At 41.7% G+C, this 72,089-nt stretch overlaps 1 protein-coding gene across 1 annotated transcript; it reads left to right on the top strand.

Annotated features, from left to right (window-relative positions):
• Positions 1-38,946: 38,946 nt before the first annotated feature.
• MFHAS1 (multifunctional ROCO family signaling regulator 1) lies at positions 38,947-70,203 on the top strand. The gene is made up of 3 exons (XM_070935400.1): positions 38,947-42,253; positions 68,025-68,300; positions 69,942-70,203. The coding sequence occupies exons 1-2, from the start codon at positions 38,947-38,949 to the stop codon at positions 68,153-68,155; spliced, it is 3,438 nt and encodes a 1,145-aa protein (XP_070791501.1). The 3' UTR covers positions 68,156-68,300; positions 69,942-70,203.
• Positions 70,204-72,089: the final 1,886 nt, after the last annotated feature.

Here is a 72,089-nt window from a genome sequence, read left to right as displayed (position 1 = left end):
GCCATCAATTTAACAAACGATTTGGTGTTTTTTTGTAATTTTATTGGCCCACGGAGCTTCAGCATAGGCTAATTAGCCCTTGATTAGATCGGCTCCCGACTCTCAGCTGATTTGTCTCAGCTGTTTTGCTCAGGGCTCTGCTGCTTCCTTGCAAAGAGTGCTGGAGCAATTTTTTTTCCCCTAACTATGCTTAAAAACGAAATTGAAACTGCTTTGCTGTTGCTGCAAGGTTGGAAAATTAGGCAGGCAGAATTCTTTTCTTTTTCCTCACCAAAAAAGGTAGGTGCAAACAATGGGAAATTTAGGGAAAAAGAGGAGAGTTCAGGATTTTGAAACACAAAAGAAAAAAGCTCTATTTAACTAGGGAATTGTAATAATTGCGATACTATTAATTGTATATTTCTGAAAGCAGAAATGGTTAAGTTGTGGTTTGGAGGAATATATGGGGGAAATTATTTGGTCTATTATTATTGGTAAATATAATTAACTGATTTGTAAGAAATTGGATTGCATGGAAATAATTGGAATATTCATGTTCATATTGATTAATATACAAAAAAGGTAGTTATATAACTAATTGATTTATATTAAAATGTTGAATTTATATTAAACAACTAATATTACATAATTAACCAATGTGAGGATGGATATAAAAATAGATGACAATGGGAAGGGGTATAATATAGAATAGAAGGGAAAAATTGAATTTGATTAAGATTAGAGATGAGGATGAAGGGTAATATTGGTTTTTTTAAAAAATAGATGAGGAATAAATATGGCAAAAAGGAAATATAGAAATTGTAAATTTAATTGAAATGACTAAACACTGTTTAAATTTGTGAACCAGCCAAATACTCTGTTCAAAGAAAATACATTGTATGTTTGTATGTGTGTTTCTAATTATTGTTATTTATTCATATTTGTTCTCTTTTATTCTTTAAAGTTTAACAATTCATTCTTTATCTTAATATCTTTATATTTGTTTGGGGTTGGCTTTCTTCCCTTTCATCTTTTTTTATTGTACAGCAATCTTTCTCCTCAAACCTACCACTTCTCTCTTTTCTTTCCTTCTTACTTTCTCTTCCTCCCCCTCTTCTTCTCCTCCCTACTTCCTCTTCCTTTCTCCTTCTCCTCCTCTCTTCCTCCCTCTCTTACCTTCTCTCCTACTCTAATTTCCCTTCCCTTCCTTCATCCCTCTCTATTGCTGTATCTTTTTATGCATATGGACTACTCAGAGGGCTGAAAAAGTTATTTCTGACTGGTCCTCGCACTTTTGACCAGTCCTCGAACTTACGACTGTCCTCACATTTTACGTTTTTGCCCTATTTTGTCACCATGATGAAGAGAAGCAGTTGTGAAATGAGTGACATGGTTGTTAAGAATGCTACAATGGGCATAAATGATGACCAGTCATAAGTGCGAAGACCGGTCAAAAGTGCGAGGACCTGTCAGAAATGACTTTTTTCAGCCCTCTGGTTAGTCCTTTTGTGCATATGGACTACTCAGAGGGCTGAAAAAGTTATTTTTGACTGGTCCTCGCACTTTTGACCAGTCCTCGAACTTACGACTGTCCTCACATTTTACGTTTTTGCCCTATCTTGTCACCATGGTGAAGAGAAGCAGTTGTGAAATGAGTGACATGGTTGTTAAGAAAGCTGCACGGGCATAAATGTGAGGATGGTCATAAGTGTGAGGACCGGTCAAAAGTGCGAGGCCCAGTCAGAAATGACTTTTTTCAGCCCTCTGAGTAGTCCCTATGCACATAGCCACGCCCACCTGGTCACATGATGAGCTAGCCACGCCTACACAGTCATGTGACCAGCTAGCCACACCCACCCAGTCACATGATTGCCAAGCCATGCCCCCAACTAAGCCATGCCCACAGAACCTGTTGTTAAAAAAACTGAATCCCACCACTGCTTTTACTATTATGTACACAGCAACATGAAATCATACCTGCCAGTTCTTTAGCTGGTGTTGGCCTTCATTTGCATCAGCTTCATTGGCCTTCCCAAGAATCGAGGATGTTGTATCAGTATATCTGTACATCCAAGCACTGTGACTTTTGTAATTGACAGATGGAAATGTTGTCAATACACAGTTTTTATAAGTGTTGTCCAAGGATTTTTGGTATGATAATCAGTGTACCGATAAATACTGGGATGATCACTGCCAATTTATGCTATAATCTTTCAACTTCAATTTTCAGATTTTTATACTTTGTGATCTTCTCCAATTCTTTGTCTTCTATTCTTCTTTAGTCTTTAGTTCAGACTAAAGTGCTCTCACCTGACTCTGATAATAGATAAATTAAAAATTAATGAAGCAATGATAATTAATCAGGCTGAATGTCCTTTTGTATACTGATGATAAGGTAAAGAGTTTTCTTTCTGAACATCCCAGAATGGAAAGCCAATTATAAGTCAGCATAATAGAAAAGCAACAATTTGGCTGTTTATGGCAAATGCTGATCTGGAGCTACCCTCTGTTGTTGTGCTTATATGCTTTTCTTCCTTTTGTAAATTTGTTAAAAGAAATACAGAATGCTGAGGAGTTTGTGCCAAGGCAAGCTGATGGGGTTGCCATATTGTTAAGACTGTCTCCTGCTTTGCATAACCCAAGACAATGCTGCAGATCGATGTAAGAAAGGTTTGGTGAACGTCCAAAAACCACCAATTAAATCTGAATGCGTGCCAGTCACTAAGAAGTGAATGCTTAATGCCAAGTGATCAGTACAAATCCCAGCTCATATTAATGGGAGGAGGAGGAGAGAGAGAGAGAGAGATGCCAACTTGCTTTAAAATGGGCAACAGAGAGCAGATGGAAAGCTGAAGCACAAAAATAAATAAGCACAATTTTTTTACTGTAAAGTCCTGGACTTGAAAGCAACTTCTGACTTCCACACAGCTTCCCATTTCCTGATAAATATGTCTGGTTTTGTTGATGGAAAAACCCGTTCTTATGGTTTAGGAAGATGCTGATGGAACTGAATCCCTGAGTGAGTTATGCAACAAGATTTCTGGAACTGGCAAAGTATCTGAAATTATTGATGTAGTACTATTCTAAGAAGCTTCCCCAGAGCTATTTCTCTGTCAGGGCCAAGTGAGGTTATGTAACAGCCACAGCCACATAACACAAGTGTTGTGGTGCTTTTGTTTCAGGTTAAGAGGAAGACAGCAAAGGCAGCTCAGCGGGTGGGATTTTGTGTACTGTAAAAGGTTCCGAAGCTTTTTATTCAAGATTACTAGTCCAAAGTCAAGACTTCTGGTTGACGTCGCAGCGAGATAGCCGGAGAAATAGCGGGCTCTGATGAGTCCCACGAAAACCCCGGCTGCCGAACTGCCGCCTATGGGACTGCGGACTGAACTTGTCCTGCAGGGACGGGGGAAGAAGAGGGGCACCTCAGAAGACCGAAAAGAACAGGCAAGTTCCTCAGAGGTCAGAGGAAACCCTCTGTGAGTCGGTGGCGGGGGGCAGCAGCCATGGCGGCTTCCACGAAGCTGGGACAACCGGGCAAGAAAAGTGCTGGAGGAAAGTGAAGTAAAACAGAGCCTTTTGAAGCCAGGTGAGTGACAACCGCCCAGCCTTGTAACAATGTTTGGAGCTATATTAGTAACTAGAAGACCTGTTATGTAAATAGGTTTGTTTGGCGGGAAGTTCGAATTAACTGACCCTCAGCTGATTGGCTGACCACTACGGCTGTAAGGTATATAAAGGGAGCTGGCTCCCTGGGTTAGTTTGTGGATTCTCACTATACAATAAAGAGCTGTTGTCACTCACTACTCTGGCTTGCTGCGTCCTCATTCACCCAACTTAACATTGGCGACGAAGGTGGGATTTTGAGGCCAGAAGCAGAGGAGAGCTGAAGCCAAACTCGAGAAAAAGAGCTGAAGTCACGTTCAGAGAGGGGACCAGAGACCGCATCCGAATCCAGCCAGGCAAGCGAGCGGAGCACAGGAGAATCCCGAAACGATGTCTGCCTACACCCCGCCAGCGCCTTTCAACCCCAAGGAAGAGAAGTGGGGATCCTACATGTCCTGGTTCGAGTGCTTCATGGTGGCAAACGACATGCAAGGGCTACCGGACGTTCGAAAGAAAGCCCTGTTCCTGAGCCACTGCGGGCCAAGGGTCTTCGACACAGCCGAATCATTGTCGGAGCCGAACTCGGTCCACAACATTTCCTGGTCAACGCTACAGACCCTGCTAAAAGACCACTATGCACCAATGCCATCGAAGTACGTCCAGCGCTATGATTTCCGGCAACGGCTCCAGCAGGAGGGCGAATCGATCAGCGAGTATGTCGCTGCCCTGCGTAAGGCCGCAACCCAGTGTGAGTACCGAGACCTGGATGAGATGCTCCTAGAGCAACTAATTTGCGGAGTGAGAGATAGCCGGCTCCAGAGAAGACTGCTCGCGAGGTCAAACCTGATCCTACACATCGCCCTGGACGAGGCAAGAGCACAAGAATCGTCAGTAAAGGCTGCAGAGAAACTAAAGAGCTCCCACCTAACCAGAACAACGCAGAAGACGGCGCCAGTGCACCGAGAGGCCGTAAGCACCGCGAGCGAGGGGGAGTCTGAAGAAGAGATCTACCGCACCGAGCAGTCCCGCACAGCCCGGAGGGAGCCCACTCACGACAAAACTGTAAGTTCAGGGATGCCGTTTGCCGTTCCTGTGAGAAAAGGGGCCACATCGCTCGGGTCTGCAGATCCAAGACACACCAGAGCTACAAACCACATGGCCAAACCTTCCAATCCGAGCCAGCGCCACACCGAAGGCCCAACAAAGATGGCGGCAGCCAGAAGGGCGCGAAATTTGAAGACGCTGGGGCCTACACCATACGCACCACACAGACCTGCACCTCGCCCGGAGAAAAAACCTACACAACGGTCGAAATCGAGGGACGGGAGTGCCAGATGGAGATCGACATGGGATCGCCGATATCCATCATGTCTTGGGAGAACCTAAAGAAAGTCATCCCCAGCGTACACAAGCGACAGCTCCAGCCACAGCAACGCAGACTGAAAGACTACCAAAGGAACCACATACCCATCGAAGGAAGAGGCAAGTTCCAAGTACAGTACGGGGAGTTCACCGAGAAACTGCCCCTCACCATCGTTAGCAACAACCTCCCAAGCCTCCTGGGCATGGACTGGTTTAGAGCCCTAGGCATGGGATTCACCGGAGTAAGGAACGTCCGAAGCACCCTGAAAGAGGACCTGATGCAGGAGTTCCAGGACGTGTTTGACGAAAGGCTTGGCAAGTATGTGGGGACCCCGATTTCGTTTAACCTCAACCCCAATATTGCACCCATCCGTTTAAAGCCTAGGTGGGTACCGTTCGCCCTGAAGCCCAAAATTGACATTGAACTGGACAAATTAATCAAACAAGGGGTGCTCGTTCCAGTCGACCACGCCAAATGGGAGACCCCAATTGTTACACCGGTAAAGCCGGACGGATCAGTGCGCATATGCACTGATTATAAATGCACAATTAATAAGGCCCTGCAGCAGAGCGCCTATCCAGTGCCCATCGTTCACCATTTATTGCATTCCCTGGGCCCCGGCAAGATCTTCGCAAAACTCGATCTTGCGCAGGCGTACCAGCAGTTGCCGGTAGATGGTGCTACCGCAGAGGCACAGACTATCGTAACCCACAGAGGGGCCTTCAAGTGCACCCGCCTGCAATTCGGAGTAAGCGTGGCCCCCGGACTGTTCCAAAGCACCATGGAGCGGCTGCTACAGGGAATCCCCAGGGTGGTGCCCTATTTTGACGACGTGCTCATTACCGCCGACAATGAGCATCAGCTAAGGGAAAGGCTGAGGGAGGTCCTAAGGAAATTCAGGGACGCAGGACTCAGAGTAAAAAGAAACAAATGCATGATCGCAGTCCCCTCAGTCGAATTCCTAGGATACAGGGTAGATGGCACCGGCATACACCCCACAGAGAGCAAGATCAGAGCAATCAAAGAAGCGCCCACCCCCAAAGACAAGGCAGAATTACAGGCCTTCCTGGGACTATTAAACTTTTACGCCATTTTCCTTAAAGACAAGGCAACAGTGGCAGAACCTTTACATAGACTGTTAACTAAGAAAGCCACTTGGAAATGGGGGAAGGCTGAAGACAGGGCATTCGCCGGCATTAAAAAACTGCTATCAGCTGAGAGTTTTTTAATCCAGTACAACGCAACGCTTCCCCTTGTTTTAACATGTGACGCGTCCCCGTTCAGGGTGGGAGCCATCCTGAGCCATAGACTCCCAAATGGCCTAGAAGCGCCCATCGCATACTACTCCCGAACTCTGTCAAGCGCCGAGCAAAATTATAGTCAGCTCGACAAAGAGGCCCTCGCCGCCGTTTCGGGAGTAAAGAAATTCCACGAGTACTTGTTCGGGAGAGACTTTGAGCTGATCACCGACCATCGACCACTCCTGGGTCTCCTCGCGGGAGATCGGCCAACACCGGCAGCACTATCACCCAGGATGACACGCTGGGCCATTTTCCTCGCAGCATACTCCTATCGCCTGGTACATCGACCAGGGGCGAACATGGGCAACGCGGATGCACTCAGCCGATGCCCACTACCCGACAGCCTAGAAGACCCCACACCCGGCATCCCCATCTTGCTGATAGACGTTTTGGACTCCGGGCCCATAACATCAGCCGAGGTTGCGAGAGCCTCAACCAAAGACCACGTGATCCGGACAGTCGCAAGTTGGGTCATGAGGGGGTGGCCGGAAAAGATTGGGAGCGGGGAATTTAAACCGTTCGCGGGAAAACGGGACGAATTGACAATGCAAGGGGGTTGTTTACTATGAGGCGATCGGGTTGTTATTCCCTTGTGGCTACGGGAAAAAGTCTTAACATTGTTGCATGAGGGGCACCCTGGGAGTGTAAGAATGAAGGGGCTAGCCAGGAACTACGTCTGGTGGCCCAGCATGGATACAGACATTACCGAGTGGGTGGGGAGATGCCAGCCCTGCTAAGAGTCCAGATCAGATCACCAACGGCACCCGTGAGGGAGTGGGAAAGACCCCAGGGACCCTGGTCCAGGATACACATTGACTTTGCAGGCCCATTTCACGGACAGACCTTCATGGTCGTTGTAGATGCATTCTCCAAATGGTTGGAGATCAAGCTAATGAAGGCCACTACCACCGACACAACCATCAGGGAGCTAAGACAGTTATTCGCCACCCATGGGTTACCGGACATCCTAGTGTCAGATAACGGGCCACAATTCACCGCGACACAATTCGAGGGTTACTTAGCGGGACTAGGGATCAGACATGTCCTTTCAGCCCCGTTTCATCCGGCTAGTAATGGACAGGCTGAGAGATTTGTGAGGTCAGCAAAGGAGGCCCTTTCACGTTTAAGCCCCAGAGACTGGCAGGAAAGGATAGACAAGTTTCTAATAGCTCAGCACTCCACACCCTGTACAGCCACAGGCCGAAGCCCGGCAGAACTATTAATGGGGCGGAAACTCTGAGGAATACTAGATAGGCTCAACCTCAATTACTCCCCAGAGGTTTTCAAGTGGGGGGAGAGGAAGCTTAGAGAGTTCACCATAGGAACACCGGTACACGCTAGAAACTATGGACAGGGCCCACTCTGGGAGGCTGGGACAATCACAGAAATCACGGGGCCCAAATCATACAGGGTAGACATGGGGGACGGGAGAGTTTGGTGCAGACATATTGACCAACTAAGAAAACGAGTAACCGCAGACACCGACGACAAATTCGACGACCCAATCTCTGACCATGACTACCAACCAGAAACACAAACTACAAGCCCGAGTAGAGCAGAGGACTTAGCTGAGGATTCTGGTATCCAGCGCCGCCCCATCAAGGTAGTCCAAACCACCGGAGAAGTCACCGCCCACGAGGAAGTCCCGGAGGCCTCATTGGCGGAGCAGGGAGAAACAGAAAGTACCTCCGACCTGCTCGACACCGCCCCTCCGACTGAACTGCGCAGGTCAACTAGGACTCGCACACGCCCTAGTCACCTGAGAGACTTTGTATGTAAATAACACCCCAAGTGACTTCTGGGAGGGGAGGAGTGTTATGTAAATAGGTTTGTTTGGCGGGAAGTTCGAATTAACTGACCCTCAGCTGATTGGCTGACCACTACGGCTGTAAGGTATATAAAGGGAGCTGGCTCCCTGGGTTAGTTTGTGGATTCTCACTATACAATAAAGAGCTGTTGTCACTCACTTCTCTGGCTTGCTGCGTCCTCATTCACCCAACTTAACAAGACCCCTAGCCTAAAACAGCGGCGAAGCAACAAAGGGGCTTTGGAAATTTTTTAAACTGTAACTTTAAAGAACAAAGATCCAAGAAACAACTAATTTTGGAACAGAACTAAGAGACTTAATTTAGAGGTATGGTGAAAGGACTAAACACTTTAAAAATTTAAATTGGACTAAGGGGGGGGGAGAAGATTTGATACTTTTTTAACTAAAAGAAGAAAATAAAGTGGATGGTTATATAATAAGAAATAAAATGGGGTCTTGTATGACTAATGGGAAATGTGGATTATAGAGAGACACCATCTGGCGTAAAGAGGAACTTTGTAACCTCCCTTTGTTATGAGAACTTTGAGCTCTACAGAAAAAAAAAATTGCTGAACTGTGGAGGAGGATTTTTCTTTCCTGACTGCAAGCAGCTGGACTTTGGTGAAAAGAAAAGGAATTTACAATGGAACTCCTACAGTTGAACAAATAATAATTTGAATATTGGCGCAGGAATAGAAGAAGGATTAAGCACAGCCTTAAAAGAAAGAGATTTGATACATTATATCCGGAATAAAAATATGAAAAGAGATTTAATTGGATTTATGGAAAATAAAATTAAAAACTTGGAAAATGGAAGGAAATTTATGTTTGCAGACGAGGAAATGAAGATAATGTGATTAAAAATAAAATAAAGTAAAGATGATTATAATAAATTAAAGGGAGGCTTTTATAGAAATTAAGAATGTTAAATAAAACTAATTAATACATGTAAAGATATGTTTAATGCAAGAACTGTTTTAATGGTAAAATGTTAAGGTAAAGAATAAGGGTGAATATGATTAATTGAAAATGCTAAAAGGAATTTAAAAATATACTTAAAAACATGTCTTAAGCAAGAACCATGTCTCAAGGTTAAAATGTTATGAATGCTATGAAAAAGGATAAAGAAAAATATGATTAAATGAAAAGCAATGCATAAATGGAGGGAAACAACAAAGAAAGGTTTAAGTAGAGATTGTTAAACCAACTATGAACATGCTATATTTAACAGCCAAAAAGCTATAATATGCTGTATTGAACAGCCAAACAAATGGTCATGCTGGGTATCAGCCAAAACGAAACTTAATATGCCGTGTAACGGCCAAAAAACAAAAATAGAGATGCTGTGTTCAACAGCCAAACAAACCTGAAGATGCCGTGTAACAGCCAAAAAACAAAATTAATATGCTGTGTTTAACAGCCAAACAAAGGGCATGCTGGGTAATGGCTAAAAAATAAAAATACGCTATATTCAACAGCCAAAACAAAGGGTTATGCTGTGATTAACAGTCAAGAAATAGAAATGATTGATTTAACATCAAAGATAATAAAAAGAGGTAGGATAATTAAAATAAGGAGGTGTATGTTGAGAGTGATAGTTAAGATAAAATGCATAAGTTGGGTTTAATAATAATTAAATAATGAATGAATGTTTAATCTGTTTAATATAATTGTATAATTTATATTGTTAAAATATCCATCTAAGCAAATGAAAGAGAAAAATGAATTGATAACTGGTTAGGATTTAAGTAACGGGTTTTTGGGGATAATGGCATAGTTATATAGATAGATTTGCGGGAAATATTTGTTTAAAATATTGAGTTGTGTTAATTGAAAATAAGATTTGTTAATGATTTGTTTTAATTTGTGACCGGAGCAAAAGCTTCGTTTTGAAAAGATGTGTTTTATGATATTTTTTTTTGTTTTTTTAAAACAAAATTATCTAAAAAAAAGAAAAAGATTACTAGCCCTAAGTCATGAATGTCCATTCAGAATGAACTTGCATTGAATTCCTCTAGACTCAGAACTTGGTTAATATGTGTAAGATTTTACCCATACTTTCCAGCTAATGGGATGGGAAAGGATGTTGCTGTCCATACTGTAGTTCTTCCTTTTCTTTCCCTTTCTGGTCTCACAATCATAAGTCAATACACATCAGACTAAAAAAGGGGATATCAGGTCCCGGGGTAGTTTTCCCCTGATCACAATGGCCCTTATAAGAGAAGGAACTATTTATTAATACCATGCATTCTTATGATTTGTAGGACTCATTCCTGCCAGCTCATTTCCTTGTTTAGTTTCCTGGTCCCTGTGTGAAGAAACACCACAGTTTGGCATTTGTTTCCTTTGTGTCATCCAGTTGTCTTATATGTGATAGGCCAGTATGAAAATGTAATTCCCCCCTTAGATTCAGTAACTGGTTGCGCTATTCAGCTGCATTTACTGCAGTCAAACACTTACTGTAATTGGTGATCAGCCTCTCACATCAGTGGATAGAAAGGTTGGCCTGATCCTTCATGCTAAACTGCTTCAGCTTGGTGACATTTGAGGGTTTTCTAGCAGGAACTTCTGGTTTCTTGGTTCTGCTATAATAGGTAGTTTAGATCTGGACTTTGACAATGGCCATTCCAAAGCACTGGATTTGTTTTTCATTCTCTGTTGTTTGAAAATTGACAGTTTGAAATCACTGTCTTGCTCCATAGCTCACACTTGTGCTTCAGCCATTATAAAGATGGCTTGATTGCCGCTTGTAGATTTTTGTACAAGAATTCATGGTTGTCCAGGTTCTCAGAAACCAAATATGTAGTTTCTGCCAGATATAATAACCTCCAACATTCCTTCAAATTTTTGGCGAAACTTGAAGCAAGTGTCAATGTTCTATTTATTGTTTCACAGCTTCCATTCTACTACAGAGCCATGGTGGCACAATGGTTAAAACGCAGTACTGCAGGCTACTACTGAAGTTTGACAGTTCGAGTCTCACCGGCTCAAGGTTGACTCAGCCTTCCATCCTTCAGAAGGTCAGTAAAATGAGGACCCAGATTGTTGAGGGCAATAGGCTGACTCTGTAAACTGCTTAGAGAGGGCTGTAAAGCACTGTGAAGCGGTATATACGTCTAAGTGCTATAGCTATTGCTACAATGCTCTCCTATGTATCACTTTGCCAGTGCTTTTGTAAATGGTGAAATAGTGAATACTGATTTTAGCCAAGGTGAGACAGGCGTGCAGATCCCTGGATGGTGTTCTGAGGTATTTTGTGTTTTCTTGGGTAATCGTATATTGTACACTTTCTGAGTGAACTTGACAAGGCAAACATTCCAGGAAATAATTTACTGTATTATTTTCACAAATCTTTTCCATTTCCAGACTCTATGATATACAGTACTGTAGATTGGTAGTGTCCCTGAAATTTAGAAATGGGTTTGTAGCCTTTTCCAAACTGGTGGGCATATATAATATTTTACAGAGATTGATTTTTTTTCCCCCTTAATGTTAGAGTTTATAGGTATAGAATCTTTGGTGAAAACTTTACTATAAAGAAGGAAGCCAATTTATGACTTGTATGATTTGCTAGTTATTCTTTTAATTCAGTTGATTGAACTAGAAAGTTGATTATATTGTCACATTGGCAGACTACAGTTGAACTCTTCTTTATGAAACAAATGAAACAAGCATGGTGTTATTTGCTTATTCAGGCCCTACTTGCATATCAGGAAGACCCAAATAAATCTCTGATAATATTAATTGGTAAAGATACACAAACATTCAAAAAATGCAGTTAATAATAAACTATGTATTTTTTTAGGGTTTGTAATTTTAGACAGCATTGAGGATAATTGAGATTCGCTTTGGGAAATGTTTGTATTTCAGAATCAGAATAGAATAGAGCTGGAAGGGACCTTGGAGGTCTTCTAATCCAGCCTCCTGCCCAAGCAGGAGATCCTATACCATTTTAGACAAGTGACTGTCCAGTCTCTTCTTTTCTTTTTTTTTTGCAAAATATTTTTTATTTTTTCCAACATAACACATAAAATACACCTCTTTCAAGAGCAAAGTCTCGATCCGGTCATGAATAGGTACAATTGCTTACATTTTAAAAAAGCTCCGTCACAATTTCCCATTATATCTTTTAAAATTCAAAGTCAAAACATAGAAAAATTTTTAGTCATAAACTCTAATATCTTGATCAGAACCATTCTATTATATCACCACCAATTTAATTTATCTCAAAATCCATATCCTCCTCCCTATCTCCTCCTATTATTGGCTGATTTCCAGCATATTATTGTTTGGCTGATTAACAGCATATCCTCCTCCATATCTCCAGCTTTTGTTTGGCTGATTTCCAGCATGCTTTATTTTGGCTGATTTCCAGCATAGTCCCCTCCATACCTCCACCCGTTGTTGGCTAGTTTCCAACGTATTGTATTTTGGCTGATTTCCAGCATAGTTTCCTCCAAACCTCCCACTATTATTTGGCTGATTTCCAGCATGTTTTGTTTTGGCTGATTTCCAGCATATTCTCCGCCAAGTCTCCTTCTCTTATTTGGCTGGTGTTACCAGCATATTTTCCTCCATGCCTACATCTGTTGTTTTAGCTATTTCATTTTAACTAGTTCATATATTACATAAATTGCTTTTTCAGATACCACAATTTGGCTCAGCATAAATTTTAACAAATATCTTCTCATATATTTTAAGATCATATACTTCATATTTATTTTAAATTTCAAAAATTCATTTAAGCGTTTAGAACATTTAGAAAAATCATATTCTCGTTCATTCATTTATAGTCTTATATCATAACCAAATACATATGTTTATATAGTCCAATTTAAAAGGAATGGAAATAAAAGGTGAAAAAGAGAAGGAAAGAAAAACAAAAACAAAGGAGAAAAGAGGGAAAGTAGAAATAAAAAAGAAAAAAGTATCAAGAAAAGAAAGAAAATCAAAAAGGTAGCAAAGGGAAACAAAAAAAAGGTATAACACGTCATATCAATATTCAGACTTCAAATATGCATTAAGCATTACATTTCCATTTTAATCAAACTATGTTGTTTTGCTTATCTTGCAACCTACTATAAATCTTTTTCTAATCTGTCCAACATTGTTCTTTTTCAATTTCAATATTATCAATGTTAACAATTCTATAGAGTTTAATTCTTTTATATCATTCCATATGTAATATCATCATGTCTTCTTTTAGTGCCACGCCTTTTTTCCTTTTCTTGCTGTGCCTGTTAATTCAGTTATAGTTATTCCATTTTATTTCTTTTTTCTTTCCATCAATAAAGATTCCAATAGACAGATTGTGTATCCCCAGAATCCAGTTAAAATAACAAGACATTTAGTTTCTCTTCCAAGCTGCTAACAATCCGCAATTATACTTTCACTTCTTCACAGTCTCCATTTTGTGTATTGCAAGGCTATCCGTTTGTCTTTTCCCTTTGTTTTAAAAAAGTCCTGTTTATCGCCTCTTTCCTTTTTCTCTCTTCCCAAAATAATCCATTCCTGTTTAAAAAAAGAAAAAAGAACAGTTTTCAAAATTTATAACTTTCCAAAAAGGCAATCATTCCAAATTAGCAATAAAATCCATAATCCTTTGATGGGTCTTTCCCTTTTAAAAGGTATTTTGCAAATCTTCTTGCCCCAATACTCCGTAGCTGCTAATTGAGGCTGGGGCACATTTATCAATATCCACAGTTTAAATGCTGTTCCCGCCTGGGTTTGGTCTTGCTTACCCGGCTTCCGAATGCCTCGCTCTCACTTTTCCTTCTTCCTCCAGCACAGTGCTTTCTCTGGTTGGCCCGTGCTTCGAGGCAGTCGCCATGACTGCCTCTCCCCCGCCACCAGCTCAGAGGGCTTCCTCTGGCCCCGAGGAACTTGCCCGTTCCTCTCGGCTGTCCAAGGGGTCCCTCTCACTTCCCTTGTCCCTGCAGGACAGGGTAGGTCCACAGACCTGCCAGCAGCGGTTTGCCAGTTGGGATTTTCGCGGGGCTTATAAGAGCCCTGCCATTTCCCTGACTGAATCGCCCAGCGCCAACCGGAAGTCTGTCCAGTCTCTTCTTAAAAACCTCCAGTGATGAAGCACCTACAACTTCTGATGGCAAGCTGTTCCACTGGTTAATTGTCATCTTTGTTAGGAAGTTTCTCCTTAATTCCAGGTTGCTTCTCTCCTTGATTAGTATCCATCCATTGTTTCTTGTCCTGCCCTCTGGTGCTTTGGAAAATAAATTGACCCCTTCCTTTTTGTGGCAGCCACTCCAATACTGGAATACTCAGGGCTGGGCTGCTGCGGGTTTGCAGGGGTTCGGGAGAACTTCTAGCTAAGATTCTATGCAGTTTGGAGAACCCCCAAATCCCACTCCTGGCCCTGCATACCCTGCTCCGCCCCTCCCAGGAGTCCCAACACAGCCTGTTTTGGATGCAGGTAAGTGCAGGGCGTGCACGGAGGCTCAGGGAGGACGAAAAACAGACCTGCCGGAAGTTTGGGAAGGGACTCCAGAGGGCCTCTGGAGCTTGGGGAGGCCATTTTCGCCCTCCCGGAGACTCAAGGAAAACCCAGGGAGGGCAAAAATGCCCCTCCGCTGTGGTGCCAGAGGATGACTACGCCACACCCACCATGGCCATGCCCACCCAGCAACCAGGCAGAGAACCCCTTGCTAAAAAAATTTAAGCCCACCCCTGAGAATACTGCCCTTAGTCCTTCTTTTCTCTAGACAAGCCAAACCCAAATCCTGCAACTGTTCTTCATATATTTTAGTCTCCAGACCTTTAATCATCTTAGTTGCTCTTCTTTGCGCTTTTTCCAAAGTTTCAACATCTTTTTTGTAATGTGGTAACCAAAACTGGATACAGTATTCCAGTTAGTGGTCTTACTAAGGCTTTATCTGTCACTGCGTTATTTTATTTACCAGCTGAGCTCATTATTTCTGGACTATCTGACTTTCCATACCTTGCCAAGAATTGTTATCAAAAGCTACTACGCATGTCCATCCCCCCACATTCCTTCACTTGCTTCTCACACTCTTTCCTTTGTTCTCCTGCCAGCAAGGTCCGGCTTGGACCGGCAGGAGACCTTGCTTGCCAAAATGTAACAATTAACTTTTCTTAGTTAGTGAGGTGTTTTATTTTCTTTATAACAAATAAATGAGTTTTATTAGAAACCTTTCTCGCGTTTCTTTTCAGATTATTGCAACAAGGAATAAGCCTCAATTCATCTCCTCTAATCTAAACCAGGGTAATTAGTCCCAGAGCCAAACATGGGATTAATAAATGCCCTGACATCTGGTAGCACGAGGACGGTTTGATTTATGGCTTTTTCCTTGTTTTGTTATTTCTGATAAGAGCGCATAGGCAATTAGTTTTTAGCTACTGAGGTACGCTAATTATATTGCTGAGATGCCGAAACAGAAGTAAAACAAATACAAAATGTATTTTGCTGAGAAGGTGGCAGAAAGGAGGTTTCCAGATTTCCAGCCCCTTACTACAGCCACACGCCTGGAACAAGAAGAAGCTGTGGGAACAGAAATGGAGGGAGATAAGACAGAAGCTGTTTTTGAAGATGATGATTTACGACTGAGGTCAGTAACATTTTCTTCTGATCTTCCAAGCTCTGAAAAAGTCTTCCCAGAACCTTCTGAATTTGTAATGCTCGATGCAAGGCTAAAGCACACTGCCGAGCAAAATTCCTCCCACGCAGAGAGAGAAACAATTCATTATTCTCCTCGAAGCTCTAAGCTCACCCTGGATGAGCTGGCTATGAAAGCCTTTCGTGACCGTATAAAACTCTATGAACAGCAACTATCCCAGGCAAAAATGGCTATATCTATGCTTGAGCAAGATAAGGGAGATAACTTAAATTTTTCAAAAAGCGCCATATTGCCTTCTTCTCCAGAGCCAAAGACACTCCCCCTGGTGGATCCTGTGTCAGGCCAATTAAGGCAAAGAGCACTGCATACGTCACATGAAAGTCTCCCTGATCAAGTTACACATGTCTTACATAACCACTCCTACTCTAAAGCATACAATGCCACGTATGCAAAGCTGCCCAAAGGTGCAGCACCATCTGCTGGCAAAAGTAATTTACTACAGGAAGCTGAAATGCCACAAGTGTTTCCACAGGCCCAAACTCAAACACCCCCTGGTGGTGTTGGTGTCTTTTTAGATGGAACACAGCAAAGGCAAATGACTGCATCTCCAGCAGGTCATGCCAATATTGCAGATCAAGCACAAATGGCAACTGGAATACAGCAGATTCCAGTGCATCAGCCACAGCAGCTACAAATGCCTGCATATGTGCCCCAGCCACAAGTGCAAATAGGGCCACCTCCAGGCCCACCTCTAATGGCACAACCAAGACCATTTTTAGGTCCACAACAGGCACAGCAAATACCACAGGCATTCCTGCCAGCACAGCCAGCATACCAAGTGCAGGCTCCTTACCAGGCATTCTCTGTCTCTCCACTAACTGGTGAGTCAAAACTAAAAATGTCAGGACACAATTACAAAGCCTGGGTCAGTGAGATTACACTATTGCTTCTTAGAGAAGGCACCCATTTTATGGTTTTTAACCCTCCTGCACAACCATGGGACTTTGCAATACGAGATCTAGAGATAAGGGCTCGCACAACATTATTGATGTCCATGGATACTGAACTGCAGGTCACTTTTCCACCAAATACAACAGCCCAACAAATTTGGGCTGAATTGGAAAATTGCTACAGGCCTATCTCAATTGAATCTTCATGTTTACTCATGTCTGAACTCCACGGTTCGAGATTGAAACCTGGTGAACAAATTGGAGGACATTTGACCAAACTGAAAGGTCTGAGAACAGAATTGAGAGAAAGAGGCCATAACATTGAAGATATTCAAATGATCAGCATCATTATTAACTCTTTGAATTATGAATGGAAAGATGCTGTTACAAAGATTAACCAAGTCCCAATTGCTCAACGCACAGTGGACAATGTTTGTAGACTTTTAATTGAAGAAGAGGCATTCATGTTGGCCACGCCACACTTGAGAGGACCACCTGCATCAAGAGCTCCAGCTAGGCGCCCCTTCCGAGGAAGGACCTACGCTCCAAGGATGCCAAGATGCTACACCTGCAATTGTGTGGGACATGCCACCCGGGATTGTCCCCAGCGAGTTCCAGCTCCTGTCACGTACCAGCCCAGAGGAACAGATTCCAGAGGCAGAGGCAGAGGCGGAAGACAAGGTCGTCGTGGTCCCCGGCGTGATCCACAAACTCCACTTGCCACATTGGCTTTAACCAATGATCCACAACCTCAACCAGAGTACGACAGACGACTCCTGTGGACTTTGGACAGTGGTGCAGCATTGCATGTTACCTACAGAAAGGAACTTTTCACAGAAATGCACGAGCCTGAACCAGAACTACGTGAACTTTATTCTTTTTCCAATCATCCTTGTCAGGTCAAAGGAAAAGGAACTGTTTATGTTGAAGAGCTCGATGCATTCATTCCTGATGTTTATTACATACCAACAGCAACCAGTAATTTGCTTAGTCAGTGTCACTTGTCTAGAATGTTAAAGTTCCAAGTTCACCACCTTGAAAAAGCAAGTTACATAGTTAAAGATGGAGATATTGTTGCTGAAACCATATTAATTGGTGGTGTTTATTACTTAAAGCCTAAGCCTAAAACACAAACACAGGCAAGTATGCAAACTCCAAAAAGGGAAGGCACAGGCCCAGAGAGAGATGCTCCAGAGAGAGATCCTGTTGCTATTCCTAAGGCTCCTAAAGCCAACAAAAAGAGGATTGGTAAACAGATTGCTCAGAGCAAGCCTGAGGTTCCGCATAAAAATGTTAATGTTGAGAATTCACTAACAGGTAAACCTTTGCATTCCAGGTGTATCCACAAATGGCATAGAAGATTGGGGCATGCCAGTTTCCGTGTTCTTAGGAAGATGCCGGAGTTCGCAAAAGGTTTGGATCTAAAGGGGTGTAAGGTGTTTTTGGATTGTGCTGTATGCAAGAAGGCCAAATCCAAAGCAGCAGCCATTCCCAAATGCGCTACACGCCTGTCAACACGCATTTTTGATTTGGTTCACATTGACATAGTTGGTCCATTCCCGCCATCATTTGGTGGTAGAAAATATTTTCTAACAATTGTTGATAATTACTCTAGATATGGATATGGATATCCTATGAAAGAAAAATCAGAGACCTTTCAGGTCTTTAAAGACTTTGCAACCCTTGTTTCTACCCAACACCAAGTTCGCATCGCCAGAATCCAGAGTGATCGTGGTGCCGAATTCATGTCTCAGTGTTTCCAGGACTGGATGCGTAAGAATGGAATTATTCATCAGACTTCGGCCCCTGACACACCGGCTCACAACGGAGAGGTACTGCAAACCATGATGCGTTGTCTCCTAGAAGACGCCAACCTTGATATGATATACTGGGGTGAAGCTATAAAATATGCAAATTACATTGTCAACCGTACTTGGAGCAGTGTAACAAATCAGACTCCTTTCTTCATGTTGTATGGCTACAAGCCTGATCTTAAAAACATTCATATTTTTGGTTCATACGCTATGGTGAACATTCCCTTAGCTCAAAGAAGAAAAGGAAGTCCAGCAGCAAAGAGACTGAGATTTATGGGTATTGATGATAATTCAAAGTGGAGCAAATTTATTGACTCTAAACATGCAATTGTGATTTCCCAATCTGCAAATTTTGAAGAAGATATTGACTGGTCCAGGATTCATTCCAATGATCCTGGAGTTTATTTTCCTAGAGATGATACTGCTGATGCTACGCAGATTGATGATCAAGATTCCACTGGTTCTTCTCAACCCGATGTTCCGTCTTTGCAAGCCGCGGATGCTGACGCTAGCGACGAAAGTGAGGACGAGGACGAAGCAGAAGAAGACTGGACAGTTGTTCCGAGACATTCCAAGAGGGCCACAAAAGGAATCCCTCCACAACGATATTCTTGGCAACTGACAAAAGCACCCTTGCCTTTGATTTGCAATGTTACACTTCCACCTGATAATTTCACACAAATCAAGCAGCTCCCTGATTCAGAGCAAGACAAATGGTATGAAGCAATGCAGGTTGAAATGGACAGTCTAAAGAAACTTAAAGTATTTACACCTGCAAAACCTCCAGCAAACAAAAAGGTCATTGGCACTCGATGGGTCTACAGAATCAAAAAGAAACCAAATGGTGAGTCATTGTACAAGGCCAGACTTGTAGCTCAGGGTTTCGCTCAACATTATCCTGAGGACTACACAAATACTTACTCACCGACAGTCAGAACTGAGAGTGTAAAAATTGCTTTAGCAACTGCAACTATCCTTGGTTTAGAAGTTTTCCAATTTGATGTTGACACGGCTTATCTGCATGCAGACCTAGATGAAGAGATCTACGTGAGGTCCTCCAGGATTCCGACAGCAAGAAGGGGATACCTGGTTCCTAAACAAAAGTCTCTATGGTCTGAAACAATCTGGTTTAATGTGGTATTTATGTCTTACTGACAAACTAAATTCAATGGGCTTTATTAAGTCCGAAACTGATGAGTGCGTGTTCACAAAAAGATCTAACAACGCATATGAGATAGTTCTTGTTTATGTTGATGATATTGTTTATATTGGTCCAAATAAGCAAATGAGTGAAATTTTTGCCAAAGCTTTGCAGAGATACTTCACATTGAAATCATTAGGTCACATTGGCACTTATTTAGGTGTTCAGATTGAAAAAACACAGAAGGGGTTTAGTCTTTCACAAGAAGATAAAATTGAACAAATTTTGCATCATTGTAACATGAAAGATGCTAACACATCAAAGACACCCATGCAAACAGATTTTCACAACTTGACACATGAAACAAGTCCTGAGTTCGAGGATCAAACACTTTATCGTTCAGTCATTGGGTCACTGTTATACATTAGTAGTTGGACCAGACCTGACATTGCACTTAGTGTTAATCTCTTATCTCGACACGTAGGTAAGGCAAAACAGTTTCATTGGACATGTATTAAGAAATTACTGAGATACCTAAAATACACTAAACACATGAAGTTATTGTTAGAACCAACACATACTGATTATGCAGAATTATGTTGTTATGCAGATTCTGATTGGGCAAGTGATAAGAAATCACGTAAAAGTACTTCAGGTTATATGATGTTCTTAAATGGATGTCCTGTTTATTGGCAAGTACGTAAGCAGAATTTTGTTTCTTGCTCATCTACTGAAGCTGAATATGCTTGTATTTCAGATGCATGTAATTCTCTAACTTGGTTTGTTGCTTTAGTCACAGATATCTGGACACACCCGATCCGACCGATCACCGTGATGGAAGACAATGAATCGGTGGTTTATATTTCTGAATCTCATTTCACAGGTTCTAGGTCCAGACACATTGACATTCGTTATCAAAACATAAAACATTTAGTGAAAAAAGGTTTTGTCAAAATGCAATATGTATCTACACATGATCAAATTGCTGATATGCTCAACAAACCACTTCCAGCAGCTCAACACGAGTATCTGCACGAGAAGATGTGCCTTATTAGATGATGAACTGATATTCGCTCAACTGGCAAAGAAGGGGAATGTCACTGCGTTATTTTATTTACCAGCTGAGCTCATTATTTCTGGACTATCTGACTTTCCGTACCTTGCCAAGAATTGTTATCAAAAGCTACTACGCATGTCCATCCCCCCACATTCCTTCACTTGCTTCTCACACTCTTTCCTTTGTTCTCCTGCCAGCAAGGTCCGGCTTGGACCGGCAGAAGACCTTGCTTGCCAAAATGTAACAATTAACTTTTCTTAGTTAGTGAGGTGTTTTATTTTCTTTATAACAAATAAATGAGTTTTATTAGAAACCTTTCTCGCGTTTCTTTTCAGATTATTGCAACAAGGAATAAGCCTCGATTCATCTCCTCTAATCTAAACCAGGGTAATTAGTCCCAGAGCCAAACATGGGATTAATAAATGCCCTGACATTATCTACTTTGATCTACTGTAGGTTTGTTTACTGCAAGTAACTTCATTAGTCAGACAAGAAAAATGTGATTTAGTACAGCAGTCCCCAGCCTTTTGGATACCAGGGACTGGTTTTGTAGAGAGGTTTTTCCGTGGCCCGGAGGGAGTGTGATTTTGTGTGCAGCCTGCATCCAGTGGATAGGGCTTCGCTTGTTTGCGCAGCCCAGTTTCTGGCATGCCATGGACTGGTGCCGGACTACGGACCAGGGGTTGGGGACAGGGGTGGGTTCTACTTACCTTTACTACCGGTTCGCAACGGGATCGCGAGTGCGGGATCGCTTCGCTCCCGCACGTGCCTTGCTTCTGTGCATGCGCAGATCACCGATGATGACATCTGGGGCAGTGGGCGGGGCCTCCCGCCGGTTTTACTATCAGTTCTTGCAAACTGGTCCAAACCGCGGGCAACCCACCACTGATCTGAATGGTTTTTCTTTCATCATAAATTTTACCTAGGTTTAAAAAAAAATGTAGTTTTACAAGTTCTTTATTTAAAGACACTTGTTTACTTACATCTGTAATGCATAAAAATCAATTAACTTGATCTGTATCTGTCTGTGTATCATTGGATTTTTCTTGATTTATTGTACTGCTGAAAAAACATAAATATTTGCTTTTGTTTATAGCATTTTACCTAAGTCTTTCAGCAAAAGGGCATCTAGAGTTGGTTCTAAATATCAGTAGTAAAATAAGCTCTGTGCTGGTTTGCATTCTAAAATACAGATGAGAAAAAAAGAGACAAGAAGGGTGGAAGGAAACAAAATTGTAGCTCAAGCTCCAGATTGGGAAGGGACAATTTAAGGTTTTTAACAGAATGGTTGCCAACCAGTGGTGAAATCCTACCCGGTTTGCCACCAGTTCGCTACCCACGCATGCGCCGTGCGTGCCAAATGCACACTGTGCATGCATGCACAGTACATACCAAATGTACGCTGCGCGTGCATGCACAGTACACACCAACCATATGCTGCATGCAGAAAAAGGAATGCTTGGGAAGGTAAGTAGAACAGCGGGGGGCGGGGCAGCTGTGCTGCGTGATTTAAATTCACTGGAAAGCAGGATTTCCTGCTTTCTAGCAATTTTAAATCGTGCGGCATAGCTGATCCTCAGAAATACCGGTTCGGACCAACTGGTGCAAATCAGCAGGATTTCACCACTGTTGCCAACTAAGCAACAATTAAATTTGAGGAATAGCCAAGGCAGCAGCTCTGTAGTCTCAGCAGTGATGGAATAGCCCTGCTTTTTTCTGGCAATTTGAAGGAATTCAGTCTGCGCAGGCTGGAAATCACATGGTTTTGGATATTTCCCTATCAAAAAAAAAAAAAAAAAGGAAAACAAATGAAGGTTTTCCAAGACACGCAATTTCAGCACTGACTGGAAATTTTGCAGCTGTTACTCCCTGCGGGTTTGAAGGAATCCAACTGGGAATAGCTATGCTGGTTTTTCTATGGAACCAAAGAGGCTCTTATCTGTAAACATAAATAGCTCAAACAACAGTTTTACTGCTAGATGTGAATTGTCAATCCAAAATATACAGAGCTCTGAATCTCCATTTTGCAGACGCCCCACCCCTCAAAGGAGATGTCTCATCCATCCATCTTTCTTGTGTATTCATTGAGTTTCTCAGCTGGATAACTTCTGTTGGCTGTAACTTGTTTCCCTAATTTTATTCTAAAGTTTTATTCCAACAATGTAAATTTGCTGACTCTTAGACTGATTTTGGTGCCAATGACAAGTATTTCCCCCCTGTACTGCTCCCTTTTAATTTACCACCCCAATTGCAGAATATCCTCACTTTCAACATACCTAGTCCTTGCTCAGGGCTAATAATGGGCAATCTTAACTTTGATTCTTTAGCCTCTCTGCTTTCTAGACTTTTTATTGTCCATGCAATTCCCTCAACATTCTTTCCAATTTGTCAATGTCCTTTTTGAATTGAAGCATGGGGCTGGGATTATGTTCAGCTGGACAATGAAGCATTTATTACACATAGTGTTGTGAATTTGGCTGGCTTGATCACTGTGAATGGATGCTCAGGGCCCTTAACAAAAGAATTTTAATGCTCGTTTAATGACTCTGGATGGTCCCCTGATGAACCGTTCACCTGCTGGGTAGTATCACAGATGTGTTCTCTGCAGGGTACCTATGAAAGAAACAGCAATGGTGAAGTTTGAAAAAAATAGGTAGAGAGGTATTGTAGGAAAAAGAGGGGAAATGGGAAAATGTAAATCCTAGATGGATTAAAATAAAATTGCTAGTGTGAAAATTTTGGAACTTTGTGCCTGGGAAAATAAGAAATGTGTTAGAGTATTGAGTATTTTGCTCATAGTGATTGAGCTACTATATTATAATAAACCATATTATCGTTTAGTTTGTTTTAATCTTAATGTGTTCTGTGCATCAACCATTATAGCTTAGTATGGTTAGAACATTTTTATGACATGGCATTAGAACATTTTATTTGAGTGTTTATACTTTTATCAAGGATCAGAAACGGTGTCTCTTTTTATTTTACTTTAAGATTAGTTGGTTGTCTTACACTTCATTGTTCACAGAACTTGAAAGTTGTTTACCCAGGGAAGTGCAATAAGGTGGACATCCCAAGGACAGATAAGGTGCAATTCCAAGGATTCTCCTTACATAATTATTGTCACAAAACTTAAGGGAACCTGGCAAGGAAGGAAATTACTTATATGGAATGATGTGAAGAGGGAAATGAATTACTGAATAGGGAATTGGTATTGTATGGGAGTGGTTCATTGTAATGTATACAAACAATGCTGGAGAGAGGGAGCCTAACAGCTTGCTGTCATTGCTCTTGGGTGAAGAATTCATGCATCTATCTGTTTCTTTGATCCCAGACCAGAAATGAATTTGTTAAGGAATAAAATATTCCAGCAGTGTCATGCGCAGGTTGTGCAGTGATGTTTAAAACAGAGTTTACAAATCAAGACTGAGGGTTGTGTATGAATGCAGCAATGTTGCTTGTCTTATTATAGAAGCTTTTAAAATGGACAGAGAGGGGGAAAGGATGAGGTAGAATATAGGAAATCATGTCTCTGCCCTCTCTAGCTAGTAACTGGACAAAAGCCTCTCCATTATCACAGATTCCAAGTCAGCTTTCAAAGGAATTAAAAAGCTTTATCATTCTAAAAACCTTTCTAATGTGTAGCATCCTCCTGTTCACGCTGCTAATGACTTATGGATGAGTTACCCATTACAAAGTCTTTTATTGTGGATATACTTTAAAAATAGTAGGATCTAAAAGCCACTAGCTGTAGCTACCCACTATGGTGTTTTATTTCCAATCTGATACTTTGGTGTAATTGTTTAATGCAAATTTTACTCCAAAAGATCAAAGGGGCCTGAAATTAGTTTTACTTGGGTATCTGCAATTTCAGAAACTACAGAATACTGTACAAATATTAACAGCCATTAAAAAGCTCTGACCACAGCAAGAAAAGGTTGAGTGATTTCCATCATAAAATTGTGCAGAAAATGAGACCATCAATCCATTTTAGAAAAGGGAACAAATCAATTGCAATTTCTTTTGTCTTAAGTAACTCTTTTTCCTGGAGACAGATTCCCTCCAGACCACAATGTTGGCTTTCCTGCGATGGAGTGGATATTGTAGCTGCTGTTGGGAACTTTTGCTTTGTTTATGATGGTTTCTATTTAAATGTTCCACTGCTTTTTGTTGTGTTCAGAGCCTTGCTGGATTTTGTGGCATATCATCATTTTACCCATTGTCCATCCACTGCAGGATGAAGGCCTCTTCTGCATTGTTCCAACCAATTTGGTCGTGAGCTTTCTTTTGCCAATTGGGCCTGCAAAATTTGGTGATGTCATCAATCCATCTTATTTTAGGTCTCTTTCGTGGACACTTTTTATCAACGGGATCCGTTCTATGACCTTGGTCTGCTTCCCATGAATTCTTCTTCTATGTGACCAGCTCATTTCCATTTAAATTCTTTTATTCTCTTGATAATATCATATACTTTTGTTTGTTCTCTAATCCATGTGCAGGTCTTTCTATTTTGTCTTGTAAAGCCGAGCATGCATCTTTCCATGGCTCTTTGCACCACACTTAGCTTTTCTATTGATTGCGAGTTAGTGTCCATGTTTCACTGGCATATGCTAGAGCAGGTAGCACACACTGGTCGAAAACGTTTAGCTTCAGGCATGGGGGGGGAGGTTGTTCTTGAAAATTATGCTTAGCTTGCCGAATGCCTGCCAACCACATTTAACACACCATTCAATTTCCTTTATTGTATTACCTTCCATTGAGATCCGTTGGCCAAGGTATATGTAGTAGTTCACTAGATCTAGTTCTCCTTCAGATATATATATATTTCTTTCTTTGATGAATTTATTAAAAATAGCCTGGCTCTTTTTCAGGTTTATTTTTAAGCCAAATAGTTTTCCTGCGTTGTGCAGCTCTTGTAGCTCCTCTGGGTCTTGTGAGATGAGAACAACATCATCTGTGAATCTTAAGTGATTTAAATAGACAACATTGATTTTTATTCCATCTTTAGCTCAAACTAGTTTGCAAAATACTTCTTCATGGCAGGCTGAGAAAAGGATAGGTGATATTACATCACCTTGTCGTGTACCTCTTCTATGCTGATTTCCACTTTAAGATCATTAAGGCAAATTGTTGCCATTGTTTCTTCCTTTATTGATTGTAGTAAATTTATGTAAGCAATGTCTAAGCCTTGGTTGAGCAATGCCTTACTTATTGCTTGCTGGAATACTGAGTCGAACACCTTTTGGTAGTCAATGAAAACCATGCACAGAGGCATGGTGTACTTGTAGTGCCTTTCAATGACTTGCTGAACAACCTGGATATGATCCATTGTGCTATAGCCACTTCTGAAGCCTGCTTGTTCCTTTGGCTGTGCACCATTTAATGTTCCCAATATTCTTTTTGCTATTATCTTGGTGAAAACCTTGTAGATGACTGAAAGAAGACTTATTGGGTGATAGTTCTTTAAATCATTCTTGTGCATAAGAATCACTTCAGCATTTTTTCATGCATCGGGGAGTTTTATTCTCTGAGGCATCTCAAGTATAGTTTTGCTAGTATCTTGTGTAAACTGTGATCACCAGCTTTCAGAATTTCAACTGTAACATAGTCATTTCCTGAAGCTTTGCCATTTTTAATTGATTTTATGGCACTTGATACTTCTTCCACTAGAATATCTGGCACTTCCTCTTTCGTGGATGCTGTTACTTTTGGGTGATCTTGATCTTTGTATAGCTCTGAATAGAATTTTCCAATTATTTCTAACATTTCCTGTTTTGTTCTACACACAGAGCCATCTTCCTGTTTTAATGCAAAAACCTTCTTTCTTGTATTTATAAGCTTGCATTTTGTTCTATTAATCCCTTTGTTTTCTTCAATTGCCCTTTTCACAAGCTTCACATTAACCTAACGTGTTTCTTCTTGGATACGTTATCTTATGGTCTTGCAAAGTTCAGCGTACTCCAGTTTATTAGTGAAGCTTCCAGCATTCTTCACTGTCCGTCATTAAATCAATAGTTTCATCAGAGAAAGTGTTCTTCCGGCGGTACTATAGATGCGGCAGATTCAAGGATGTTTTTGACTATTTGTTCATTTTATTCTTTAATGTTCATTTCTTCCAAATGTTGCAATAGAGTAAAGCGATTTGATAGATTAATCTCAAAATTGCTGTTCTCTTCTGTAGCATATGAATAAGTGAATAAATAAATACATCCAAATTTTATTGTGGATTTAGGCTAGTATCAAATAAAATAACCATTATATGTAGTGATAGACATCCAAATATTTTAATCCAGGTATATCAAAGTTACTCAGGATTTTTAGATTTTTCTAAGATGACTTAGAAGTCATTTTACTATCACCCATCTTTACAAATAGCACACAAAATTTTGCAACCAATAGGTGGTTTTAGAGTTTCAACTTGCTAACAGTTAATTTGTGAGAGCCAATTTGGTGTTGTGGTTAAGGCATCAGGCTAGAAATCAGGAGACTGTAAGATCTAATCCTACTTTAGGCATGAAGCCAGCTGAGTGATTTTGGGCCATTCATTTTCTCTCAACCCTAGGAAAGAAGCAATGGCAAAATACTCCTGAAAATCTTGCCAAGAAAACTGCAGGGATTTGTCCAGGCAGTGGCCAGGAATCAACTGGAAGGCACAGACAAAAAAGCTGTTCATTTAAATAAAATCCATTTGAATACTCAGAAAAAAAGGCTGCTAACAGTGAGGGATGACTGCTAAGCATTCCTTCCATGGAATAAAACAGAAAAAGAGGTATGCTCTTTTGAATGGACAATCTATTTACAGAGGAGAGGACTTGCATCCCTAATTCAAATGAATCAGTCTGGTGGCCAGATGGGATTTTCCCTTCTGTGATGGATTCCTGTGAGTCTGGCATTAGTGCTTAAGTAGCACATAGCAATTTAATAACTTGCTAAACTGCTCCAGGTGCTGACATCATCCCCCTTTCCATGTGTTCCCATTAGTTGGACAGGGTCAAGTTACTGGTTCAGAAAATCAAATTCTGATTGGCACATTGGCAGGGACCATGCCATCAGTTTTAGTTAACAGAATTCTTCTGCTTCATTGACTCTGTTTGCAAAGTTATGTCCCTAAGTAGGAAGCACAACTAACCCCTTTAATAATAAGCAGGATTCAATATTACCCTGGCATTGAGCCAAAGGCTGGCATTAAAGCCAAATAGAGTAGTGATGAAAGTGTATTTGTGTCATCCCAAACAATGACAGATACTTGTTGCCTTTTATCTTCATTTTAGTTTATGTTTTAGTTTATTACTTTTGGAGCTGAGACAGACCTCCAAAGACCATATAACCCAATAATATGATATTATATAGGAAATGAGTTGGTTAACAATAGTCACTATTAATCTTTAGAAAGTTGAGGAAGACCATATTTTTTTCACTATAGCTTCAAGAGCAAATGTTGTTCTATTTTTATTTTATTTTCTAATTAAAGTAATTAAAATTATTTCTGATTGCTAACTTCAGTAATCAAATTTATGGCACTGCTTTTAATGTTTCTTTTTATTGTGGAGTTTGAAGGGTTTTCTTAAATTCTGGTCAAGTGTCTTGAATCTATTAATTACGCAACATGCGATGTTATATCATAAATAAATTAATATATCAAATATAGTAGGCTTTGTTATAAAATTGGCTTATAAGAAAGTGCAAAGGAAAATTTTAAACATGAATTCCTGGAGTTTGTTGTGTCCCCCCCCCTTTTAATCCTTTAAAACATATTTAAAGAAATGTAATCTTTTCCTGCTATTATATATTTGATAGCACTGGCCATTAACTTCTATTTTTGTATAAATAATTAGCTTACAGAATAATTCCAAAAACACTGGGGAATTCCTGAAAGCTTGGTATTTTGACAAATCAGCTGTCAAATAAAGATAAACCACATTTACACACTATTCAGAAGAAACAATAAAAAAGCTAAGAAGGAAACAAAAAGACCAGAATATATCTGCCACAGCAGCCTATTCCTAGGTAAGCAGGGATTAACTCAAGACAAACATTCAAGCAGAAAACGATACTAACATCAAGGAACTACAAGGAGAAAGCCACATCCCCACCAATACTGACAGGGCAAACTACCGTATATAAACAGGGAGCAAACCAGTGGTGGGTTTCTACCGGTTTGCCCTGGTTCAGGCGAACCGATAGTAGCGGCGGCGGGAGGCTCTGCCCACCTGCCTGGATGTCATCATGGACGCTCTGTGCATGCGCAGAAGTGCCACGCGTGAGCACTCCCAATTTGAAACCAGTAGCAAAGGTAAGTGGAACCCACTACTGGAGCAAATCCCACACTCATTACCACTGATGATGTTACCTAGTCAGCCAATGAAAATCTGCAAGCACACAACCATGCTCAAAGAACACCCAGGACTGCATAGCTTATAGTATTCCTTACACTTATGATATGAAACTTTTAAAATGATCTTCAGTATCATCATTTGTTTACATTGTCCTCTTCTATACTGTTGACTTGGATAGAATCTATATGGTTAGAATATCTCCAAAGATTAGCAGGCTAGAACCAATGTATCCATACATAAATAAAGGTATCTCAGACAAAGAGGTGGGATTCAGCCAGTTCGCACCAGAAAACTGGTAGATATCACCACTGGCTGGCCCCTCCTCTCCTCTCCCAGCCACTCCTTATTTCGCCTCACCCACCTTGGACGGTGCCTAGAGTAATACCTGCGGCATAGCTGCTGCTGCTCTCTGGCTCCCTTGCTTGCTTGCCTCGACCATGCAGCCACGGATCCCAGCCCGCTTGCCTGCCTTTGCCATGACCTAACATGCAGCACCTGGGGTCCAGCGCTCTGCCTCACCTGCCTTCCAACAAGATCTCCGCTCCTCCTTGTTTGCCTAGACTAGACTTGCCCAGCTGCCTCGGCCTGCTCCCACCTGCTCCAGCAGCAGAAGCCTTGAAGTGGAGCTAAGCGCGGCCAGGTGCCCACTTGGGGAAGCGGGGCTGGGAAGGGTGCTCGTCTCCAAAGCCTCTTTTTTCTCTCGGCCTCCACCTCCTACCTCTTCTCTCAGCTTCCACCTCCTACCACTTCTCTCAGCCTCCACCTCCTACAGCCTTTGTTGGTGCCTTGGTCGCTTGGGGAGACACTGGCCTGCTGCAGCCATGGTGGCCATAGTTGCCATCTCATGGCCTTTCCACTGGCTCAACCCAGCATCTCCCCGAGTGACTGAGGTGTGCGCAGCACCAACAAGGGTGGAAAAGCGCCCGCAAGACCCAGCAAGAGATGAGGTGCCTTAGTGCTTCCCGGACATGCAACATGCTCTTTGGTCTTGGAGCTGTAAAACACTTCTCTCTGCTTCCCAGATATGGCTTACAGCTCTGAGCCCGAAGAGCAGTTCACGTGTCTCCCTGAGTGACTGAGGCAAGTACAGGGATGCTTCGCTCCAGCACTAAGGCTCCAGCCATCGCTACCACCATTCCAGCCACCTGAGCTGCCCCACCTGGCCGTAACAGTGCCATTACCTTGCTCTGGCCGGTAAGAGCCTGCACTACTCTTTGCACCACTTCTTGTACCACCCTCTACAGCAGAGATTTCCAGCCCCACCCAGAGCGAGTCTCCCTCCCCTGCCATTGTCCTTACCTTCTCAGACCAGGCAAGGGGTGACTAGGAGGGGAGGGGCAAAGGAAGGGGCCAGCCAGTGCTTTTGTCCCACACTAAGGCTCCAGCCACCATCGCTTCGGTCCGCCTGTGCCTCCCCACCTTGCCATGAGTGACATCAAGTTGGCCATGCCCACTCAGTCATATGACCCCCCCCAGCCACGCCTATCCAGCCAGTCATTAGGAAGAACCGATTGTTAAATTACTTGAATCCCACCACTGCTCAGATTTAAGGCTACCAACAGCTAAGTGTCAATTAACATGAAACGACAAAAAGAAATGTTGATTTTAAATGTTGGAGCATTACTATATAAGGCTTTGTTTTGCACTGCTGTAGGTAATCAACTGCAATGTTAAAGTTTCTTCTTTCTTGCTTTTTTTGCAATACAGATCCTACACTAGCCAAGTCATGTTAGGGAGTCATTTGCCAAGTCTAGCTGAGAGTCACATTACAGAATAAGTTTATACATATTTATGATTTATTGCCTACTTGGGTGTGAAGCTTGATAGTATGTGCTAATCACACATTTGTGGCAATATGCCAAATGACATAAACAAATCTGGGTTTAATTCTGAGGACTTGTTACTCAAAATATAGGATATTATCGAAGACCACTGGCTGAATTTCTCCAGATGATGCAATTTTAATTATCTTTTGCATATGGAATTAGCAAACCATGATGTTGCATTTATGAGTTATTTAGACTTTTAGTTTTGGGTTTCATAATACATTTCAATCTTATTATATTAAATCAATAAAGGGTTTTTTGATACGATGCCAAATCCATTCTTGCTGCAACTTCATTAATAGTATATTGAGCTAAGAACAAAGTTTTCCAACTTCTGAATATGCCAGCAAACATGTTTGCTCTGGAACAATTCTGAACGGAACCAGCAGAGAACAATTACTAATAAAGAGTGAGACATGCCACACAGAGAGATCTTGTGTAATTGAACTCCATTTGCTTTACTGTAATTCCTGTTTACAGAAATATGAAAAAAAAAAAAAGAGTGCAAAGATTAATAAAAATAACCAAATTCAATGTGTCATTTTTCAGATGTACTGGAAACTGACACTTTTAAGAGCTGTAATCGTATCACATGTGGGAGCACCATATTCAAAAATTTTGGACTGGCTGGGCTGTTGTGAGAAACCATATGCACTTAGCATGTCCTATTTACTCCACATGTATTTTCTTTACAGAACCGTTTTAGAACACTGCAGATACATTTCCCCTCTGAAGCAGTCTTCAATAGGGGGTACAATTTGGGGGGGGGGAACCCTGACCAAATCTTGCAGAACTTTTCTGTTTTGAAAAAAATAATCTGGAGATATGAGCATTCAAAACTTGCTCAAATGGGACTCACTATTTTGTTCACTTATTTCTGATTTTGTCAGCATCAGTTGGGAGTGAGCAAAAATATTTTATTGACTTACAAACACAATTGCCCCTACTGAATGATTGGTTTATTATTAAAAGGTTTGGGATTACAAGAGATTATGATCTGATCTTTGGAATTAGGCAATGGGGTGACTTAATGAAATAATTACCATAGGAAGTGGGATATATTTGATGCTACTTTTTGTCCCCCGTGGATTCTGGCAAAAACAGCAGTATAAAATTTGCCACATGGATGAATTTGAACAGTTGTAATCCAATACATCTAGAAGGTAGCAGATTGGGGAAAACCGATTTTGTGGGTCCCACATAATCATTTCAAGAGTCTACTCTTTAGCAAGTAATTAGTCGACTGACAGAGGAACTCTCTTTCAGAAAATCAACCATTTAAAAATACCAGCTTTTTCTCTATATATCCAGCCATCCTAGACCAGAAGTAATGCAAATACTAGAAATAAAAGCAGAAACACTGAATATTTGGAATAAATCCCTTAGTTTAGTGTCTCAGCACCATATTTAATTGTTGATGCATTGCATTGTAATTGCAGGCCTATTGAGCAAATAGGTAGGCTTGCAAGTCAGAGCATAAGGGATATCTCAACCTCTGGCTGTTTCGCTGGAAGGTTTGAAAAAGCAGGACTCTTCAGCTGTACCCGCTGCCTTCCAGAAGGTATTAGCATTAACTGCATTAGCTCTGTGGCAAGCTTTGAGATGGAATGTTTTGAAAGAACTGGACTCTCCCTTTTTACTCAGCATCCCTAATGGACTTGGAAAGTACCAGGGTTAGGCAATGACTTGACTTGTGCAGGATGTACACTGTTTCAAACTTCACCTGCAGAAACCCCTCAATCAGTGGGTTCGTATCAGTGGTGAATTTGGAAAAATGCATAAACCCATCGATGATTTCTTGCTCCTGGTAATATTCAGAATGGCTTTGCTTAACATAATACCTGAAATCATCCAACTGGATACTAGAACAGAAGCAGGATAGGAATTGGCAGTAGGGACAACGTTGTGCTTTTATAATTTTCTGCCAGTTCAAGGACAGAAAGCATTTTAATTGAGCTTTGGATCTCTGAACTGTTTTTCATTCTCTTCCATGCAGTAGATATTTGTAGGCTGAAACATAGAACTATTTTTATTTTGCTTCTGACATTGTGTGCTTCTGACATCTGACATAATTTCTTTTTCTATTTTAAATCATCTTTTAAAAACCAACCACAAAATCTGGATTGAGTTCACTAATATGAGTAGCATGACAGATTGCTGTTCATACAACACCCGAGAATGAGATTAAATGGGAGGAGTTGTTAAACATTAGTCATCAATGATGTTATGAACAGCAGCATGTCTAGAAATGTACCTCAATGGTATTTAGGCCAGAATAAAAATACAACACATCAGTATTTTTCTATGTGTCAGTCAGTTCATCTAGAGGAACATTAGAAATGTAAGAATGAGGATAATTATAATGACCTATGCGGCCTCTGTTTGTATGATATGTATTTATTACAGTCCAGTGGGACCACTGATGCCATTATTTTCTCGCTTTGTGGGATACCTTCACCAAATTCAGAGGTTTACCTGCAATTGCATGCGTAGTATGACATGAAGCAGTTGACATTTGTGTTTTGCAGAAACTGAAACTAGAACTTAGTGGAGAGCTATACACCAACAGAGCTGGAGAGGACCAGTACTCTGCTACTAGGACTTTCCATAGCAAGCAAGGTGATGAATGGAAACAAGGCTATGTATGTGTTGTGACTCCAACTCCCGAGCCTGTCCTCATGGAGGAAGAGGACTCAGAAGGTGAGGGGGAGGAACTGATAAGGCCTCCCTCTCCAGGATCCTCCTCTCTGGCAATGCCTCAGGTTCCATCCAAAGGCCAGGAGGAAGGCATTTCAGAGCACCCATTGATAGAGAGTGATAATGATGAATCCGGGCTTGATCCCAGGCAGCGTCGGAGGGAGAAGCATGTGCAGCAAAGGAAGAGGCATGGGAGGGCCAGGGATTGAGCTGAGTCACTGAGCCATGGCCCACAAGGAATAAAAGGTGGCATGATTGCTCGGCAGGCTTTGTGACGGACAAAAGTTTAAACTCTCAAGAGTCACATCGTGAATCCTGCACTTCGGCTCAGATATATTTTGGACTAAACTCTTGTGGATAATTTGTCGCTCTGGAAACGGACTGCAGATAAGGCCTCTCCTGCTTTTTGGGAGTACTAATTGGACTTGGCAGGCATTTTACAGTTAGCTGCCAGAACTCTCGTCTGCCAGGAATTCTGGTCTGTTTATACAATAAATTATTGGCAGGCGTGTTGGAGACCCCTGTACACTGACAATAAAGATATAGGTGACTTAACCATTTGTAACATAGTTTACAAACCTAACTAGAGTCATACAAAATGTTTTAAACCAAAACTGGCCAAATCACATGTGAATCCAGTCATAAGAAGGCAGGAAATGGAAAAATGAATCCAAGGAACAATGGATGTATGAGGAAAGAATACTTCAGCAGAGAAAAAGGCTGACTAGAGGCTACATTGCTACTCTTATAGACAGCAAAGACTATTGCTCATTTCCACAAATCTCTTCCGTTCTTGGTGGCACCCAACAAGAATATTTATTGTAAGGAATCTGTATACTCCCTTCTTGGGGTGCTAAAGTGTCATAAATTATATATATATACAACCATCTCTGTTCAACAGTTCTAATAGACTCCTGGGGAGGGGAGACTTTGTTTTTCTGGTAAAGTGGAATCAAACTATTAGGGGGAAAAGGGGAAATGCCACACTATATTAAATATAGAAGTTTGTAGTAGCACATGCACCATTTATTACAACAACTTTTGGCTGCTTTTGCAAGCTCAAATTAACACTGATGATTGTTTACTTTGGAGCAGCCACTAAGGCAGTTGTTTCTCTGCCAATTTGCCAAATTCATCATCACCCAAGGGTGTGGGATCAGTGTAAATTGACAAACTGCTGCGGTTCACACTGATAAAAGTTGCAGCAGATCTGATTTCTTTATATCCAGTTCTAACACATTTAATACCTGTCTGAAAACAACTGGCCCAGTTGTTCAACAGTGCTCTGATGATGTTACCTTGTTTAGATAATAAAACATCTGCATAAAAACAACCAAGTTCAAAGAGCACTCATTTCAACCCTTTTTTAATGTTCTCCTTTTCTGAACATCTTTCTCTCATCTATGCGTATTCCCTTGCATATCTGAGTCAGAATGTCTGTATGTCTACATTCACACATACTTTACCCAATTCATGCATCGAACAACTTGAGCTCTTATTCCCAAACACTAATGGTAATTATATTAGTCTTTCCTGGATTGAAGGAACATTCACCCAGATAGCATTAGGTATTTTGCTGCTTTGAAGGTCTCCTTGTACTTTAAATTTAAATGTGCTTTAGGGAGTGGATCAAGCACAACCAGTATTGCTTAAGCAGGTTTTAGTGAGGCTGTGAGAATGATGTCCTCTTCATGTCCTCTACTCATGGTGCTCTATTTGCAGGTTGCCCGTAGAATCCCTCCAGATCTTGTGGACTTCCTTGCAGGAAGTTATCCCCTGGAATTCATATGGACAATCTCATGGTTTTATTTTGTGTGGAGAAGCTGTTAGCTTGGGCATAGTGCTGGGCTGTGAGTCTTTGCCTCTGGATCATCCCTGCTATTTTATGGAGGCGTGTTAATCTGGTATATTTTCACGGCATCAGTTTCTTTCTAAGAAAGCAACGTGCTATTTTCTGCCTTTAACCAGCTTGGGGGTGCCTGCAGTATACTGACTGACCTAGTATACTTGGGAAGTTATTTTTTCACACATTAAATTCTGCTGCTCTGACTTCTGAAAACAAGAATGTAGCAAAAATAACTCTTTAAGAAGCAAAGTGTATTCTTTTAGACCAGGGGTCCCCAAACTTGGCAACTTTTAAGACTTGTGGCTAGGGAATTCTGGGAGTTGAAGTCCACAAGTCTTAAAGTCACCAAATTTGGAGATCCCTGTTTTAGCCAATGCTCCCAGTTTAACGTCATCCTTACCACATCTATAAGAAACTATAAGCTAGCACTCTTACCTATTTTTTACTATTCCAGCTGAGCCACGTGCTTGCCAGGAGGCATTTCATTATACCACATCCATGATTTATTAGAAATTAACTTTCATCTCTCTTATACATACATTGAACCTTTTATTTTTGTACCCTAAAACTGACTTGCCTCAGGAAGTGTGACTAGGTTTATCTGGGGCATATAAACTAGAAAAAAAATTTTTTTCAAACTTTTGAATTTACAAAAATGTATTACTAATACATAACAAATGCTTGCAGGTCTGATTCAGATTTAATAGGAAAAAAAAACACATTTTTGTTATATGAATCACCCTGCATGGGATTCAGTTTTATGCACTAGCTACAGTTTGTTGTGACATCTGGACGGATGGACACATCAAGCATACTTGGTAGTGAAAGGTCTGGAATACTAATAATAATGTGGAAGGCCACATATTCTCTATCCTAAGTTGTACATTTTAACTGATGAAAAGCAATATACATACCAACAGTTAGGTTAATTTCTGAATAAGAGAAGCAGTGTTCGTAAATGAATGATAATGCCCTTCTTGAATGCAGTATAGTTATTGTGAAAGTTTAAGGAATGAATGAATTAGTCTTTTGCATCAACTTCTGCTAAAGATGGTATTGTGAAAACAATTAATGGAGGAAATAGGATTAATGAAGACAGAAAAGGATTAATAAAGATAAACGACTAGGCAAGATCCATTGAATAATGTACCTAAGTAAGGACTATGATTCAATCACTCACGACAGAAGTCTGATGAAAATTAAGAACTTTATGGACCATATGGTATGAAAATTTTGTCATTGGAATAACCAAGGCTGACCTGATGGAAGACTAGAACTCCAATATGCCCTCTTCCTTACTTTGTTACCATAGGAATGTACATAAATGACAAACATCTATGATGTTGAATTCTATAAAACCTCAACCATCAGGAGATACAGAGCAGAATTAAAGTTTTGTTGAGTTCCAAAGTTGGAATGGAGCATGTTCACCAATGGGAGATGATAGACAGACAGACAGACAGACAGATAGACAGACAGAACATTGTAATTATTTTATTCAGGGCTTGATCAAGTTATCCTGCTAAGAGGACAAATAAAGTTGTATCTTCCCATTCCATGTACAGCAACCCTGGTGGTGGACCAATATCCTCCCCTTTTAATATATAGAATTTTCTCCACATGCAGAAAGCCAGTTAATAAGATGTGATTAACTTACATTGGGCAGAATCCAGTAATAAGATCTTACTGTGTCCCGAATCTGCTATTAAAAAAGACAACCCCATTCTGACTAACAACAGAAGCCTATCTGGAATCTTTCTGGTTAACAATTCTCAGTGAATATCCTGTGTTAGCTGGGGAGGCTGAGATGCAATTATTGCTGTTTCCAAGTACCTATATGTATGAAGTAAGATTTTCCATTCAGGCTTTCATAAAGAGCACATAACAAAACTGTTTGCTGAATTCTGGTTTTGGGTAATGAAGGAAAACGTTTGAGAAGCACTGCCCTTCTCTATCTGCTTCTTTTCTTACAATTATTTGTATCTACTTTTTCATTGAATGAGCACACTACTTTTTAGTGGGAATAGGCAGAGTGCATATTATTTACGCCTATTAATTGCATGTGCATAATTTTAAATTAATATGCAGATGCTCACTGGAAACTGACAAATGGTTAATGTAGTTCATTGGTGGTATAAAAAAGATAGACATTATCTTCATACATTAGGCTAAGATGAGTTAATATTGACCTTGTTTAGCATTTTGTGACTTGGGAGTATTCAAGTCTTCCCAACCAATGTATTGTGTGAACTCTGGAAACTGCATTAATGTCAACTTTGGGCCAATTAACCATGGATTAGCATTTTGTGTAACACATAGCTGCAGGGTTCATTGATCTTAGTTTTTTGATGTTAGAGATGCAGATGGGATCCTATTTCTTAGGTGGCAAACAAATGTTCTGCCTTCATTATTAGGATTTATGACCCCTCAGTCATGGGCAAAACATGAACTTCTGATGCCACACAGCTACGGGATGTGATGCAAAGTAGGGTAAAAGTGCCTTGCCATATTACGTCTGAAAAGATATGAAATTAAATATCTAATTGTGAAGCTCACAAAATGACTTCATGGACTTTTTGGAAATCCCGGGCAACCTACCTGACCTGCAGGGGCAGGGAGAGGACAAGGAGGAAGAAGAGGAAATTGTGCAGTTTTCTTCAGCTTGCTGCCATGCAGGACTATTGTAACATGACCGTATTTGCTGGAAATAAGGTGAGTCACAAACCCATCCGGAGGGAATGATGTTGCAATATCATTCTGAGCTTCTAAGAAAGAGGTGGGCGACTTTCTGAAGGCTATGCTCAATCCTAAATAAGGTTTCAGGTCAGGAAGGCATGCAATCCACGAAGCCAAAAAAGGAAATAGAGGTGAGGCTACGGACAGGAGCAGTGTTTTTCTCCAAGACAACCCCGCCCCCGTGGATTTTTAGAGGCCTTTCTTTCCTCTTTGACCATCTTAAGCCTACTGCAGAGCCTCTACTCTCAAGCAGGGTAGGCTAGCCTAGTTCTGAAAGGAAGGAATGGCTCCACACGAAAGGTAAATCACCTACATCAGAGTGAATTTGCCCTTTCACCCTCAAGAAACCCTTCCGCCAGCTCTCCTTACGCCCCCGCAGGATGATTGGCAGATGCGGCGGGGCTCCTCACCCGCCACAATAAAGGGACGTGTTGAAAAGCAGCCGCTTTCTGCCCTGACGCGCCCTTTCTTCCTGAATTCAAGGGCGGCTCCGGGAGCGGAGGCCGGCAGGCAGGCAGTCACGTGCCGGCAGGCGGCGCTACGGCTGCTCTCGCTGCTCCGCGGCAGCCTCCGCCGCCACCTCCAGTCCTCAGTCCCAGTTAGGGCATCCACCGGCGTCGCCTCGCGTTGGGAGCGGCCGCCCGGGAGAAAAGATGCTCCGCCGGATGCGGCGGCGGCGAAGGCGCAGGAGACGGGACTTCTCGGGGGCCGCGCGCCTTTTGTAGCCGAAGCCGCCGCCTTCTCCATGGCGAGCGTGGCGGCGGAACCCCCCGCCAGGTTTGAGCGGCGCGGCCCGGCTTGGAGGAGGAGGAGACGGACGAAGACGGCCGGGGCCGAGGGTGCCCGGGCCCGTTTTTACTCCCGTCTCGCTGCGTCCTAGAAGCGCTACGGCGGTAGCGCCATGGCCGAGATGGAGCGTCCAGAGGAGGCGGCCCGGCTCTGGCGAGACGCCGCCCTGCGCGCCAGGAAGCTGCAGAGCAACCTCCAGCAATTGGAGCTAGAGCTGGGCTCCCGGGGAGAGAGCGGCCCGGAGGCACCGCCGAAGCTGAAATCCTCGCAGCAGCAGCAGCAGCAACAACAACCGCCGCCGCCGCCCTCCCCCCTGGAGGCATTGAACCTGAGCGGGCGCGGCCTGGATGAGTTGCCGGAGGGCTTGTGCGCTGCCGTGGGCAGCAGCCTGAGCGTCCTCTCGTTGCGGAGGAACCGACTAGCTCATCTGCCCTCGGCCGCCGCCCTTCGGCACCTGGGCCGCTTGGCCGAACTCGACCTCAGCCACAACCGCTTGCGCTGCCTGCGCGACGACGGCCAGGCGCTGGTGCTCCTGCGCGGGCTCCGTAAACTCAACCTCAGCCACAACCAGCTCGGAGCCGAAGGGACGCTGCCCAGCGGGTTGGGCGAACTGCGACAGCTGGAGGAGCTGGATCTGAGTTTCAACCGCCTTAGCCACCTGCCAGCCGAGGCCCTGGCCCACCTTCGACAGCTCCGCACCCTGGACGTGGACCACAATCAGCTTTCTGCCTTCCCTCAAGCCCTGCTGGAGCTGGACGCTCTGGAAGAGCTGGATTGCTCTGGCAACCGACTCTTGCAATCTCTTCCGGAGGGCATCACATCTCTTCGGCACCTGAAAATCCTGTGGCTCAGTGGCACTGGCTTGACAGCCTTGCCCGAGGGCTTGTGCCAGCTGGGTACCCTTGAGAGTCTCATGTTGGATGGGAACCGCCTGAGTGTCCTGCCTGCTGGTTTTGGCAGCCTGCAGCGTCTCAAAATGCTGAACCTCTCATCCAACTTGCTGGCTGATTTCCCGGCAGCTGTGCTGGCCCTTCCTGGCTTGGAGGAGCTCTACCTCAGTCGCAACCAGCTTACCCTGTTGCCCGCTGGACTTTGTCAGCTTTGCCAACTCCGCACGCTTTGGCTGGACAACAATCGCATCCGCTACCTGCCTGATTCCATAGTCAAGCTTCATCAGCTGGAGGAACTGGTACTTCAGGGAAATCAGATTGCCATCCTTCCAGAGGGGTTTGGCCAACTCAGTCGTGTGAGTCTCTGGAAAATCAAAGACAACCCCTTGATCCAGCCCCCCTATGAGGTCTGTATGAAGGGCATCCCTTACATAGCTGCCTACCAGAAGGAATTGGCTCACTCTCAGCCTGCCCTTAAGCCCCGTCTCAAACTAGTCCTCATGGGCCTGAAAAATGCAGGCAAAACTCTGCTTAGAAAGTGCCTCATGGAGGAAGAGGAAGAGGAGCAGGCAGAGTCACCTTTCGGTTCAGCTAACAAGAATTTTGAAAGAACCGAAAGCAGGGGGTGCTTCATACAACCCCTGAGAGACCTGCCCCAACCTCTGTCTCCAAAAGCACAGCCAAACCATTGTCCCATTGTGGAACAGCCCGAGGCTTCCCCTTTGTCTGTCTCACCTCTAAAATGTTCCTGTTTAGGATATAACTCCACTGAGAAGAGGGATGTATTCAGTCAGTCCCCCAAAGTTATTGGTCAGACCCAGACAGGAGGCTCTGCTGCTGAGCAGCAGGATAATATCCCATTGTCCCCATCAATTAAAATACATAGAGAAACCTGCTTGGGGAATTATCCCCTGAGGCCTCCAGGCTTACATGTAACAGGGTTGCCAGGCAGCAGCAAAGGTATTGAAGTGGTAGACTGGACAGCAGATGTAGAGAGAAGTCTAACCTTCATTGTATATGAGCTGGCAGGAGACCCAAGTTACGATGTGATCCAGCCGTTCTTCCTCTCTCCTGGAGCCCTCTATGTGTTGGTAGTAAATCTGAGTACTTACATGCCACAGTGTTTTTATCCTTCTGTGGGACATTTTCTTCACTGGCTGGGGGCAAAGGTGCCTCATGCTGTGGTATGTATGGTGGGCACCCATGCAGACCTGTGTCCTGAACGGGAGGTGGAGGAGAAATGTTTAGACATCCACCGCCAGATTGCCTGGCAGGAGAAATGTGACTATGAAGGCCTCCAGATTTTGGCCCGGCAGGTGGATGAAGCTCTGGGGCAGGATTTTGATTTGCGCTGCTCTAGCCCCCATGTTGCTTTCTATGGGGTATCAGACAAGAATCTACGGCGCAAGAAAGCTCAGTTCCAATATCTGCTCAATCACCGTCCACAAATCCTCTCCCCAGTTTTACCTATAAGCTGCTGGGATTGTGTTCAGGTCCGCCGATTGCGAGAGAAGCTCCTTTCCGTGGCGGAGCACAGAGACATCTTTCCAAATTTGCACCGGGTTCTGCCAAGATCCTGGCAGGTGCTGGAGGAGCTGCACTTCCAACCCCAAGCTCAACAGCTATGGCTAAGCTGGTGGGACTCTGCTCGACTTGGCCTGCAGGCAGGGCTGACTGAGGATCGTCTCCAAAGTGCACTTTCCTACTTGCATGAGAGTGGCAAACTGCTGTATTTTGAGGAGCACCAGACCCTGCGAGAATATGTTTTCCACAATCTGCCCAGGCTCATCGACATTCTCAATGTCTTCTGCCAGCATGATGCCTCAGTATTGCTCCAGAAACTGCTCAGCAGCACCCATATGGATGAGATGAAGGCCACACAGCTCCACCACTATGTGGAAGGATTTCTGCTTCATGGCCTTCTCCCTGCCCATGTTATTCATCTGCTTCTCAAGCCCCACATCCAAAGCAGAGAGGACTTGCAGCTTCTGCTGGAATTGTTAGAAAAAATGGGACTCTGTTACGGGGTTAACAAGGCCAAATCAAAACCCTTGAATGGAGCTACAGCATGGTACAAGTTCCCCTGCTATGTGAAGAACGAGATGCCTCATGCAGAGGCATGGATCAATGGTACTACCCTGGGTGGGCAGTCTTTTGGGGCAGAACAGCTGCAGATTGAGTACAACTTTCCCTTTATTTTTCCCCCTGGATTGTTTGCTCGCTACAGTGTGCAGATTAACAGCCATGTGGTTCAGCGGTCAGATGGAAAATATCAGATCTATGCGTACAGGGGGAAAGTGCCGGTAGTTATAAGTTACAGGCCTGCCAAAGGCACCCAACAACCAGATACACTGTCTATTGCTAGCCATGCATCTCTACCAAATATATGGACAGCTTGGCAAGCCATAACCCCATTGGTGGAAGAACTAAATGTACTGCTTCAAGAATGGCCAGGCTTATACTATAGTGTGCATGTCCTCTGTTCCAAGTGCCTTAAAAGAGGGTCGCCCCACCCACATACCTTTCCAGGTAAGAAACTTTAGCTGATTGTCAAGATAATGTCTCCTTTACATTGAGTTCAGTTTCCTAGTTGGTATATGGGCATAGCCAACTTGTTTTCTTGGCAATGGTACGAAAGTGTCTCACGAAAGTGTCTCACCGTTGTCTCTTTCTGGGATGTTTTTCAATTTCCAAGTCTAATCTACAGTCTTGGGATTTCCTGGTTATTTTCCATCTAATTAACTCACATTCTGTTTAGCTTTTGTGCATTCAACCAATTACGTGCTGCCAAATTTACAGTTTACAGTTTGCCAATAAGTGCAGGTAGTTGCCTGTAAAAAGGTAGATATAGGGAGCCATTTTACCACATATCTGCATGATTTTTTTTGTTAAAATCCCACTTAGCAGGATTATGTAGAGGATCATATCCTGACAGTCCAATTGTTGCAAAAAGAAAAAAAAAATATCCAAAGGTAGGTTTGATGCTCTGTACAGTTGCGATGGGTTGGACACGACTTCACAACTAACAACAACAAAAACAGGCCAATTTACTTAATCCAGATGAGAAATTTCAGCACTTCCCAGTGTTCTAGTCCAGCTGATTCTCAGTTATGACCAATTGAGCCCAAAATTTTTGTTGTTAAAGTTGTGCCCCATTTTGTTATTTTTTTTTGCCAAGGTTGTTTAACTAATTGCTACAGTTGTTAAGTGAATCATATGGCCATTAAGTGAGTCTAGCTTTCCCCATTGACTTTGCTTGTCAGAAGCTCTCTAAGAAGGTTGCAAATAACAATCCCAGGACCTTGGGATGCTTTCAACCATCATAAATACAAGTGGGTTGCCAAACACCCGAAGTTTGATCACCCATGACTGAGGACGCTGCAATGGTCATAAGTGTGAGAACTGATCATAAGACATTTTTTTTAGTGCCATTGTAACTCTGAACAGTCATTAAATGAAAGGTTGTAAGTCGAGGACTCGCTGTAAATTGTAGAAATATAATAAAAGTTCTTTGTATTACTTGACATAATTTAGGAATATTTTACTAGATACCTGTAGTAGTTATATATTGAAATTTGTCCACAGTGAAGAAGGTAAACATGAAGTGTGTTCAAATTTTTGTGCACTATAGCTTGGCATAGTTTATTATTTTATCAAATGTCAAATGGGACTACAGTATGCAATAGAACATGTGTATATAGCTATCTGTATCTTTTCCCGAAATAATCCTGAAATAGTTTTGGTAACTTCTCCTAATTGTCGTATTGAGTAGTTATATTGCTGCGGTAAATTATTACTTAGTAAGTAATCATTAATTTACTCTTTCTTGTTGAGTAGATACTGCAGCACTGTGAGAAAAGGTTCTAAACTTTATGTAGAATGTAGAATGCAACCTGAATGCTGCTTTATTTAGCTCTGTGAGTATTCATTTCCATGCATTATTCACATTTTGATTGCTGCTGAATCCATATCCTTTTTTCAGGTGCTTCTGAAATTGTTTATGGTTGTGTTTGCACAAAATGTTGAGTTAAAATATGGTTGGCAAGGTTGTGGGAACGTTGCTGTTTAATTTATGATTCGTTGTATTGAATCATTGTATGAACCCAGCCAATTTAATTAACTCAGGAAACAGCAATTAAGTACACAGGTTCCCCCCCCCACCTTCTCCACTGTATACGTGTGCATGTATGTTGCTACCCTACATCTTAATAGGCCTATAATGTTTATGGCATCCAAGCCTTGTGCAATGGGCATCAATTGGAAATTTCTTCTATTCCCCAATACTTCTTTTTATTTGTTTGTGCCTAAAACAAATTCTTTATATATTGCTATCATGTGGTTTGTCCTCTTTCCAGTGTCAACATGTGATTGACTCCCCACTTAATTTTTCTATGTGGAAATGGATGGGTGTGTGCTTGCTGCTTTCACCTCAGGCAGTCATAAGTTGTACAGACCTGATGAATAATATGCAAAATAATGCTGAATGTTTTTGAATGCTCATACAGCAAACAGCCTCAAAATGTTAAAAAAAAAACTATCTTAATTGGTTTTCAAAGAGTGTAACGGAAGCAAACAATATTTCATCAGGACTTTCATCTAAATTGCTTGTTAAGGGGAAAATTAAAACAGTTAAGTAAAGTGGAGCCTATTTTTTTTCTTCTGGCAATTTGATCATATCTTAAAGAGTTTGTTGAACATGCTCAATATAGGCTTTGTTTATGGATTTATGATATACCTATCATAGTCATTAGATTTCTATCTAGCCTTTCACTCAGGAACTCAAGTATCATACATAATGTTCTCTCTTATTTTCTCTCAATAAAAACCATATGAGGTTTTCACCTCTCCTAATCCAGCATTTCCATCACTATACCAAACTGGCCAGTGGTGAAATGTAAAATTCGTTACTACCGGTTCTGTGGGTGTGGCTTGGTGGTGGGGGTAATATGACTGAAGGCGTGGCCAACTTTTTTTTTTTTTTACTTTTAAAACCATTTTTTCTACAACCTCTTCGGCTGAAGAGGTTGTAAAAAAAATGCTTTTAAAGCCTCTGACGATCCCAGCTGACTTGCCTGATTGGGAGAGGGTTTCTTTTTTTTTTTTTAGCCTCTGATGATCCCAGCTGAGCCACGCGATCATCAGAGGCTTTTTTTTTTTACTTTTAAAAGCATTTTTTCGGCCAAAGAGGTTGTAGAAAAAATGCTTTTAAAAATAAAAAAAAAGCCTCTGATGATTGCACGGCTCAATGGGGGGGGGGCAATGGGGGGGGAGTAGAGAATTTTGCTACCGGTTCTCCGAACCACCCGCCTCCACTACCGGATTCAGTCCAAACCGGGAGCATTTCACCCCTGAAACTGGCTCTCATTGTGCAAAATCTATTTCTGTATACACTTCTAGCTTTCCTAAGCAAATATAAATAGCCAATGATTTTGATGTTTATTCATTTAACAGGATTTTTGTATTTCTCCAGTCTCTGTATATTGGCAATTTGCACTAGGAGCTCTCTACCCATAAACTAAAAGCAGACCAGTGGCTCCCCAAGAGACAGACATAATTATTTTAAGTGCATTGTAGCACAAGGGAAAGTGCACCAGATATTTATTTATTTATTTATTTATTTATTTATTTGTTTAAATTTCTATACCGCCCTTCTCCAAATAGGACTCAGGGCGGTGCACAGCCTAAGTAAAAACAAAGCATACAAAATTTAAAAAACAGTATTAAAATAATTAGATATTCTGGCCATGAATTAAAACAACCCAATTTAAAACCAATTTAAAATTTAGCTCAAGCCAGCCCAGCTAGTTGAAATAAATAAGTTTTCAGGGCCCGACGAAAAATCCGGAGGTCTGTTATTATACGTAACTCCGGGGGAAGGTTATTCCAGAGGGTGGGCGCCGTCACAGAGAAGGCTCTCCCCCTGGGGGTCGCCAGCCGACATTGTCTGGCGGACGGCACCCTGAGGAGGCCCACTCTGTGCGAGCGTACTGGCCGGTGGGAGGCTATTGGTGGCAGTAGGCGGTCTCGTAAGTACCCCGGCCCTAAGCCATATACCTACGGGGTGGTGTCTTTGACAGTGTGGGAACCACTACAGAAAAAGATGACTTTCAGATGTATTCTCTTCTTTCCTATCATGGGGATGAAATGTTACAGGCCTGTATATTCTTACTATATAATATATAGAATTTATAGGCAGGAGTATATATATACATACATACATACATACATACATACATACATACTTATTTATTTATTTATTTATTTATTATATTTCTATACCGCCTTTCTCCCATAGGACTCAAGGCGGTGTACAGTCAAGAAAAATATAGACACACAAACATCATAAAATTGCTAATTAAAATTATTACTTAGTTTGGTCAATTAAATAAAACCCAGAATTAGATCACATTTAAAAAATCATTCACATGTTCATATGTTTAGCCCCGCCTGTTGGAACATCAGGGTCTTGAGGGCATGGCGGAAAGCACGGAGATCAGGGATATTCCGTATCTCCGGGGGCAGTTCATTCCAAAGGGTTGGAGCCCTCACAGAGAAGGCCCTCCCCCTGGGAGTCGCCAGTCGACATAATTTGACTGACGGTACCCTGAGTAGTCCCTGTGAGAACGAACTGGTCGGTGGGAGGCTATTGGTGGCAAAAGACGGTCTCATAGGTACCCAGGTCCTAAGCCATGGAGCGCTTTAAAGGTGATAAATAATACCTTGAATCGCATAAAGGCAAATTCTGGTACCATTTCCTGGTTGAGGCTGGAGGTGGTATGCATTATACATTCAGATAGCATGCCAGTGGCTGATACTTGCTATCCACACCTTTGGAGAAAAAAGGTAATATGTATGTGTGAATGTATAAAAGCACTGTATACCATCAATAGTGCCATTGCCTTATATTAGGCAGCATCAGCCACAATATTAAAGCTCTTTGGTCTGCCCAACCAGGTTATGTCACACTCTTTGCAGCTCTCAGCGGTGCCCAAGATTACATTATCTTGTAGGCCTTAAAGGAAGCCACTGAGGCTTTATCCCTTTTTCCCTAATTCACTGAGTGAATTATCCCCTTTTCTAGCTTAACTTCTTCCAGAATCTGAGAAATGGTTGTGAAGACCTCTAAATTAAGTAAGACTGTGAGTCATTGTTCTGAAGAATTGCAAAATGTTATGTCTATCCCAGCTTTTAATTGTTTGAATAGGAGAGATAATCAACCTTCTCTTCCTTCCCCCATACCCGAGACATGACATAGTGTGGTGATTACTCTAAATTTTCAGTACAGTATGACAAACTGATTTTCTGATAATGGGTTGTCTTAAATTTATTGCTTTTACATCATAATTGGTACTTTTTTTGATTTGTAATGGAGACTTGAGTTAGAACACCAAGAGTATTTTTGGGAAACAGAACATAATATGCTGCCAAAAAGTCAAGACAAACATCTGATCTTAATAAGCAATGTATTTAGAAGGGCTTTCTTTTAGGCCATTCAAGTACTTGAGAATGTGTTTCATTAAGATGGAGAAGAAAAGAATTGAGCAGATTTTACTTCGTTCATATGGTATATTTTTACCTTGCTAGAAATGTTCTTATACAGTGATATTTTATCATTGCTATTCTTGTATGCTTTTTGGTAAATAACTCTGAAGGACACAGTGATAATTTAAAATTTGCTTTTGGAAATCTTTGAATTTTTTTATTGTAGATTAATGTCTGGATACCAGAACTGTCTGGCTCTATAAATGTGGATATTTTTTCATGAGAATATATCCCATTTAATATTTCACATTTCTTCATTTGGTAGCTGTATAAACAAGAACATAGGGCTTATTCATGGTAAGATGTATCAGTTCTCACTCTCAGCTGTGTTTGCAAAAAGTGAGATTAAGAACTTCCTAATATGTTGATAGAACTTTTAGGATTTTGTTTAATTTCACATTAAAATGAGATTATCTAATGGAACTGCAGGTATATGTTAATAGTCATTGTTCAAGAACAATTGAAAGAGCACCCATTGTATGATGGACTGTACATTTATCTTAGGGCCCTATTTGTTCTTTATTTATCCATGTAAGTTCCTAAGAGATTTATTGCCAGAATGAGCCTTCTCATTGAAAAGCAACAGTGTACGGTTCTTCTCACTCATGGGTAAAGATGGAATACTGAATATAGACTTCTGTGGCTTGGCAAGGCCCAAAGGAGGTGTGTGTGTGTGTGTGTGTGGTGGGGGGGTTGGTATATATATTAAATTTATATGCCGCCCATCTCAGTAGCCAAAGATATGGTTAGTTTTTAATTGAATAGGCATTTTGTTTCTATAACCATACTGACAAAGGAACATTCAAAAGAGCATCCCAAAGTTGAGATCATCACATGTCAAAGTATTCTGAGGTATCATATTTGAGATGTGCAGGATCACTTTTACCCATTATTTTCAAGGTGTAACTGTATGTGTCAGTTCCCTAGAATACAACATCTCTGATGGTTTGGTAAAGAAATATGCTGTCTGTATATAAGCATCCCAGTGTCTCATTTGCATCTCTTCTTAATACCCTGAAATTGTTCACTTAAAATTCAGCAATGAAGTTGCCTATAAGATTGTAGGAGCGGAAATCCGAATGACTTATTTCCCAAAGCTTCCTGTTTTCCAAACTTCACTTTTACACACCTGGAAAGACCAAACTAAAATCCAAAGAAAATTTGACCATCCCTTTTGTGACATCCTTTTGCATCAGTAGATGATCTCTTGTGGCCCTCTAAAATCTTGAGAGACTTAAGTGCAGTCTCTGAACTTGCAAAGGATGCCCTTCTCTGCTCTACTGTATAAAGTGAATTATTAAAAGAAACAAGGAATATAGCTATCCTGAAAAAGTAATTACTCTCTTATCTCATCCTGAAACAGTGTGGAAATTGCTACTTGCTTTCCTGGTACAGGAAGAATGCCTACATATTCCAGCCTTGAAATATTTTCCAACCACTATTCACTTTCACAGGCTCCAAGTGACGCTCATTAAGCTAATTTAGTTTAGAGTCTTTGGGAGTTCCTTTTAACTGCTGGTTCTAGATTAAATAATTGATTCTGAAAGCTTCCGTGTATCTCCCTATCCTGGCATTTGAGATGGTGATCCAGCAAAAATGTTTTCATGAGAAAATAGAACAAGTCTAAGGTCTCTTCATGCAAGTATTTTGGGTTGTGTATAGGAATGAGGGAGATTGGGTACTTTTAAGGCTCCAATTGACTTGTTGCAAGGATTGCCCCCTCCTATCTAGCTACAATGTGCCTCCATGGCTATTTCTCCTTTGACTGGAGAGACCATACTTTCCCCTGTAATCAAGTTTTTAGGATCAAGGAAATGTCTGAGTGAGTGCCTCTTTAAGTCAGTGTTGATTTTTGGTGACTGCCTGGTCGCATTCCTACAGTTTTCTTGGCAAGATTTCGAAAGTGGTTTTCCATTGCCTCCTTCCTAAGGCTGAAAGATAGGGACCGGCCCAAATTCACCCAGCTGTTTTCATGTCAAAGGTGATTTCTAGTCTGATGCCTTAACCACTACCCTCAAACCTGAGTTTCCGCATCTCCAAGGGAATCATGGAAAACTTTCCACACAGTCATTACTCCCACCGGTAACCCCTGTGTTGCAACCCAGCACCTACCATCACAATGACCTTCCCCTAGTAACCTCTTTTGCCTGCCCCGTTCTTCCTTTTCCTTTCTGTCTCCCGGTCCCCTATCCATCTTTACCTCCCTTGCTTTTTCTCTCTTTGCTGCCCCTTCTTTCTATGTTTACTATCATAAGCCATTGACACTTGCAACAGTAGCAGCCAGAGCTACCTTCACATTTGAAAGAATCTGCGCTTGGATTGGATGCTGCAGCAGCATGGGGTAAAAGGTGCAGCAAAAGCTAAGGGGAAGCTGAAGATTTGTGCTTGGTTGTGGGGGTGGGGGAAGGCAGGCAGCAAAGGGGAGAAGAATCCTCTTCCCTGCTCATCATTCCCCCAACAATGGCTGCATCAGTGAACTGTTGTCCCCTCTTAGCCTTCTTTCAGAGATAGACAGGTAGTTCTTGACTTACAACAGTTTTTTTAATGACTGTTCAAAGTTACAGTAGCACTGAAAAATGTGACTTACGACTGTTTTTCAGAGCTATGACCTTTGCAGCATCCCCTCGATCATGTGATCAAAATTCAGATGCTTGGCAACTGGTTCATATTTATGACCTTTGCTATGTCCCAAGGCCAAGTGATCACCTTTTGTGAACGTCTGACAAGCACCATCAATGGGAAACCAGATTCACTTAACAACCAGGTTATTAATTTATCAAGTGCAGTGATTCAGTTAACAACTGTGGCAAGAAAAGTCATAAAATGGGGCAAAGCTCACTGAACCAAATGTCTCACTTTAACAACAGGAATTTTGGGCTCAATTCTGGTCGTAAATCGATGACTTCAACTAATAAAAATAAACAGAGCAATTCAGGGACAACAGTGTTCCAGGTGATAGTATCTCCTCCATCTGAAAGAAAGCCCGCTGCCAGAAATGTAGAAAAGAGCCCTAAAAAAATCCTGTTATGAATCTCTTGAAATGTATAAATTTAATCCCATCCAACTAATAGTAATTAGTTCAAGAAACACTGAGATCCAGTGTTTTGAAGTTCTGGAATTCCAATTCAGAATTCTTATTGGAAGCAAATTAAGCTGCCTGCAACCCAACTGTTCCCATATAATTCCTTTTGTTAGTGATAGTGAGTAAACAAACCAGGTAATCTCTATTTTACCTTGTTAGGATAGTAAGAAGCAGAGATCTTCGTTCCAGTGTAAAGTTAAGCAAGGTATTAAAACAAGCTGCCCTTGATCTGTTGTGTTCTGAGCACTACTTAATATTTCTAACTCCCTTTTTAATGGCTCATATATAGCCAAGACTTCCCTGCTGAAAAATGGGGGGGCAAATGATGACAAATTGCTATTTCCCCATTTATTTCAATTGTGCACTAGCTTTCAAAAAAGTGGAAAAATATGTGAAAAATAATGTAATATATCCTTTTAAAAAAACCTATCCACCACTAAAATAGGAAAAGGAATTGAGGAACAGAAAATTCTGTCCTCTGATGATACCATTATATTACTGTCCTATCCCTTTGGCTCTGAAAAAACAAAATAGCATAAAAAGTGCAATCCCCAGTCACAAAATGAAATTTTGCCTTTCTGAAGGGTTCTGGGTACCAACATATCAAAACTGGCCTACAAAATCATTATGCAATATTAATTGTATTCAAATTGTGTGTTGTCACATGGTTTTGTACAAGATTGTTTAAAATGATATTTTGTACTAAGATGTTAAATAGTAAGCCACACTGGAATCTGTTAGATCTATTAGTAAGCCTTAGGATCAGAAGACAGGAAAGTTTCAGTTTAGTCTTCATTCTGTTGGGCTAATTTTCCACAGGCATGTATATTTTAAACCAGGGTCTCCAACCTTGTTAACTTTAAGCCAGAATTCTGGGAATTGAAGTCCTCCAGGCTTAAAGTTGCCAGGGTTAAAGACCTCTGGTTTAAAATATAGCTACAGGTGAAGGTAAAAAATGCCTTTGAATCAAACACAACTCCTGATAATATCATGACTATAACCAAAGTCGTAGGTTAGACGGAGAAGTTGAAAAAACAGCTTGGAAGACAGCAAAAAACATCCATACTGTTGCTATAAAAACCATACGTAGCCTGTCCAGGAAGCCGGTAGGAGTTGAGCTTAACTCAAAACGGACTTTCCTACTTTGCTGCAAATACTGAAAAGCATTAAAACTAAGAGAAATTATTGACATCAATTGTGGTGTTTCAGAACTGGATCTTTACATAAAGCAACAGAAAAGAAGACATTCTGTTTTCTAACAGAAAAGCTACTGTGAAACTTTGCTTGCTTGCTGGAGTTTTAAATGATGAATTCTATCTTTATAAGGATCTCTATCTTCCTAATGAATATGTCCATAAAGTTATTCTGTTATTGGTATTAAATTGTTCAACTGATCTCCAAAATGCAAGAATCGAGCTGTTTCATCCTAAGGCTAACAGTGAAATAGAGAAAAATATTTTGCAGCTGCTTGGGGAAGGGACTTTATAAAACAGAGACATCCTGTGAAGGGTCTCACAGAGACAAATTGTACTTCAACAGAAAAATATTAAATGCCTTGTTATTAATAAATTGATTAATACAATTTTTTAATAATGTTGATCTTATCATCATAAAAATGGTATTTCAGGGACTATAATTCTTCTAGGAAATTTTATCTAAAATGGTTCTCAGTTCTTAGGACCCTAGTCTTCATTTATGGAGGGGGGGAATGCTAAAAGCATTGTATAACATTCTTTTACATTTATTTCCATGGGTTGCAAATCAAATGTCTCAGGAGTAGGTAACATGTTTCAACTAGCATATTTGAAATATTGAGAGCATGTGGTGGGCACAATCACAAAATGGTTGCTGCAGGAGACTTTGCATCATAAGGAACAAGATGACTCAGGAAAAAAAGATTTACAAGAATGTGAACTATCCTAATAGGATCTTTGTGGAGTCAAAACACGTTCCTTTAGCTAAATATGGTGTTTTTCTTTGCAGTATATCAGCTTATTTAATTTTAAAACATTACAATAATGGTTTTTTATTAAAAAAAAAAAATTAAAAGGAAAAGATTATAGAGTGGCAGTAAAGAGGATGCCTGGGCTATGTTGGTACCTGCACACTTTGTCTTCCATTAATGTGAATCAATATTATTATTTATCCACATTATTGTGAATGAGGTATGATTGATTACAGTATAGGTTAAGTTTTTCTAAGAGATAATTTGAAGTTATTTTGATTTTATTTCCGCAATTGTGTAATCACTAATCCTTGTGCCATTACCAATAGATATATGGGTTTTTCTAATTAGACTTATTTTAAAAGAAATTTGCTCCCTGTTGCTAAGCTTGTCTTGTGATATGCAAACAAGAAACCACAGATTATAGAGGGTAGACTTGTGATCTGAGAAGATAATAGTAAATTGTTTATTTTGATCAGTTTTTGAACAGTTATTAAGCCATCCATTTGAAAACCATTAGATTGATATCCTTACCATGAATAATGGAACACATGAACATCTTTACTAAAAAGCTTTTATGAGGAACTGTGACTGTTTATATTACTTCTCTATTCTTTCCCAGAGAAATGCAGAGTCCTGATAGTAACAGAAATGTTTTTTGCAGGGATTCAAGAATAGGCAAAATAATTATAGATGTTTTGGATTACATGTTCCATAATACTTTACCATTCTGGAGCTGATGAAAGCTGAAATCCAAAATATCCACACAATTTCCTGGTAGGCTACTTCAGATCTAATGGTGGGGTCCTTGGTGCTCTCTGAGCTCGGTTGTTTCCTTGCAGATATTTTATTACCCAACTAGGTAACAATGGTATAAATGGTACCAGATCTAACCATTCTTCCAGTTAAGAAGCCACAGCCTGCTCTTTGAGGAGATATTTTGGAATTAGTTGCAGTCAATACTCATGTGTGTAATTTTTAATCTGTATGTACCATACAAGTATGTAGTTAAAGGTTACAAATACCTGAATATTTGGAAGCCTAAAAGTGCACTATGTAGGGGAAGCCTGCTAAAAAGCTTATTTTTATATTTAACATCAAGAATAAATTGGTGCTGTACATCCTATTTAAGATGCTTCAATTATTTGATACTCTTATTTGGACTGGGTTATTTAGAGGACAGTTTTTTAAAACATGGGTTCTGTATTAAAATTAGTCTGATCTTATCAAGTCCTCGAACTGTTTCCAATTCACCTGTGAACCATCTGTCCTTCTCCAGGAATTTACAGCATAGAAATAAAGGAACAGAATCCAGTGATGGAAAAGGAAAAAAAAAGTGTTAGAAATAGTATCCAAGATGTGTGTTTATATATACATACATATATACATTACATACCTCTGGGTGCATTTATTATGTCATTATGATATAACTTACTGATATTACTATATCTGTATCTTATAATGTGTAATCCATCCCCATGTTTTAGTCTACAACCTCAATTAGCCCCAACTACTATGGTCTATGGGCTTAATAGAAATAGTAAGCCAAAACTACCAAGTCAAAATCGAATCCTTGCCAGATTGAAAATATATATTCTTGAAAATATATTCTTCAAATCAGAAAATAAAATTACTTTTTAATTACTTTTGGACCATTTTTTACTCTTAATTTTGTACTCCATCTTTTAAATTTGAATTTGATTTGTTCCATATACCTATACAGATAATGAATGGAGGCTTTTCTTTAAAAGTCGTTAATTTACACAAAGTGACAAGCTGTTATTTGTTTCAACCATGATTTGTTAAATGGCCATAGTGGCCTGGTTCACAGATGAGATTAAGGCATAAATTATGATTTACCAACCACATTGCTTGAGTTTGCACATTGGGATATGTCAAAAGCAGATAAACCACATTACAGTTTAGTGTGATGTGGTAGTGGCTGAACAGATGAGCTTCTCTAAACCAGAAGTGAGCCATATGTGCCTCTCATGTCAAAAACCCTATTTTTATCCCATTTTCAGGGCTTAGAATACTTGTACTGTTCTATAAGATATTTTGGAAGTTGCACCTATTTTGTTTGGAGCAGTTTATATTGCTCAGAAGTTGCAGTATAGCATGCTAGTACCTGGCAGGATAAACTAGGGGTGTCCAACTCGCGTTCTCACGGCATCATCACATGACATATCATGACTTTTTTTCACCTTTGCTAAACCGGGCATGGGCATAGCCAGCACATGATCCATCTGGCCCGTGGGCCACAAATTTGACAGCCCCCTCCTCATGTTCATTAAGTGATCTATCTGAAGAACCCTGAACTGACAGTTATTTAAGCATCTTCTCAAATTCTTGCCTTTAAATAATTAAAGACCTAATAAATAAGTTTATTATGAGCAAAAAATGGGATGGATGTAAACACTATAAAAAGGAAACTTTCTCCTACTCTTTTTTCCTTATTTCTCCATAAAAATCACAAATATACTGTAAAAGTAGACGCCAACACAATTTAATTGTAGCAGCATTAATTGTCAAACATATGTGGAAAAATGGTAGGCAGATATGTAGAATGTTGTAATAACTGGAAAATGTATGAATGTATAAATATGTAAGAAATTTTCTTCCCTTCTTTCACTATGTTTCATCTCGGTAGAAATGGTGAGGAAAAGGATAGGAGATGGTTATTTTAAACAGAGTGTATTGAGTTCAACATTTTTTTTTTTTTGGCCTTTCCAAATATATTAGACCACACCTTGCATAATTTCGAGTCATTTGTATTTTCTTTATGCTGGTTAGAATAGGAATTATATATTACTGTATATAATCCCAGCTCATTTGAATGGCACTAATAAGTCTTTAGTGCAATTTCTGGAATTATAAGCTATCTTACTCCTCAGTGATCTCGGAGGTTATACACTATAGTTAGGGTATGAATGCTGATTCTCTCTTAACTTATAGCCAATTTGGAATATCAGTTGAAGTGACAGGTTTAGCTAAGAATGCCTGATCTTTGCGTAATCAAAAGCTGTGTCCTTCTCTGAGAAACCCAGTACTTTTGCCCGCTGTTCCTTTATCTTAACAACTGCATTTCCTTTTCAGTCCATCTTCAGTAATAATCAGTAGTTGGTTGCTACCGGTTCGCACCGGATCAGGCAAACTGGTAGCGGCAGCGGCGGAAGGCTCCGCCCACCCACCCGGATGGTTCTGCGCATGCTCAGAAGTGCTGTGCGTGCGTGCGTGCATGAGCGAACCAGTAGCAACGGGATTTGAAACCTCTGGTAATAATGCCTGTAGCTTGTAGCAGTAATGATGCTGCTGCTGCATGCAATCAATTTGGGTAATAAATAATGCATATCTAGTAATACTTGACTTAAACATGAAAATTACACCTGCACTTACAGACACAAAAAGTTCACAAATATATTGATTTACTTTCCAAATGTTACTTGTTGGTTGATGTTGGAAATCAATATGGCAAAGATAATCTATAAAATTACAAAGAAATATATTTTCTGTGGCAATCTTATTTTGCAGGTGCTGGATATTGAAGTGCTTTTTCCTAACATTCAAATTGTCACCTTTTTATTTGCATTGTGAAACTATTTCTACTGATTTGTGGCCTTGTAAAATGCGATGTGGTGTGGCAAGCACAAAATTTTGGCATATTTTTAAAGGATAGTGAATTATCATTCATAGGAATGAATAAAATATATCTTTACATATAAGAAGAATGCATGCTATTGGAAGGCAATATTCTATTGGCAGTGAAGACAACTAGAATGAAGTTAGACATTTTTTCTTAAATATGTAGTAGGTTAGCTTTAGTGCAGACTGATCTAACACATTAATGAGAACTGAACTATAATGAATTTCCCTATGAACCAATTGTTAAAAAGACATATTTGTCAATTCAATTTTCTTTTTAAACTGCAAGTGCTTCAGTTGATGAACATAAGAGGAATACAAAATTAAACCCGTAGATGTTCTGGCTCAGAAAAAGAAAATGCTGAGAACACATTTAGTTGAAACAAGATATAAAAGCTTGCTATAATAATAACATTATGTAAAGACAAGCTAGGACAAGCACTAATGCGGTTCTCTAGGAACAGATTTCTTTGGAACTGAAACACTGAATGAATTACATTGGATATTATGCAAGTGAGCTTCTGATTGTGCAATGAGATTTGGCCTTGTTTTTCTCTCCTTATAATGCCACCAGATGTTTCAGAGAATTTCCCAACGTTTCAAATCAGATTTGTAGAATATGAAGTGCAGGAGGGAGAATCAATACTGCTAGCAAATGTTCTGTGAACAACTAAACACGGTTGCAAACAATCCACTAAAGATCTTTCTTCTTTACTTCAAAGAACTGGCCTCTAGTGAAAGCTCCAAGTATCCTGATGAACAGATAGACTTTTTTAGGAGAAATACTTGTGGTAAAGTATCTTTTCCACAGCTTTAGTTCTTATGTAATTCTTTCACAATTAGCTTCATTTTCAAGAGAAAATAGGTCTCTTATGGCAGGGAAGCCAAGCTTTAGTTCTATGTATCTGGTCTTGGGACCACTAGTAGTCTTAGGGAAACTGCAGGTGGTCTCAAAATGGCAACCCGAATTACCATCAAATTTCCCTTTTCAAGACCCTATAATCCCTTAATTTGAGGTAGAGTTAAGGCGACTGGATGGAGCTGAATGTTTACTGGCCAGATGCTCTTCCTGACACCACACAGAGTTTGCAGCAGATATTTTTTCTTTGTGGAGACAAATATTTGGTACTACGTAGTGAGCATCTTTACCACGGCACTCGTTTTGGTCATTAAAACTACAGGTAGCCCTCAATTTACAACAGTTCATTTAGTGACTGTTCGAAGTTACGGCACTGAAAAAAAGTGATTTACGACCATTTTTCCCACTTATAACCGTTGTAACCCCATGGTCACATGATTTACAGTCGGATGCTTGATAAGTGGTTCATACTTTTGACGGTTGCAGTGTCCTAGGGTCATGTGACCATCTTTTGCTACCTTCTGACAAGCAAAGTCAGATTCACTTAACAACATAAATTCTGGACTCTGTCATAAGTTGAGGACTACTGTGCTTAGATTTATTTACATTTATTTTTATTTAATTTTGGAGTTTGGAAATGCTATCTGAAAATAAACAGTTTATGTGACAAATTTCAGTGATAAGGTAATGGGAGTTACTGCAGTACAGAAAGAATTTTGGCTATGCAGTCATAATAGCAACAGGACTAAATTTGAATCTTGCACTATTTTATTTATTTTATTTTATTATTTAATTATATTTATATACCGCCCTTCTCCCGAAGGACTCAGGGCAGTGAACAGCCATGATCAAATACATAAATATAAAAATAAATAAATAAAAATATAAAATAATTTAAAACCAGATTAAATACTTTGGCTCACAATTTAATGGGATTTTAATCCCATTAAAATCCAATTTAAAATTTAAAACCGTTAAAATTAGGTTAGCCTGGCTTGCTGGAATAACAAAGTCTTCAGGGCACAGTGGAAGGTGCGCAAGTCCGGGATCCTCCGTACCTCCGGGGGCAGCTCGTTCCAGAGGGCAGGAGCCCCCACTGAGAAGGCTCTCCCCCGGGGGGTCGCCAGTCGACATTGTCTGACCGATGGCACCCCGCGGAGCCCTGCCCTGTGGGAGCGTACTGGCCGGTGGGAGGCTGTCGGTAGCAGAAGGGGGTCCCGTAAGTACCCAGGTCCTAAGCCATGGAGCGCTTTAAAGATGTTAATCAACACCTTGAATCGCACCCAGAAGACCACTGGGAGCCAATGCAGGAGAGGGGTTACATGGGAGCGCCCCGCCGCTCCCATAATCACCCGTGCAGCCGCATTTTGGACCAGCTGGAGCCTCCAGATTCTCTTCAAGGGAAGCCCCATGTAGAGAGCATTGCAGTAGTCCAGACTACAGAAAACTTAACTACAGAAAAAACAATTGCTACAAACCTGCCTTCCATTGAGGGTCTGTATACGGCATGAGTCAAAAAGAGGGTTGTGTAAATATCTACAGACCCCTCACATCCTGGACATAAATTGATTCAACTTCTACCCTCAAAATGACACTGTAGAGCACTGCACACCAGGACAATTAGACACGAGGACAGTTTTTGCCCTAATGCCATCACTCTGCTTAACAACTAGTTCCCACAACACTGTCAAATAATTTACTAAGACTGTATTACTATTATTCTTCTCTTCCTTACTAGTATCTATCTCTTCCCACTTATTACTATAACCATGTCGCTTGTATCTTTCAATTTATATTATTTTTATTTGTTTCCTAGTACGATTTGATAGCTTATTAGTAACCTTGACTATCACTAAATGGTGTATCTTTTTATTCTTGATGAATGTATTTTATTTTCCTTATGTACACTGAGAGCATATACACCAAAGACAAATTTCTTGTGTGTCCAATCACACTTGGCCAATAAAGAATTCTGTTCTGTTCTGTTCTGTTCTGTTCTGTTCTGTTCTGTTCTGTTCTGTTCTATTCTATTAGCTATGTTGTTCATGCATTATTATGCATTTTTTTTAAGCAATTATCCTTGGAGATGTATTTTTATCCTAATCTAATCCTATCCTAAAAGGTGTATTAGTTTTATGCTGCAATCTAGAAAGAGTGCAGAAAAAAGCAGCAAAGATGATTTAAAGGACTGGAGGCTAAACCATATGAAGAACGATTGCAGGAACTAGATATGTCTACTCTATTGAAGTGAAGGACTAGGGGTGACATGATAGGAGTCCTCCAATAACTAAGGGGCTGCCACGAAGAAGAGATTACCCTATTCTCCAAAGAACCTGAAAGCAGGATAAGCAATGAATGAAAATTTATCAAGGAGAAATCCAATCTAGAATTAAGGAGAATTTTCCTGACAGTTAGAATGATTAATCAGTGGAATGGCTTGCCTTTGGAAGTTGTAGGTGCTCCATCACTGGAGATTTTCAAGAAGAGATTGGACAACCATTTGTCTGAAATGGTGTAGGGTCTCCTGCTTTAGCAGGGGATTGCACTAGAAGGCTTCCAAGGTTCCATGCAACTCTGTTATTCTGTTATTATATAATCCACTTTATTCATGATAACGACTGCCCCTCCTTTGTCAACCTGTTTGATCAGTGCCCTGGCAATTGCCTTAAAAAAACACGCTAAGAGATTTTTTAAAATGATCTCTTATGTTTATCAAATGGCTTGTAGCAGCCAGAGGGAGGTTTTCAGTGCAGTGTGTCATTCCTTTGAAAGAATGCTATTCTCCATAGTGTAGAAATGGGAGGTGCCAGTCTGGGTATTCCTTGCTCTAGCTCTATGTCCTGAGCTGAAAACTTCTGAAGATCCGCCTCCCTGGTGACGTCTCCTCAGTTTTTTTCAGCTCAGCACAGCTCATGGCTGCAACTTTTAGCTCCTGAGCTTTGAGCTAGCCAAAATAGTAATAATTATTTCCCTGGACTTTCTTTATTTTCTTTCTTTGGGAATTTGATTCTGTTTTCTTCACAGCTTCTGTTTTACTGGATTTCCAAGGTACTGATCAAAGGGGCTCTCCGGTCCCTGGATCGAGCGTGGGGGGGGTGCCTGTTGTTCTCCCCCAACTTCCCCTAGCTTGTGGGCGGCTGTGAGGGGCTAGCCGGCTGGCTTTCGCCCCGGTCCCTCCAGATCCTCTTCAGAAGCCTCTCTGGCTTCCCAAACAGCCGCGGGAGCCGCGCGCGCCATTTTGGCTTGCCGCGGCCTCCCTTTGATCACCGCTCGTCAGCTGGGGAGCGGAGCGGCGTTTTTCTTGCTTTCCTTGATTTCGGAAGCTCGTGACTGCCTTGCAAGCTGGAATCTGGCAGGGGGCTGGCAAATTTGAACTCTGCAGCTCGTTTGAAGTGGCAATAGCTGAGGGGTTTGTGCATGGTGCCAGGGCCTCGCTGCGCCTTTGATGTAATGGCGGCTTGTAAGTCGCGGCGGCCTTCGTCCCCGCGCATTTTTTGGCGCTACTTAGTCCAGGCGGCCTTGATCCCTGGCAACCTTTGGGCACTGCGCTGCTATTTTTCTGCTCGTGAGGCAGAGGAGAATGTGGATTTCTGCCCAGAGTAGTTTCTTTCTGCGGGTTTGCTGGCCGGCCTGACCTGATAATGCTTCTAATCTTCAGAGAGGGCCTTTATTTAAACTGTCGCAGTTGAAGAGCGGCCATTTTGGAACCGGGAGCCATTTTGTTTTCATTCAAGGCCTGGCTTTATTTATTTATTTATTTATTTGTCTCTCTCTTTTGTTATCTATTTACAGAGTCTTTGGATTTTGGTTTCCTGTGATTACCAACTGACTTATTATCATGGGGGATGTGGACAGGCAATCTTCCTTTTCTGCTGAGGGCTCCTGGTCTCCTCCACCTGACAGGGGCAGGGCTTCTAGGCCTCGAACTGCCAGCATTGCTGCAGCTAATAAAATTAAGGCCAAGGCTAGAGCTCGCCCTGGGCGTTCCAAGGCTGAGGAGAAGACAGCTCAAGTTAGACAACGTGCCTTGGACAGAGAATTTGCAAGGGCTGCTGCCATTAATACGGCTGCTGACACCCCTCAAGCCACTGTGCCTGTGCCTCAGACATCAGCTCAGACTGTGGAAGATTCTGTTCCTCAGACTGTCCATTCTCCCTCCTTGGCTGGGCCATCCGGGGCTTGGTCTCCAGAGATACAGGCCGAGTCCCTTCAGCTTCCAGGGCCTTCTGGGACCAACAAACGCCCTGAAGCCACCTATACTCCCACTGCGGCTGGCCTTCGTCAGGATGAAGGGGGGGAGCTGGATGTTCAGAACTCCATGAAGTCCTGGGTGGAGCAGGCAATTAGGCAGGGCATTGCAGAAGGGATGCAGCTTCAGTCACAGATGTTTGCCCAAATGTATGCCCTTAGACCTGAGGAGTCCCAGGGTTTTATTGCCCCTTCTGATGACTTCCATGGGCAGGTTTCCCCTTCTTCCTCTGAGCTAGTTGACTATGTAGAAGACTGTCTGGAGGAGGGAGAGATTTCAGATGGGGATCAGATGCAGCCACCCAGGCCCGCTTTCAAGGGCTTATTCAACCCCGCCCTTTTGAAGCCACTTCTGACAAAGGCCAGGGCCACTGCTCGATTGGGCCCTGACCCAGCACTCTCTGGTACCTCGGGTACTGGAGAGCAGGATGATTATCTTTTCACAGAGCAGTCGGTGGAGGCAGATACTATTCCTATTCCGGGAATGTTTCTGGATATGATCCGTAGACAGTGGGCGGCCCCAGCTCTACCCTCCAGGGCCTCAGGGCTGGACAACCAGTTGTTTACGGTGGATGCGGACTTGCTTGCCTTGTTGGAGGTTCCAAGGGTGGATACTCCAGTAGCGGCTCTCACCTCTTCTTCTGTTTTACCACCTGATGCAGAGGACGCCTTGAAGGCAGAAGATAGGCGAGAGGAGACGGCACTTCGTCGCGCGCACCAGGCGGATGCCTGGGCTGTAAGAGCCTCTTCGGCAGCATCCTTCCTCACCAGAGCGTCGGTCAGATGGCTCCGCCAGCTACAAGGCCATTTGGCACCAGATGATGTTCGGGCACACCAAGACCTTTCTAAGATTTTAGCTGCAGCGGAATACACAGCGGATGCTACCTTGGCCGCTGCCAGGTTCTCTGCCAGAGCCATGGCCTCGTCAGTCACCGCTAGACGTATGCTCTGGCTACGTCATTGGCGAATGGACGGGAAGAATAAGTGGAAGTTAGCTTCAGCTCCCTTTGAGGGGGGGTTTCTCTTTGGCCGAGCCTTAGATCCCCTACTCATAGAAACGAGGGATAAGAGGAAGGTCCTCCCGTCCCAGAGCAGGCGATCGGATTTCCGCTCCTCCCCTTACTATAGGCGGCCCTCCTTCCGTCAGGGGGGAGCCGGGCCAAGCTTTCCCCGTCAGCAACGGCCCTTTAACTTCTCTAGACCTACTTACCAGGCAGATAGATCAGCCTTTCCCCGGGGTCGCCAACAGGTGTCCAACAAGCCCTTCAGGGGCTCTGGGGGCAGAGGGGCCAGGAGATCTAAGTGACTGTCCGTCTTTGGAACCCCTTGGAGGCAGGCTCAGCCTGTTTGCAGACCGCTGGGACGACCTAACAACAGACAATTGGGTGAGGGAGACAGTAAGAGCAGGGCTCTCCCTCGAATTCCTTTCACCTCCTCCGAGGCGTTTCCTCCCCTGCCCCGTTTCTGGAGACCCGTTCAGGCGGGGACTCATGGAATCGGTTATCCAGCATTTGCTGGATATTCGGGCCATTCAGCCAGTTCCACGGGGGCAGAGGGGGTGCGGGTTCTATTCCATCCTATTTGTCATCCCAAAGGCCTCGGGGGGGTGGAGGGCAATTCTAAATTTAAGAGGTCTGAACGAGTTCCTCGTTTACCGGAGGTTCAAAATGCACTCCCTGCATTCCATCTTGGCGGGAATCAGGGAGGGAGACCTTTTAGCCTCCATCGATTTGACCGAAGCTTACCTCCACATACCAATTCGGCCGGAGCATCGTCAATACCTGAGGTTTTGCTATTCAGGCCGTCACTACCAATATCTTGCCCTGCCGTTCGGGCTGGCTTCCGCCCCCCGGACGTTTACCAAGGTTCTGTCTGTCTTGGCGGCATATCTCAGGTCTCTTCCCATCAGAATTCAATGCTACCTCGACGATCTGCTCCTACAAGCGTCCTCCCAGCAGCGAGCGGAACAGGACTTGGCCACGACAATACAGGTATTGAGGGACCACGGGTTTTCGGTGAATCTGGCAAAGTGTCATCTGGTACCTTCCACAAGGTTAGTGCACCTAGGAGCCCTGATAGACACGCAAGCGGGGCAGGTTTTCCTATCCCCGGACAGACAGGACAGTATAAGGGCACTGATTCATTCCCTTCAGGGGTCCCAGACTGTTCGAGTAGACCAACTATCCCACCTGCTGGGGAAAATGATATCTTGTCTGAACATTGTTCCCTGGGCCAGGTTCCATGCAAGACCACTACAGTGGTTCTTGCTTCCCTTTCAGAAGGCGGGGACGAGCTCGTCCAAGATCAGAGTTCAAGTTCCGTTACGGGTTCTGCGTTCCCTGACCTGGTGGACGTCAGAGGCCATCCAGAAGGGGTGTTACTTCAGGGAGCCTCACAGGGTGGTAGTAACGTCAGATGCCAGTCTTCTGGGCTGGGGGGGTCATTGCGGATCCCAGATGGCCCAGGGCCGCTGGTCACGCCTCGAAATGTCTCACCAGATCAATTGGCTGGAACTCCGAGCTGCCCGTCTGTCTCTCCAGACTTTTCTTCCGCAGGTGAGGGGGCAGCATGTGCTCCTTCTCACGGACAATACAACAACGAAAGCCCATATCAACAGGCAAGGGGGGACTCGTTCCCAGACTCTCATGCGAGAGGCGGAGGCCCTTTGCCTTTGGGCAGAGACTCACCTTTTGTCTCTGTCAGCGGACCACATCGCCGGGACGGACAACGTCGAGGCCGACTGGTTGAGCCGAGCTACTGTGGACCCCTCGGAATGGAGGCTCCATCCCGACCTCTTTGCGGAGATAGTCGACCGGTTCAGTCGCCCGGTAGTGGACCTCTTCGCCTCTCCAGCGAACTCACAACTTCCTCTTTTCTTCTCCCGCTTTCCAGCCCTGGGAGCGGCGGGGGTGGACGCTCTGCGGACCCCGTGGCCCAGGGGCCTCCTATACGCCTTTCCTCCCCTACCCTTGATCCCAGCCGTCATTCGGAAGTTGTTGTTGGAGGGGGCGGAGATGGTGTTAGTGGCCCCGCACTGGCCCAGGCGGCCTTGGTTCGCCGACCTCGTCGACCTGTCGGTCGCCAGGCCCTGGCGGATTCCCCCGGACAGAGTCGCCCTCAGTCAAGGTCCGGTGCAGCACCCGGACCCGCAGAGACTTCAGTTAGCCGTGTGGAGGTTGAGCGGGGGCTCTTGAGGAGGGAGAACTTTCCAGCCAGGGTCATCAGGACGATGCAGGCGGCCAGGCGGCCCTCCACCACGCGCATTTACGAGGCCACGTGGAACAGGTTTGCGGTGTGGTGTGCCTCTAGACATTTGAGTCCAACTTCAGCATCTGTGGTGGAGGTGCTCGAGTTCCTTCAGGACGGGTTGGACATGGGACTTTCCACTAACACTTTACGGCGACAGGTGGCTGCGCTAGGCACTGTCTTGACACTTGGGAAGCAGGGTTCCCTCGCTAACCATCCAAGGGTGAAGATTTTTCTGCGTGGGGCGGCTAATTTAAAACCACCGCCTATTCACCGTTTTCCCACTTGGGACCTCGCTAAAGTCCTTCATGCGTTAACAAGGGCACCTTTCGAACCGTTGAGGGAGGCTAGTCTCCGTCTCCTATCGTGTAAGGTAGCTTTCCTTGTGGCCGTCACGTCTGCCCGACGGATCTCGGAGTTGGCGGCTTTATCGGTGCGGAAAGACCTGTGTATTTTTCACCCCAACAGGGTGGTTCTGCGGCTGGACCCTGCCTTCCTTCCTAAGGTCAACTCCTTGTTTCACCGGGCACAGGAGTTGGTCCTGCCAGACTTCTGTCCTCGGCCTAGGCACGCCTTGGAGCAGACCTGGCACACTTTGGATGTGAGGAGGGCCCTCCGTATTTACATTTTTAGGACCTCTTCTTTCCGAAAGACGGAGGCTCTTTTTGTCTCTTTTCAGCCGTCGACTCTTGGCCACAGGGTGACCTCTTCCACGGTGGGGCGCTGGCTTAGGACGTGCATCTCTTCTGCATATGAGCTTCAGGCTCTCCCGGTGCCTCAGGGGATTACGGCCCACTCCACCCGCAGTGCTGCCACAACTGCGGCCTGGTCTACTCAGGCGTCAGTGGAGGACATCTGTAGGGCGGCCACGTGGACTACTCCCACTCCCTTCATCCGTCACTATAGACTTGACTCCTTCGCTTCGGCGGAAGCAGCATTTGGGAGAAGAGTACTGCAACGGGTTCTTGAAGATCCGGGGTCGTCGGCCCAGGACAGTTCCCACCCTTAGGGCTGGCCAGTCTTTGGTATATCCCAGACTGGCACCTCCCATTTCTACACTATGGAGAAGGGACGTTGGTCTTACCGTGATACGTTCCTTCTCGTAGTGTGAAATGGGAGGTGCCAGCCCCACCCTGTCTGTGGCTGCCTGGCCCGGCTCCCCTGGTGGAGCAGGTTGTTTCTATCTTTCAGATGCGTACCATTCGCTTTGGCTTCGCTGGCAAAAACTGAGGAGACGTCACCAGGGAGGCGGATCTTCAGAAGTTTTCAGCTCAGGACATAGAGCTAGAGCAAGGAATACCCAGACTGGCACCTCCCATTTCACACTACGAGAAGGAACGTATCACGGTAAGACCAACGTCCCTTCCAGTTATGTTCTAAATGGAAGAGAGTTTGTCAGTAAGAAAGACTAATGCATTTATAGGTCCTCACGGCCCTTTCCCTTTTTTTTCCTTGAACTTTGTGAAGAACAGAAGTCGGTAATTTGCTCGGGCAACATGACTTTGTGACACTGTTCTGCAAAGCATATCTATTTTCTCACTCAGTTGAGGTTTAATTCAGTAAAGCAAGAGTGTAATGTTTTATTTTTTTCCATTTAGATGAAGTTTCTATAATGTTTGACATTGTTTACTTGAGCACATGTGATTCTGTTATTGAATAAGCTATCAAAGAATCAAAAAGGATGCAGTGAGCAATTCAGAAATGTCATTGGTATCCTCACCTGAGCCTTGCTGCCCATGTAGAAATTCTCAACTTGTACAGAAGGGTCCACCATGGACACCAAGAACTGCAATAGAAAGAAAAGAAAGCAACAAGATGGTTGTAGCCAGTACGGAAGATAATTATGGAATATTTCCTTACCTGTTTCAGTAGTGCAACACAGACTGTTTGGACAGTTTTACTTGATTTATTGTGCACTTTAAACATTATTTTACACAATAGCCTTTACACACAGTCATATCAGATCATGCAGGGCACTCACAATCTCATTTCAACTATCTTTCTTAAGATTTCTGTGGTTTTCGTTTGTATGCTGTCATGCTTATCTTTGCATCTCTGAAATCCAGTTTGCATAGCATCTTATTTAAAAAAAACAGCTGAGAGTTGTGGGAACCTGAGTCCGGATTCCATATGTGGGTTTTTCTTCCATAATATGGAATTGCAGGCTTTACTGCGTCTAAATAACCTCAAGAATAGACACTGTAGCAGGATTGCTACTTTTAAATTTTGTCAGCTTTCAGGGTGGATAAAAATCAATGATTTTTTAAAAAAAATCAAAAAAATCAGATTTTTTTTATTTAAATTGGATTTTTTTGATTTTTATCGAATTTATTTTAATAAACTTTTGGGGTAAAAATCTATTGTAAGATAGTTTTCTATTTAAGATACATAAATAATTTTGTTTTTTCAGCATGAAATGGAGCTTAGTTATGTAGCATGAGGCTATATATTCTGCAACACTGGGACTATCGGTGAGTCAACAATGGGTCAAAGGAGTAGCAGAGATGACAGTTGCTCTTTAAAAATTATGATTTAAATCGAGTTGATTTAAATCAAGCCTTTTTACTAGTGATTTAAATCATGATTTAAATTGTGATTTAAATCAACTCAATTTAAATCAAATCCACCCTCTCAGCTTTTATTCTCAGATTATTTGGAAAGCCAATTTAACATAATAAGCCAGAGCAGAAGGGAAAATGGGAATGCAGAATATTTCAAGACTCGGTAGTGGTCAGTTGATGGAGTCACAGGCTGATTTTATATGTATTTCAAGAGGATTGTTTAAGTATTATGTTTAATTGTTTAAGTATTATGTCTTCATAGTTTGACAAATTTATGATTGAATGTATTTATCATTTGCATGTGGCTTATTTAATTCATGTGGCCAGTGTCTCTTACTGTTGTGGCAGAAATTCTGTGATGCTGTGGAATTATGTAGAATAGATAAAATGAAAAATAAAATACCACAGAGGCTCAAACAAGTAAGTTATTCCCTGATCAGAAGATAAATATTATTATGGATTTTTCACTCTTTAAAATCTTTTAATGTATTGTTCAAAACTGTTTCTTAAATTATTTATTCAGCCAGGGATTTGTGGGAAAGATGTAAAAATAGACTTCTTTTTTTGTTTGTGTAACATAGTACAACATAAATAGCCAAATGCTGATATACGGTACTTTCATGAATAGACCTTGATCTAGTCTAGTAGTTTGTTCTTAAACATATATTTGGGGTTGCTTCATACAGATTCACTATATTTTAATATCTAAGAAATCTCTGTATATTGAGAAAGATTAAAGTTGTGAGTTTGTATTTTTGTCTGCCTCCAGTATTTTTCATATCTGTTAATTATAGTTTATTTATTGAAACCTTAGTCTTAGGGAGCACATATGTGTGTCTTCTGAATTTCAGTCTCTTTCTAGTATTTTCTCATGCAAAAATGGACAACTAGGGAAAATATCTCTGGAGTTTACAAATCTTTAATTAATGTCAAGGTAGAATGAATGATGCATATTAACTTTCATCAAGGACATTCATAATTCTTTAGTCATCTGGTTTTATCAATATTGTCATTATATTGGGTGATGTTTTCTTATTATATTCATCTTCAACTAGTCAATTACATTTCAGCTATATGTTCCTATAGCTTCCTGGAAAGTTACCACCTTTGTGAATGTAAACCTGAGGCTAAATGCGAAATTGTTACATTAGCATACTCTATTCTCTTTATTTCAGGAGAATTGCTAAGTCAGCCCAGGCCAGAGGGAGTAACTGAGATCATCTGTCCGAAGAATGGTAACGAGCGAGTGAATGTGGCTTTGGTTTATCCCCCTACTCCAACAGTGATCAGCCCTTGTTCCAAGTGACTGCTGGAAGTCGCCTGCCTTGGCCCCTATTATAAGGACACATCAAATGCCCCTTAAACCCTTGCTAAGCATTTTTGGAGATGTACCACCCAGAGATGGATCTAATTATTTATGGGGCCTGAATATCACAACTTGGGAAATAAAGGTATAGTGGGGTTGCTTCTTTTGCAAATGGGAAACACACTACAGTTAAATCAAGGTGGTGATGGTGGTGGGGGGTTATCAGAATTTTATGAGTGGTTTGATTTTCTTTTTTTTGAAATTTATACTTTATGGTACACATTGTAGTATTTCTATGCTTTCTGTACTTTGTATTCTATCAACAACTGAGCAACCATTGACTGCCTGGGGAGTAAATCCTTTGAGAGGAATTCAAAGTTACCTTTATAAGTTAGAAGTGTCAGAGGAAGCAGTTCCTATTTGTATATGTATCTAGAGAATACTAGTGTAAAAAATTGCAGAACTAAGCAGATGCTTCCCAATATCTTCCAAAGCATATTTAACTAGTTTAAGTTAGGAGATGAGTATCCAACAGGCCATATATAGTATCCCAATGTAACATTTATAGTTCCAACTACTTTCAGATACTGTACCTTAGCACCAAAATGATTGGTAGGAATTTTTCCCCCCAAAAATAAGAATGGAAATGGGAGCAGGACATTTCCAGAAAGTGAGAACTCTTCCTGTTTCTCTTCTCAACCTCCCATGGTCCCCCTAGAACAATTCAGGATGTTACTGCCAGTATACAGTCCTTTTGTCAATTTTTAAAGGATTTTCATTATCCTTACTTTGGGCTATTTTGCTCTTGTTCCCATCTTTAAATACCTGGAAAAAAAGAGGGAGGGAATTAACATTCAAACTTGTTCTTTCCAAGACATCATGTCTTTGAAAGATTTCCTGTAACCCCCAAAAAGGCCATGATCATTAATTTTGGTCTGTAATCCCTCAAAAGTTTACCACCCCAGTCTCCCCTTATACAGTTATTCCTTTAGTGAACCAATACTTTTAAAACTAAACATTAACTGATAAATTTTTCTCTACTAACTACCTGGAACAGGTCTGACTATCAATATGAACAAAGTTTTTGCTGATAACGAGTATTTTAGGTTGTCCTATTGCTATAATTATTCTAATAAAACAAATATTAAATGTGTAACTGGACTGTATTTTCCTGAAAGGACAACTTTTTTAATACTTTGCATTTAAAATGGAAGAGCTCATTCCTTTCAATTGTGCTACTTCAGAACAAGATAATGGACACAGATAAATTGGTTTTAGCATAAAATCCCCTTTGAATGGAGGAAGGATGATGTTTTAAATTAGGGTCATCTTTCTTTTAGAATGAGGCTGTATTTTTAAAAAAATCATAATAGCTATTCAATACTGACTGATTTTATCATAGGAGTAATACTGAACCACAACTCCCTTCTGTTATTCTTTCGGATTAGCTTCACTAAGGATCACAGAAGGCAGATCAACCATGATAGCTTTGTACAGAGAATGGCTATTCCAGGGTATTAGAGAATGGCTATCCTTATTATGCTCTGCGTGTGGATTTCCTGAAGATACCCAAGATTTGATTGATATTAGTTGCTCAGTTTAATAGATGTTGATCTGATTTAGTAAGAATAAATATGTCTGTTTTCTTTAGTTATCCTTAATTTTATTACAGAGATTTATTTAATTTGGGGGTTGGGCAACAATAAGGTAATTGAATATATATATATTTGGAACCATAAGCATTACGAACCTTGATACTTCAGTTCTGCCTTCTTCTAACATACAGATTAATGAGAGCAGGTGAGCTGAAGGCTGTGCATTGGGGTGGACACAAATCTGCAATCTACATGAATTGATCCTTTTCACCGATTGGGGTTGGACTGATATGTTCAGAAGAAACAGAAAGCATCATCATCCTGATCTACTGTTGAATCTGATTACCCTGCAGTATGAAGGCTCTCACAAGAACCAAGACCATTGTTCGCTGAGAACACTATTGACCTGTGTTTTGCACTTGTTTGGACTCACGAATGTAAGCTTTTTCTCAATGTATGTACCATTAGATGTACCTGAAGAAATATCTAATGAAAAGGAATTGTTGTTAACTTTGGTGGTTTCTGTGCAGGTAGGTGTTGAATTTATCACTGGCAGCTTCAGTTGGCCCCTCCAGCAGGCAAGAAGTCTAGCATCTATTCACTTCTTCCATGGTCTTTAGAAGCCAAGACAGACTGTCAGAATGGTGCTTGGGGAGTTCTATTATGTCTGTGGGATACCTTTTTAGTTCTCCTGTGTGTTTCACCCCAATTATACTGTCTATTAAATCATAGCGCTAGCTGTTACTTGTGCACAAGGATAGCAGTGCAGCAAGAGATATAGGGAGCTTAAATATGTACACATGTACACATGTTCCTCAGTTACTGTCTGAGATATCACAGAGATAATCTTGGGCAGAATTATGTAGATTTAATGGAGTCAAATTTATTAAATACCAACAATCTTCCTTTTCACCCACAAGTACAGTCATCATGATGACATAAATGGTCTGAATGATCCTTATATAAATTCACTACATCACAGAATTTTCACTGAAGAAAAAACTTCTTGGATAAATTATTATCAGGAAGTCAGATTTTGGAGTTTACCCAGCCTTAGTTAAGTGCTACTAGCTGAGTTCCTTTGGCCTGAACCAAAACAGCTAGGTTTATTTTCATATAACTACAGCCAAATAACCTAATGTAGCCTTGCAAATAAATTTGCAAAAGGTAAACATCTGCAAAATTGTTCCTGTTGCTTTCACAGAAACAGCCTAAAAAGGAAGAAGTGGGAAAAGAGAGAATGCACTCTTTTTTTTTTTCTTTTCAGTTTATAAAAAACATCTCACTGTTTGGCCATAAACGGGCTTGCTCCCTACATAGATAGTTTAGCAGAGTGGAGAAGTTTGAAGCCTGAATGTGCAGGCTAGCTATTTGTGAAGGCAAACATAACATGGTAGCCTCATATATAACTTCATATATAGTCTCCCAAACCTCTTCTTACTTGCCATGTTCTTTTAAGATGTGGTAACTTAGAAATGAAAAGTAGGTGAACTCCTTCCATCTCACTGATTTTCATCTGAACTTTCCCTCATTATCAACCACTGAAAAATTCTAGTGTACAGTCATGGGTCTTGTCCTATTCTGCTGGTTAGAGATTAGTACTTTGAAACAAAAGATGCACCTGATGGCACAATATTTTCTTCATCGTTCCTAACTTGTACTGAAGAAAATTAGTATGCCACAAGATACTCTTGTGTATTCAGATATCTTTAATTTGTACATCTACTTTTCCCAGGTTTATTACTTCTTGTCTTCAGTTCAGTCTGTTTCTGCTAGTGTTGCAATTCCTTTTGGATTGGTTGGAAATTAATTTGAAATCTGATTCCACCTACTTGCCATCCTCAATATGGGATGGCAGGAAAAGCAGAGTAAAGTCTAGTATGCCAAAATTATAACATTGCAGAATCTGGGATTAGCTTTATATCGATTATAAATTCTAAATGCTCTTTAAGTCCCTTTCAGGAAAGGCCCATTTGTTGTGAGCAGCTCTTTTTGGAAATGTTCTTCCTTTCCCTCCCTCCCTCGCTCCCCTCCCCTCCCATTTTTTATTTTTTCAGTTTCTTGGATTTGGTCTGGCATTTCCTGCAAAAGGACTGGCAATTAAGGAGACATTCTTTCTTTTGCTCATTTGGCTCTTTTCCTTTGTTTAGAACATCCATCTGTCCATGATCAATTTTTTTAGGAGCTTGCTTGAATTAGCCTTAATATTAGCTCAGCTCTTAAAAGGTTGCTGAGCTATGTGAAAATCCAGGAAATGCCGGTCACTGAGATAGCATCCAGCCTAATTCTCACATATTATCTGCTTCCTTTCATTTTTATTTAATTTTAGAATTCATTTT

The sequence above is a fragment of the Pituophis catenifer genome, unplaced genomic scaffold, assembly GCF_029215685.1.
Source record: "Pituophis catenifer annectens isolate HBS135680 unplaced genomic scaffold, rPitCat1.0.hap2 SCAF_2, whole genome shotgun sequence".
NCBI lineage: Eukaryota > Metazoa > Chordata > Lepidosauria > Squamata > Colubridae > Pituophis > Pituophis catenifer.
This window is presented reverse-complemented; position numbering and strand designations above follow the sequence as displayed.

What these genes read in the sequence shown, in the direction of transcription:
- MFHAS1 (XM_070935400.1), top strand. Translation starts at nt 38,947, where the DNA reads ATGGCCGAGATGGAGCGTCCAGAGGAGGCGGCCCGGCTCTGGCGAGAC. An exon ending in CCACCCACATACCTTTCCAG is followed by an intron (nt 42,254 to 68,024) that starts GTAAGAAACTTT and finishes TCTTTATTTCAG; the next exon opens with GAGAATTGCTAAGTCAGCCC.